This window comes from Xenopus tropicalis, chromosome 5, assembly GCF_000004195.4.
Source record: "Xenopus tropicalis strain Nigerian chromosome 5, UCB_Xtro_10.0, whole genome shotgun sequence".
NCBI lineage: Eukaryota > Metazoa > Chordata > Amphibia > Anura > Pipidae > Xenopus > Xenopus tropicalis.
The window spans coordinates 32,528,871-32,598,824 of record NC_030681.2 but is presented as its reverse complement, the minus strand read 5'-3'; the positions used below and the strand labels follow the sequence as shown (position 1 = coordinate 32,598,824).

The 69,954-nt window shown below is 41.6% G+C and overlaps 1 protein-coding gene across 1 annotated transcript; it reads right to left on the bottom strand.

Annotated features, from left to right (window-relative positions):
* Positions 1 to 15,932: 15,932 nt before the first annotated feature.
* Positions 15,933 to 50,291, bottom strand: peli1 (pellino E3 ubiquitin protein ligase 1). The gene is made up of 7 exons (NM_001102936.1): positions 50,015 to 50,291; positions 24,752 to 24,895; positions 23,828 to 23,957; positions 22,771 to 22,872; positions 19,027 to 19,224; positions 18,747 to 18,935; positions 15,933 to 18,007 (listed from the first exon to the last, which is right to left on the bottom strand). Exons 2-7 carry the CDS (start codon positions 24,820 to 24,822, stop codon positions 17,441 to 17,443), a joined length of 1,257 nt encoding a protein of 418 aa, NP_001096406.1. The 5' UTR covers positions 24,823 to 24,895; positions 50,015 to 50,291; the 3' UTR covers positions 15,933 to 17,440.
* Between the last annotated feature and the right edge of the window lie 19,663 nt (positions 50,292 to 69,954).

Here is a 69,954-nt window from a genome sequence, read left to right as displayed (position 1 = left end):
GGGTTTTTGCTGCACTACCACCATTGTGATAAAATGGGTGTGGTTTGAAGTGGGTGTGGTTTAAAGGGGGAGTGGTCAAAACTGGCTTCCATTAGCGGCCCTCCGCCATGTATGCGAGAGAAATTCCAGCCCTCTGCACCACAGAAGTTGGACAGAACTCTGTGTCTTTGACTCAACTAATTGCAACTGTACCTTGTATTTATAGTTATGCTTTGTATTTATCTATTATCTTATTAACCCCTGTTTGTATTAATCTATTCTATTGTACAGTGCTGTGTACATAAGTAGCGCTTTATAAATAAAGATATACATACATACATCTATTGGGAGAGTGCAACAGTTACACCTTTCCCTAGAGCTAGCTGGTATTTATTATCCTTCCCATTGAAATGAGGACTCTTTGTGTCCATTCTGACTGCAGTGATTCTCCAAAGCCACAAGAGCTTCTTAAGATTGCAGTTTTTTAAACTACAAGTAATGGAGTGAAGTTTGTTTTATGTTTTAAGTCACTTTGCTTTGATACTCACGTTCATTAAAAGTTTAATTGCTTTATAAATGCCACAATACCAAGTGTCGTGTTTCATTTCCTGTAGTTCTGGAGTTATATATATGATCTGGCATAGTTCTCTGCCTACATAAATACTCAGTCCCTGAGCACAGGCCTTGGGGCAGGAGCTGCCTCATTCAGATTTACCAGGGAAGTATAAATAACCTCTTTGTCTGGTTTCAAATGTTTATTTAGTTATGATTCAATAGCCACAGATTCATACTTTGAAAACACCCTATACTCAGGGAAGTAGCTTGGCTCCCCTGGCCCCATCTCTACCCTGAGCCGACCCCTAATCCCTCTGCACATATATATCTGGAAGCACAGGTGTGGGTCAGCGAAAAGCTAGGGGATCATGGGCCTTTACACAGCTCCCTCACACAGCTGAATTTTAGTGGGAGGAGGAGGCAGCAGTCTTAGGATTCCCCTGGCTCGTGGCCATTCTGCCAATGAAACAATGGCTGCTTAGAAAATGTTAAAACATCTCCTGCATTAAAGGCTTAGTAAAATAAAGTAAATGGAAAATAAATATTCAGGCCTTAATATTTCCAGTAGTGAAACCCATAGGGAAAATAAGGTTAACTGACCATTTAATGTGCTTCATCCTTACTAATGCAAAGTAAAGTACCTGGGATTTCCTGTGTCCATGCTGGAGAGACCTACTATAAGCGGAAATTACTGGCCCATACCCATTAAACTTTTGGAAAGGTAAAATGTTAATATTGAGGACTCCCTGTAATCCTAACTCCTACCCCCAGCAGCTTTAAAGGAATCGATATTGTTCACTCCCCAAGTGGAGCTGCTGTCATGGGACAAGCGTTGTGTGTTCCGAGATGCATGACCACACTATAAGGTTCCATTCATCTGTATGACTGTGTAACCAAAAAAAAAGCAATAAAGTGAGAATACAACAAAAAGGTGTCTGGTATGTGTCTCCATCCCAGAGAGATCAGAGCTAGAAGCCTACTGCACATACATGGTTTAGTCTCTTTGAACACAACACATGGCATCTATAAATACAAATATTATTAGGTTGTTAGGAAAAGATGTTCTAGTACTTGGCACAGGTGACCGGCATTTATTACCACCTCCAACTTTTAAACCACTGATGAGCAAGGTATAGAGCAGTAATCCCCAACCAGTGGCTCGTGAGCAACATGTTGCTCACCAACTCCTTGGATGTTGCTCTCAGTGGCCTCAAAACAGGGGCTTACTTTTAATTCCTGGCTTGGTGACAAGTTTTGGTTGCATAAAAACCTGATGTACCACCAAACAAACCATCCTGTAAACTGAGATTATGCATATAGGCTACCAGATAGCTAATCACAACCATTATTTGACACTCCCATGATCTTTTATAGTGCTTGTGTTGCTCTCCAAGTCTTTTTACATTTGACTGTGGCTCACAAGTAAGAAAGGTTGGGGATCCCTGGTATAGCGCATGAGGCTTTTTCACACTTATTTTTCATCTGTCTGTACATCTGAGAAGCCAGATAATGAAGGCTTCCCTTTTAATATGCCCAGTTCTAGTAATTTAGCTACTGACGCATGGGTCACTCGGGAGGAAATTAAAAAAAAAAAAGACTTGAACATGTAAAGGTAAACAAAGGTCCCGGATGGGATTCATCCCAGGGTATTAAATGAGCTGAGCGCTGTGATTGCCAAGCCTTTTTACTTAATTTTTCAGGATTTGTTGAGGTCTGGCATGGTGCCGAGAGACTGGCGAATTGCGAATATGGTGCCGTTATTTAAAAAGGGATCCCGTTCTCAGCCTGAAAACTATAGGCTGTTAGTCTGACGTCAGTAGTAGGAAAACTTTTGGAAGGAATAATAAGGGATAGGGTACTTTAATACATTGCAGTTCACAATACTATAAGGTTGTGGCGCATGGTTGTATGCGTAATAGATCTTGCCAGACTAATTTAGTCGCCTTTTATGAGGAGGTGAGCAGGAACCCCAATGCTGGAATGGCAGTTGATGTCATCTACTTGGACTTTGCAAAAGTGTAGGTACTTTTTCACAGGGCAGTGAGGTTGTGGAATGCCCTTCCTAGTGATGTGGTAATGGCAGATTCTGTTAGTGCCTTTAAGAGGGGCCTGGATGAGTTCTTAAACAAGCATAATATCCAAAGCTACTGTGATACTAATATCTACAGTTAGTATTAATGTTTGTATATATAGTTTATGTATGTGAGTGTATAGATTTGTAAGTATAGGTTGTGGGTGCTGGGTTTACTTGGATGGGTTGAACTTGATGGACTCTGGTCTTTTTTCAACCCTATGTAACTATGAGGATGGCAATATTTCTGCCTTCATGTAGATATCCCCCCAACACATTTCTATTGTATGATTGGTCCAAAAAAATAGAGCGGTAACCAGTCTCCTTTCTACTCACTTGCTCCACTCTATTCAGTGGCTGCTATAAGCATGTACACATTCCCTTTTTGCCCATACCACATCCAGTATTTTGTTTCTTCAGTCAATGTGGATATGATTTATTTATTGACAAATGCCTTGTTCTATGTTTACCTTGAGAAATGTCCCACTGTAAGGTAAAGGTGGACATACACCTTCAGATCCGCGGGTGGGCGATATCGGGAGAATCCAGGCTAATTCGGTCATTTGACCCTGGGGCAAAACGATTGAATTATAACAACGGGTATAGGCAAAGCCGGTTTGGGGACTGCATCAACGAGCCGATGTGGCCCTCGATCCGACTAAATTTTTTAACCTGCCCGATCGATATCTGGCCGATTTCACTCAAAATCTCATCTGACACTACTTAGGGCTATGTTGACACGGCAGACTGACCAGCACAGTGCTTTCAGGAAATACCTAGACAGTTAAAATGCCCTTAATCATCTGACAGCACTTCCCCTGGGAAACAATGAGAAATGCTGAGCATATAACAGATACTGAAAACAGGCAGCCAGAGAGAGTTCCAGAGAGATATGCCTGCACCTTACAATATATGCCATGGGCAAAGCATTGACCATTCTGTTTACCTTCTCTTCACTGTTGTCAGGGTTATCACCAAACATCTGTTCGTTTAGGAGACACTCATATAATTCAGTAAATAAAGCACAATATAAACAGCTTATTTTACTCTAAAATATTACTTTGCATGGCATATTTATCAAAGTGTGAATTTAGAACTCACCACAGAAGAATTCACTCACTTTCTATTAATTTGTATTGGATATTTGGAAGCCTATTTACCAAATAGCGAACTTTCATCCATTGATAAATACACTTCTAAAAATCCCATAGGAATGAATAGAAAGTGAGTGCGTTTTTCTGTGGTGAGCTCTAATCTCACATTTTGATAAACGTGCCCCTGTAATAAGTACTTCATATAAACTGTTCCATTATTATATTTAGAAGATATAACACATCCCGTTACAATGCTAATTTCTGGATTATAATGTCATCTGCTGGTGGAAAACCAAACCTCTAAGAAACTCTGTCCAACTGTTATTAAATGATAAAGTCAAGCATCTAAAAGCCTGTTTTGGGGGGGGGGGGTTGGACTGGTAGTTCACCAAACATCTTGGTGGTCCATGTTGTCTTTTAAAAGCTTATATATAGACTTTCAAATCATATAATTTTGTTGGACAACTACCATTGTACCCATTAAAGACTTAAAGGGGATCTAACCCCCCCCCCCCCCCCAAAAAAAAATGGATTGATGAAACATTACTCAGGATGCTTCTCTGAGCACTTTTGCAATTTACATTACATTTCTATTTTTAGCTGTTTCTGAGATACAAGCAGTTTTAGACTACATATCTTTTGGCTGAACAGCTCCCTCTGAAATTCAGAGTGACCCTGGGGTTAACAGACTATACAGGAAGTGCATAGAAAGCAATAGACTGTTAGGGTCCCTGATACTGTGACCTTCAAAGAGAGCTGTTGAACTAAAAGCCTACTAGCCCATAGATAGATAGATAGATAGATAGATAGATAGATAGATAGATACCCAAGCCTCCCACCCACTGACTAAAGGCCAAGTAAAACAAACAACAAACCAGTCAAAAGAGCAATATATCTGTGATTGGAGGAAAGAAATAGCAAACTCCCAGAAGCTTACGATCTACCAATCACTAGGGAGGGAATACAAACTGGCCCCATACCTGGAAAGGCTACAGAAGCCCAAAGACAGACAGATCCTGAGCCAGTACAGACTGAGTGCCCAAAGCCTGGAGATTGAACTGGGTCGGCACCGACAGACCTACAGGCCCAGGGAGAGCCGGCTGTGCCAGCGATGTGACCAGGGGGCAGTAGAGGATGAGACCCACTTCCTGCTACACTGCCCCAAATACTCAGCACTGAGAGACGCCCACTGCCAGAGACTCTCCCATCACATCCCAGACTTCCCATCTATAGAAGAAAAGAGAAAACTCCGCATCCTACTGGGAGAAGAGGCACCAATGGCAGCACAATACGTAACTGACTGTCATAGACTGAGAGAGACAGGACTTTCCCCTGTCCCCATATACTGACCCCATATCCCCACCCCTTAAACCCCCCCATTCCCATATACTGACCCCCTAACCCCACCCATTACACCCTATACCTGCTTTGGCAATGCTAAATGTATTTGGTCCTGCCAATAAAGCTCATTTGATTTGATTTGATTTGATAGATGAGAGAGAGAGGAGAGAGGAGAGAGGGGAGAGGGGAGAGGGGAGAGGGGAGAGGAGAGAGGAGAGAGAAAGAGATATATATATAGCACCAGCAAGTTAAGCAGCACTCTACATATCTAAAATTGTTGATATCTCAGAAATAACTAAAAACAGAATATTACTGTAAATAGCTACAGTGTTTAGAAGACCACTCTGAGTAAATTTACATTAATGATTTTTTTGAGTTTACATGTTGGTGCTCAGCTGCAGGGCTCCTAGTGGGTGTGGTTTTCTTAGACTTTTTTTTCACTGCAGCCAATTACAGTAGAGAGAGAATCTTTCATTCACGGCTGTAATTCTTAGCCAGCTGTTGAGGAGTTTTGTCTCTGCCAATGGATGCAAACTGTACAATTCAGGCAACCTTGTTACCAATTACAGGAAATCCTTGCCAGTTCCCTGGACAGCACCCTGCTCATTACCGGCTTCCACATAGCCCGAGTCTGAGCACAACACCCAGCGTTTATGGCTGTGATACATGACATGTTTTGCATGCCACTGCCCTCAGGAAGACAAAAGCCGCGGGCAAACGAACCGCTGATTATTCCAATGAATGGCAAACAAGCTAATGAACGCACTTGTAGTAGTGACAGGAGGACATTGGCATAAAACACTGAAGGGCTGATTCACTAAAGTGCGTTAAAACGTGCGTTATTTATAGCATGCACTAAACTTTTTCGCTTCTTAACGTACGATTCACTAAAAGCATACTTGCGTTAATTTACGCGCGATGCTGCTTCCGTTATTTTAGTCGCAAAGACTATTTTCGTGCGGTATTTGACACGCGCTAATCAACACACCGCGTACAAATATTTGCCGTGTGCGAAAAAATGCACGCCATGATAGCCATACACGCCATTACTTTCGGAAAATTACTGTACTGAAAATGACCATTTCCCTGCAAACTGGAGGCTACATCACTCTGGGGCCAACACAGACTTGAATAAATCCCACTGCAAAGTTTTTATTTGCCAAAAGCTCATTAACTGTACATTTTTATAATTACCGCCTGCCTCAAGTAGGTGTTCATTTTCGCATAGACTAATGCGATATTTAGCACTTCTAAGTGTTTGTGAATCATGCGTTAGTGTTATTTCGGGCCGCAAATTAATGCATGTGTTAAAATTAACGCATGCGGTAATACTGTAGCGAATCGCGCATTAATTTTCACGTCAATTTTAACGCAAAAAAGCGTGCGATAAAAATGAATGCACTTTAGTGAATCAGCCCTTGTGTGTATACGCACACAATTAAGGGCATTCTGTCCAACAATTGTCCTGCTTGGACAAAACATATTGGATGTGTGCACACTCTTAGGCTGATGGCAGACGTGGGGTAGGGCTGATATTTTCGGCAAGCAGAAAAATGCTTGCATTCTCTCGAGTTTTTTTTGCATATATTAGTTACATGTTCCTGCACCCGAGCGTATCTCATTCATTTGGGTGCAGGCACAAGTAGCAGACGTAGGGCTGAATTTTTGCCAAGCGTTTTTCCTCTTGCTGAAAATATCAGCCCTACCCCACGTCTGCCATCAGCCTTAAACTAATACTTTGTTGAAGCACCTTTTGATTTTATTACAGCACTCAGCCTTTTTGGGTATGAGTCTATCAGCATGGCACATTTTGACTTTGCAAGATTTGCCCACTCTTCTTTGCAGAAACACTCCAAATTGGTCAGATCGCGAGGGCATCTCCTGCGCACAGCCCTCTTCGGATTCAGGTCTGGGCTCTGGCTGGGCCATTCCAAAACTTTACTCTTCTTCCGGTGAAGCCATTCCTTTGTTGATCTGTATGTATGCTTTGGGTCGTTGTCATGCTGAAAGATGAAGTTCCTCCTCATGTTCAGCTTTCTAGCAGAAGCCTGAAGGTTTTGTGCCAATATTGACTGGTATTTGGAACTGTTCATAATTCCCTCTATCTTAACTAAGGCCCCAGTTCCAGCTGAAGAAAAACAGCCCCAAAGCATGATGCTGCCAACGCCATGCTTCACTGTGGGTATGGTGTTCTTTTGGTGGTGTGCAGTATTGTTTTTGTGACAAACCAAGTTCCATCTTGGTTCATCAGACCATAACACCTTTTCCCACATGCTTTTAGGAGACTCCAGATGTGTTTTTGCAAAATGTAGCCTGGCTTGGATGTTTTTCTTTGTAATCAACGGCTTTCGTCTTGCCAATCTACCCCATAGCCCAGACATATGAAGAATACGGGAGATTGTTGTCACATGTACCACATAGCCAGTACTTGCCAGATATTCCTGCAGCTCCTTTAATGTTGCTGTAGGCCTCTTGGTAGCCTCCCTGACTTCTCGTCTTTTAATCAATTTTGGAGGGACGTCCAGTTCTTGGTAATGTCACCGTTGTGCCATATTTTCTCCACTTGATGATGACTGTCTTCACTGTGTTCCATGGTATATCTAATGCCTTGGAAATTCTTTTGTACCCTTCTCCTGACTGATATCTTTTAACAGTGAGATCCCTCTCAGGAAAGACCAACTAGAGCAGCTGAACTTTATTTGGGGTTAATCAGAGGCACTTTAAATGATGGCAGGTGTATGCCGACTCCTGTTTAACATGATTTTGAATGTGATGGTTATTGAAGCAGGGCCTACAATATGATCCATTTGTTTTGTAAAATCTACCCTCTGCCCTACGTGTCCAATTCTGTGTAAGTACAATACAACAGAGGGCAGGGTTAGCTGTCCATCTTACTTACCCTATCCTACCCATCTTCCTGGCACAAATCAAGGGCATCTGTGCATACATGTAGGGAGTCTGTAGGCAGGAAAAGCATTGTGGGTGGTCATCACAAACACATTTTTTACCTGTATAATGATATCATGATTTTATGAATTTATTATACCCATTAAAAAATTCAGCCAGTTCAAACCCTTTGCATTTAGGTAGGAATATTTTATATACAGGGTGGGCCATTTATATGGATACACCTTAACATAATGGGAATAGATTCCCATTATGTTAAGGTGTATCCATATAAATGGCCCACCCTGTACATATAAAACAAGGTTTGGAGTGAGGATCATGGGCCCCTAAAATCTAGGATTTTACTAAAAAGGTAGAAAATTTGTAGCTCAGCAAACACCTAGGGCAGTGCTGTCCAACTGGCGGCCCGCGACCCCCCTCTGTGTGGCCCCCCACCTGTCTGACTGCTTTGAATAGCTTACTCTTGTGTAAGCTTTAAATGGTATCAGTACTGTGATTAACTGCACCCCCCTGCATGGTTCTCACCTCAGATTCAGGCTGTAATCCCCCTGTATTGTTTAAATATGTAATCCCATGTGTTTTCACACCTTTTAATCTCTGCATTGTTTACCCCCTGCAGTGTTCACACCTCAGGCTCAGGCTGTAATCACCCACATTGTTCCCCTGTTCACACCTCAGGAGCAGTAGAAACCCACAAATAATCCCTGCACACTACAAAAAGAACATATACTGAGGTGGTACTGCAATTAAAATGTTTTTTAATATATAGTTATTGTGCAGACTGTAGGAGCAGTGCCAGCATTGTGTCACTGTAGGCTGCCTGTGTGTGCCATACACACACAGGCAGGGTAGGGCAAGCAGAGTATGGCACACACAGGCAGCATAGGGCAGGCAGAGTATGGCACACACAGGTCAAGTATGGCAAAAACCAGCCAAGAATGGCACACACAGTGAAAGTATGGCACACAGGCAGGGTAGGGAAGGCAGAGTATGGCACACACACAGGCAGGGTAGGGCAGGCAGAGTATGGCACACACACAGGCAGGGTAGGGCAGGCAGAGTATGGCACACACAGGCAGGGTAGGGCAGGCAGAGTATGGCACACACAGGCAGGTTAGGGAAGGCAGAGTATGGCACACACAGGCAGGGTAGGGCAGGCAGGGTAGGGCACACACAGGCAGGTTAGGGAAGGCAGAGTATGGCACACACACAGGCAGGGTAGGGCAGGCAGAGTATGGCACACACAGGCAGGGTAGGGCAGGCAGAGTATGGCACACACAGGCAGGGTAGGGCAGGCAGAGTATGGCAGGTTTTTGCTGTACTACAACCATTAATATGGGTATGGTCATGTGATAACATGGGCGTGGTTTCAAAAAGGGGAGTGGTCAAAACTGGCTTCCATTATCGGCCCTCCACCACGTAGGTCGGAAAAATTCCGGCCCTCGGTACAACAGAAGTTGGACAGCACTGACCTAGGGCATCCCTGTTGTCTTTTAAATGTTTCTCCCACAGCCTTTAGCTTATATCTTTACTTCCCAAGCATGTTATTTAACTAGAGACTTAGGGACCATTTCACTAAAGTGCGATAACGCTTATTGCATGCCTTTTTGCGTTAAAAAGCATGCGATAAATAGGTACAGATTCATCAGTCATTTCACATGCGTTAAGACGCATATCGCATGTGTTATTTACCTCGCATTGCGTTAATTCTCGCATAGATATAATACTAACGCATGATTCACAAACACATATGAAGCGCTAAACGCGCAAAAAATTGCATTAGTCTGTGCGAAAATTAACACCTACGTGGGGCAGGCGGTACTTAAAGAAAATTGTAGTTCGTGAGCTTTTGGCAACACAACATAGACTTTACAGTGGGATTTTTTTCAAGTCTGTGTTGGCCCTAGAGTGATGCAGCCTCCAGTTTTCAGGGAAATGGTAATTTCCAGAAAAGTAGTTTTCCGAAAGTAATGGTTACATGCGTAAAATCATGCGCTAATATAGCATGCAGCGAAATATACTGCGTGGAGCGGGAAATAATGCATGTGGTGGAAAATAACGCAAGAAAAACACTCACTGCGAGTTAAATAACGAAAAAAACACATCACGTCTTAATTATGGCATCTGTCCTTTTAGTGAATCTTGCGTTAAGTCGCAAAAAAATAAGAAGCAATAACATTTTTACCGCATGCAATAAATAGCGCTTGTTTAATCAACCTTTAGTGCATCAGCCCCTTAGTGTCTAATCCCCAAAAAATTAACTGATGTAAACGTTACTCAGGGTGCTTCTCTGAACACTTTTGCAATTTACACTAAATTTCTATTATTTATCTTTACTGAGATATTAGCAGCATTAGACTACAAATACTCACCCGCTCTCTGTAAAGGTCAGCAACCTTAAAAGTGACCTCTGCCCTACTTTTGACACATACAATTCTGCGTAACTACAAAAAAAGCAGAGGGCAGACCCAGACTTGCTTTATGGTATCGGTGCACATGTGGGGAGGTTTAGGCAGCAAACAGAGGAAGGTGCCCATTGCAGGCGCATTATGCCACTGTATACATCAGCACGAATGATTAATACAGTTTATGATTTAAGGAATTTATTATACCCACAGTTGTCCAGTAGGTGTCACTAATAGCATAAAAGAGCACAAAATCACTTTACAAAATTCAGCCAGTTGAATGCCTTTGCATTGAGGTAAGTGAAAATGTATCCTGGTGCAGACTGTAATATTCTTCACCTCTTCATTTTCTTAATGTTGTGGTTTTCTTATTGAGCTGTTATTATTGTTATTATTGAGTCTGGAATTTCAGCCGATTCTAATTTACCCTAGCAACCAGGCAGTGGAGTAAATGAGAGAGTGGACCATAAATGGGAAAGGGCCTGATTTAAAAAAACAAAAACAAAATAGTAATAAAAAGTAACAAAAATAAAATTGTAGCCGCACAGAGCAATAGGTGTTTGGCTGCTGGTGTCAGTAACCCCCATTTGAAAACTAGAAAGACATTTTGAATAAGTGTCCTAAAAAGTTCTAAATAAACTCTATGTCATGCGCTACCCAATATGCTGTGCCCATGGGTGCCACTTGGTCCCTATAAAAGGAAGAGAAGTATTTGTGTTACCTGGGACAGGGCAGTTTTCACAGCAGCCCAGTACAGGAAGATCCAATAAATACACCAGGGTGCAGGTCTCTGCCCTCTATCTTTATGATCTGGTTGTGCTGGTACTGCTTAAGTTTGCAATTGGGTACATCAGCTCATGCTACAACTTTAAAACCATTTATCCAAACTGTCAGCTTAAGGATTATTATGGTCATGCTGCCCCATATTCTATTGACTTTGCCCTTATCCAGCTGCCAGTCTTGGAGAAAAGCATAGTCAGTAACGGGGTAATGGGCCAAGATAAACATGCACATGAATAGAAAGTTTGCCAGTGTTCTTGTGCCAACCTCCTTGTGTTTTTCATTACGTCACAGAACCTTATGTGACACATGACTTGCCAGAAAATGCAGTTGCTACCAGCAGAAAGTAGAAGTAAAGCTGAATAAAGAAGAATTGCAAAAATGCTTATGTCCCAGCCCAAGGCAACAGGAAAAGTAGAAGCACTGGGTGTGCAAAGTTGTTAAGTGACATGAATCACTGGGGGTGCCTAAGTCAGCCCCCAGGCTGGTTGCCCTGGGCACATGCACAAGCACATAGGATGCTGGGGCACTGTAAAATTCTCAGTACAGAGCAGGTCAGAAACCACATGATTCAGCATCAGCTTCTACGAAAAAGGCAAACTGAATATTCTACTTAATAGAATTCAACACAAAAAAGATGGTCTAGCAGGATGAGGAGCTACTGTAGAAAACTGTAAAAGCTTTAATCATCATTATGAGCCTTATATGTTTGACACCCATATAAAAGAGCAGTCTACTTAAAGGGTCAGTACACCCCCTTGTTCAACATACGTGCAATAAAAGCATTGTCTAAACAGACTATTTGCTATTGTTTTTGCTATTACTTACAGCTAACAGCAAAAATTACTCCATGAGTGGCTCTTGTGACAAATTTAGATTGACAGTGCAGAGACAAGCAGGAGTCCATTATGCAGGTGCCCAATTCATTGCACTGAAGTTGAACAAGGGGGTACTGTCCCTTTAAAGGGCCAGTAATGAAAGATTTGCCTCCTGACATGATTGTCATAACAATGCTGCTAACAATGATAATATTGCATAGACTTTTGTTCCTTACTGAAATAAACTGACTGCAGATGCATGAATGCAGGAAACCATTAGATCTCTGCTGATCAGGTTTGGTAGTATCCCACAATATGTGGTGCTGCCATGTGCAGTTGCATGGTGAGATATTGTCTCTTGTCCTGTTCTGCCATAGGGTTTTTGACTTCTATTTTCAGAAGAAATCACCTATAGAATAAATATGGCCCCTGACTGATTACTAATCTACTCTGATTGGGTTGGCTTTTTAAGGCCTTCAAATTACTTTTAGTATAATGCAAAAAGATATTCTGAGGCAATCTGCAATGGTCTTTTTTGTGGCCCTTGAATGATTTAGCTTTTTCTGTTCAGCAGCTCTCCATTTTGGAACAGCAGCAGTTGTCTGGTTGCTAGGGTACAGGTTACCCTAGAAACCAGGCAGAGGTTTGAATAAATGAAAAGAAGAGGGCCCAACTAGAGACATAAGTAATAAAAAGTAACAGTTACAAAACTGCTTTATTTTTTTGGCTGCCAGGACCAATGACCACATTTGCAAGCTGTAAAAAAGCAGAAGTAGAAAGCAATTAAAACATTGTAAATAATAAAGACCAATAAAAAGTCACTAAAAAAAGGACATTCTATAACAGAAAGCTGAAATGTGTACTATGGATTAGCACTCCCAACATAGTGCAGCCATCAGTAGAAAGTAATGAAAACATTATAAATAATAAAGACCAATAAAAAGTCACTAAAAAAAGGACATTCTATACCAGAAAGCTGAAATGTGTACTATAGATTAACACTCCCAACGTAGTGCAGCCATCAGTAGAAAGTAATGAAAACATTATAAATAATAAAGACCAATAAAAAGTCAGTTAAAAAAAGGACATTCTATACCAGAAAGCTGAAATGTGTACAGGTATGGGACATGTTATCCAGAATGCTCGGATCCTGGTGTTTTCTGGATAACAGATCTTTCTGTAATTTGAATCTCCTTAACTTATGTCTGCTAAAAATAATTTAAATATTGAATAAACCCAATAGGATTGTTTTGCCTCCAATAATGATTAATTATATCTTAGTTGGGATCAAGTACAAGCTACTGTTTTATTACTACAGAGAAAAAGAAAATTATTAAAAAAAAATTGGAGTTATTTGTTTATAATGGAGTCTATGGGACATACCTTTCTGTAATTTGGAACTTTCTGAATAATGGGTTTCCAGATAACGGGTCCCATACCTGTACTATAGATTAACACTCCCAACACAGTGCAGCCATCATTATAATTGTACCAAAGCCCAGGGCTACCACTTGCCATAGGCAGCAGCTGTATGAAGCACAAGTGCCAGTCACTCTCTTGCCTTGGGAAAAGAGCCTGCAGCGTGGGGGTGCAGGATACCTGATACACATACACTCTGGAGGAAACCAACACCACATGGCACAGCAATGCTATTTACCCAGAGCAAACAGGAGGAGGGCCACACCAGTGGAACCTGTAAGGTAAGTGAGTGTTGCAATGGCAAGCTGTACAGCGGAACTGTGCATTATAAATACATAATGAAGGCTACATGCTTCAAGAATAAAAACATTTTAGGTCTGTCCCCTCTCAACTCAGCAGCTATATACTGTATAATATATTGCAGTTAAATTCTGGAACCATAAGCTGTCCAGACTATTTTTTGTCAGTCAGAATGAAAAACCCACTTTACATGACAAACGGGGTGCTGCTTACTTACCTGTAAATGCAATACATAACAAAAATAACATTTGTGCCCAATCACTGATTGTACAGAGCTTGTGGATGATGCACACATGTAGCTACTCACATTGTGGGGAAAAGGTACATTTTATTATTTAAAAAAAAAAAACAAAAAAAAAGCCAATTGCAAAAATGGCTACAAATGAATTCAGATAATATAAAACTCTTGGCCAAACATTTACTAAATGTTTTCCATGTATATTTTTGTTATTTATCCCAGACATCACCAGTTATGGGGAAAGCAGCTTTATGGGGTCAGACATAGACTGAAATTCATGGTTTGTTTGACTTTGCTGCACTGCCCTTATATATCTGTGGGTGTTTGTGGTTACAGACATATTATACCTGCAGAATGGAATGGGCTCAGTTAAAGGGGTGGTCCACCTTCACATTAACTTTGAGTATGTTACAGAATGTCTTATTACTAGCAACTTTAACAGTTTGCAAATGGATTTGCCTCTTCACAGTTTTACAGCTTCCAAATGGGGGTTCACTGACCTAGATGGCCAAAAACTTGCTTTGAGGGATTACAATATTATTGTTACTTTTAATCACTTATTTTTTTATTCAGGCCGTCTTCTATTTATATCCCACTCTCTTTTTTTAAGACACTGCTTGGTTGCTGAGATAAACAAAACCCTATCTATCAGATACACTAAATAACTTAAAAAACCAAATAAGATTAAGACCCGTTGCAAATTGTCTAAAAATATCACTTCATATACTTCATATCGTCTTCATCAGGGGCCCCCAACCTTTCTTACTCACAGCCACAGTCAAATGGAAAAAGACTTGGCGAGCAACATAAGCATCATAAAAGTTCCTAGGGTGCCTAGTGAGGACTATGATTAGCTATTCGTTAGCCTTTATGCAGACATCAGAAGTATTGTTTGGCAGTACATCTTGTTTTTATTCAACCAAAACTTGCCTCTAAGCCACAAATGCAAAAATAAGCACCTTCTTTGAGGCCACTGGGGGCAACATCCAAGAGGCTGGTGAGAAGCATGTTGCTTCTGAGCCACTGCTGGTGGATCAATGATCTACATCATACTAAAAAGTTAATTTAAAGGTAATAACCCCTTTAACACATGTCACAATGGAAATAAATGACCACACAGCAAACACAGTAAAGGGGAGTATGCACACCCCTATAACAGTGTAAAATGTCTCAGACCCCTCTTCTGAGCACTTTTACAAATTCCATTTTTTTTATACTACACTAGAAATTACATGAATGTGATAAAGGCAGGAGTGTCCTTGCCAAGACAGAATGGCATAATGTATGTTAGTGACAGTTCTCTCTCCCCCATTATCACATTAAGCAATAAAACAGCAGAGAAGCATTAGGAGACACTTATCCATACAAAACAGCACTGGGTGCTTGTTACCCATTCATGATATTAACAGGATAAAACTGCTAATACAGGTATGGGACCTGTTATCTAGAATGCTCGGGACCTGGGGTTTTCCGGATAAGGGATCTTTCCATAATTTGGATCTCCATAACTTAAGTGTACATCAGGGTGAAAACACAGTGTAAATGTGTGCGTGGGTGTGTGTGTGTGTAAGCAAAGAGCCCACTCACTACTGCAACTAACTATGCATCATAGGCATGGCCATCCAATTCAGATTTACAAAAAAACTAACTTTGCTAAATGCATATACCTCTACCAATTTAATACAAGTGGAAACTTTTTGGTAACATCAAGTGTCAAATAATTAATTTAATGTGCAAACACCTCCTGCCTTGCTTCTAGATTATTTTCCATATAGGATCCATACATGGAGTGCACTCTTTATGGCTTTATGGAGATCTTATAGAAGGAATGTGTAAAATAAAAAATATTCTGCTTAATACAGAAGATATTCCTGATATCTCTGGCATGTTGATATACAAAGTCACCAAAAAGTACAAAGCCTCAGGTGTAAGCCATAAATAAAAGCATACTTGGGGACCAAAAGTTGCATAATTTACATAGAAATGACCACAGAAACCAAGGGAAAAAATAAAATCATAGACAGCTACAATCACAATCTTTTATGCAGTAAGTATATGCATAGTAGACAAGTCTCTTGAACAGGCTTTTTTTGCGCCCAGCCCAAGCCCAAAATACAAGGTATGAACCAAAGTCCCCAAACTCCCCACCCTCTCCCTTTGTGAGAATATTCCACAAACAGAAATTCTTGAGGGGTCTGAATAAATAATGCTGTAAATCAAATAAACTACATTAATACATGTGGACTCTAAATAATAATTGTACTTAACAAAAGGGGGGGTGGAAAACAGAAAACAATGCAGGTTATTTACATGTCAGCAGCAGCTTTTGAGGGGGCACAAAAAGACTTAAAACCCACTTTCATATCCGAAAGTAACTTTCTGCTAATTAGATCAACCACTTAACACAAACGTACTGACCAGTGGTGGTAAACATGTGGCCTCCTAGCTGTTGTACTACAACTCTCAGCATCCCAGGGGCCGAGGGAGGAACATCCTCAATTTATACAAATCTTTACATTTTGCTCCCTATGGGAAAGAGCAATACCAATTGAACATGGTTTCCTGAGTGTGTGGCAAAACCAGAATACAATTATGCTGGTACATAAGATTTAAAAAAAAAACAAAACTGCACGCAATTAAACATTACTCACCTGTCAACCAAGGGCAAGTTGGTATTAAAGCTAATGCTATGCTACCACTTATAGATACATGCTAAAGAAAAAGTTGCCCGTGGAATATGTATTTTATCACACTGGATAAAAAGAAAAAGAAAAAAAAAAAAGTAATGCCGCTCTGGGAAGATTATGCCATACAAGTACTTTAAACCCAGCCTGTTACATGTCATGTTTTAACCCCTATAAATGAAACGCACATGGGGGGGGGAATTTTTCAGGAAAACTATACAATAAAAGATCTCAAAGTCCACAAGATAAATAAAACCCTGAAATGTTGCAACCTAAAGGCTGCTTTTAAAATTGATGGTTTGAGAAAAAAAATCCTTAGAATGACCAGTAAAACATTCAGAGTAACCAAATGCACTGAAATTCTTCAGGTGCCTCCATTTCATATATTTTTGTTGCTTACCATAAATTAGGGGAAAAAAATACATATATTGTTTTTTATGCGGTGTCCCTGGGCTACTCCCATAAGAAGGTCAAATATAAAACTGTAATATATATATGTTATATTTTACAATGTGAGTTAAACTGTAAACTAATGTAGTTTGATCTGATAATATACACCCCAGTTTTGCAAAATCAATTTAACACTGAGGCGGGTCATTCAGAAATTATAAAGGCATTGAAATCAGATCTGCATAATCCCATTTTAACGGTTTTTCACCCCCCCCCCCCCCCCAAAAAAAAAACATACAACCCAAGGCTTTCCTGAACCCATTCTGCTTTTCCTGTGAAAGCTGTAGTTCACTTGTCAGGATACAAACTCCACAAAGTCTAAGTCGCTTGGAAAAGTGGGCTGGGAAGCAGACCAATTTTTACTTAGCTTATCTGTAATGCAAAGTCCCTAATTGGTCACTAATCTAGAGGTCCTTGAAAAATAAGTCTGATATATCCTTGCTCCCCTGCTAATTGGTGAGCACAGAATGGACATGCTGCATGGAAGGTGTGTGTGCCATGGGGTAGAGGGATTTGGGACCAATAGGAAGTTGTTTTTTCTGAGCACACATGTCCACATGGACTAAAAGCATGAGTAGGAGGGCCAGCATCCACATAAAATCCAGCTTCACATCCAAGCCACAGTGGGACATAAGGACCCACAGAACGACACATGGGACACTCTCGGTCCTTTCCATCTCTCTCCTCTTTATTTCCCCAGTTGTGGTAGCCATGCACATGACCGCAATTCAGATAAACCCAAGGTTGTTTTTCATCCACCACATCCTTTCTTTTCATACTAGGAAACGCTAGTGTGTTGAATCCAACAGGACACTGAGGCCTTGCTGCATTGATTTCCTGTCTCAGTGCTTCCAAATGTTTCACAGTTGGAGTGCGTGCCAGCCCCTCGGCAGTGCGCCACAGCAAAGTTGCTCCACAGAGATCTATGAGGGAACCATCTTGAAGTTCATTGCTTTCGTTTTCAACCTAAGTAATTAAAGAAAAGAGTCACTTAAGGACCATCTCAAATACCCAACAACAATAAAGCAAATATTTATGGAAAAATAACATTTTACAATGTACCAGATCAGAATATCTAGGTACATTTTACAACATCTCCTCTACAGACACTAACTCCTTCTATAACAATACAGGTCTTTTTTATAATTTAGTCCTTAACCAAGCATGTGCAAGCATGGTGGATGATGGGGAAATATGGTCCTGTAAATAGCACAGCATGGGGGTACATAGTAGAGCATCACTGCCCTGAGGAGCAGCGCCTGGACTGCATATTCCTGGCATCAATACAAAAGCTGTAGTATTTAAAAACAATCTATCTTGAATGTTCCACCATCTGCAGTGAGTCAGTGCTCACACAGTACCAATCAAAGTCTGCTTGTCACTCTTTAATGGTTAAACAAGCCTGGCCCATGCCATGCAATCTGTGACAGAACAGCCCAGCGATACAAAAGTAAACATGTTGGGATGAATCATCCTCATGTTCAGATTTTTCATAGGGGAACAGCATGTTCTGAATTTGACAAGATGAAATGCAGTAGAAAATTGCTATAAATATGCCTTAAGTGTGGAAAAATTGTTCAAATTAAAATAAATTATTCTAAGAATTTTGGACAACCTGTCTTTTTTTTTTTTCTAAAAGTCTAAATATCATGAAAACGTGAAGCATGCAACTAACGTGCTGGCAGGACACAGATCTGGCACATACCATTTTCCCTCTCTGTTGGGCTGACCGTGTTTCTCGCAAGCTAAACACATTCCCACACACAGATATCTCTCTCCACACCCCTGGCTTGGAATCTTCAGTGAATCCGTTGCGTGGATGCATAACAAGAACGCCATTTGTTGTTAACCCATCCATCTGTCCATCTAACGTCTTCCATTTGGCTGCTTTCTCCTGTAAAGGGGAACAAGGGATAATTAGGCCAGAATAACAGATTTTCTCTGAACTAGAACAGAACTTTAGAAAAAAAAATAAAAAACCATACCCCTAGAAAAATATTTTTGGAGGAGTCGAATCCCGCAGCATATATCTTTGCAGTAAATGGTGGGTTCCTTTCACAAATGATCCTGCATGCAAATCTGGAGATGGTGCTTTGAACAGACTGTGTATCAGAGTTGCTCTGGCTTCCTGGAACAGTATCTGTTACCACAAAATCAATAGGGCTCTCTGTTGACCGGCCAATCTAGAAACAAAATAATAAGGAATTCATAAAACTATTAAAAACAAGCATACATTTATATTCCAAGGTAATACAATCTGCTTTTAATTTCTTTGAGGAAAGATGAGAATAGTCACTGGAATTAAAATTCTAGCCAGTTTTCTCCTACAGCTGTTTTTTTTTTTTTTAATCCAAAATAGAAGCTTAACTTTAACCCCTCACAGTTAAATCCTTTTCTCTTAGGAAGTCTGTGGGACACAGGGACCTCAGGGGTATAGTATCCACCAGAAGGAGAGGGACACTAGAAGAGGAAGCCAGCCCCTTCTCACTGCTGCTATACCCCCCTGTCACCTTCAGTTTTGTCAACAAGATAACTAAGAACTATGTACAGAAGACAGAGAAAATCCAGATTAGCCGCTTCCAGGGGGGAAGGTGGGAGTCCCACAGACTTCCTAAGAGAAAAGGATTTAACAGTGAGTGTCACAAAACCTCCTTTTCGCTTACAGTTGTTTGTGGGACACAGGGACCTTGGGGACATACCAAAGCTGTCCCATTACACCTTAAGGGTGGGCAGAAGTGGATGACTTCTAGCTTAACAGACTGCAGCCTGAAGGACTTTCCTTCCCAAAAGAGCGTTGGATGCAGCAAACACCTCAAAACGACTTCCCCTTTGCAATGAAGGCTCTCCGAATTGTCTCCCTGATCCATCGCAAGACTGTGGTCTTGGAAGCTTGCGGCACCTGCCCATGAACTAATGCACCTGGTGGTTCATTCGCGAGGCCATGAGGTAGGAGCCAGTGGGGCTCCAGGAGAGTGCGCCCCTTGGATAGGTGTGTAGTGTTGAGCCACCATACCAGGGCGATTCTGGTTCTGGGAAGGAGGTGGATTTGTTGAAATAGGTTTGTGCGATTCCACTGGTCCAGGATGTTCTAGTGGAATGCACGCAGATGGAACTGTGCGACGGGAACGGCCTTGATAGTCGAGATCATTGAGCCCATCTCTAGTGGTTGTGTTAGACATGACTTGATGGTGTTGATCTTCCACCCCAGAGAGGGTCAGGGTGTCTCAGACCCGTGATAACTGGGATCTTGCAGATGAGAGCATAGGCGTTTGGGGAAAAGATCGTCATCCTTAACGCCGCCGCCGCCGCCATGATCTTGGTGAAGATCCTGGGTGCTGATGTAAGTCTGAAGGGGAGGGAGGTGAATTGAAAGTGTTGATTCTTGACCACAAAAAGAACTTCCAATGGGGAGGGAAAATGGGAACATGTAGGTAGGCGTCCTTTATGTCCAAGGTCACCAGAAACTCGTTTGGGGCCATGCCGGCTATAACCAACCTGAGGGACTCCATCTTGAAACCTGAGAAGCGAAGGTAGATGTTGAGGTGCTTCAGGTCTAGGATGGGTCTGAAGGATCCATCCTTCTTTGGGACAATGAAGAGATTGGAATAGAAGCCTCGAAACCTGTCGCTTGATGGTAATGAGGACCTTGCCCTCGAGGAGTCCTTGAATGATGGACAGAAGGGCCTCCAGTTTGAGGGGGTCTGCCGGAAGTCTGGACATGGCTGGTGGTTTTGAGGAAAATTCCAGACGGTAGCCCAAGGTGATGAGCTCGCGAACCCATGGGTCTGTGGCGAGTCGTAGCCATTCTCCCTGGAAGAGTTGCAGTCGGCCCCCTACCGGATCCCTTTTTGTCAGTGGTTAGTCATTGCGAAGATGACTTATATGCTGGCTTGGGCTGGGAGAGCTTGTTCTGCCAGCAGAACCTGGACAGATTCTGGAACCAGGGTCTGTTGGAGGCGCTCTGCGAGGAGAAGTCCCTGGAGGAGGAAGTCTTGGAGGCCGAAATGTGGTGCGATTTCTGGGTTGTGGGAGAAGGGTGCTCTTTCCCCCCCGTGGCTTGTTTAATAATCTTATCTAGCTCCGGGACGAAAAGAAGTTTCCCCTTAAATGGCAAGATGGTAAGGGACTTTTTGGATGAAAGATCTGCCGACCACATCTTTAGCCATAAGGATCGACGGGCTGCCACTGACAGGGCCGAGGTGCGGCTGATTTCTTGAGCCGCGTCGAAGGAGGCTTTGCATAGGTAGTCGCTTGCACCCTTGATCTGGGTAGCCAGGGCCACCAGCTCGTTTAGAGTAGTCCCCGAATTGATGGTCTCAATGAGCGTATCTGTCCAAGACTGGGTGGGCTCGAGAAACCCAAGCTGAGGCTAATACGTGTCTCTCGCTAAAGGGAATAGCGTTCCCAGTCTGCTGTCGCATGTGGGGACTCCGACTCACTTTAGTCATCAGTAAGATGAGGGTTTTGGTGTTTTAGGTGCGTAGGACGCACTTTGGTGCTAGTTTGCCTAGGCATTTTGCCAGGGATTTTTGGGGATTCCCTTGGAGAGCTGAAGTGCCCACTGGGATGGCTCCGCGTTGGATGTGGAGGGTAGCACAGGAGCCTTCTGGGCTCTCGGATGCGGCTAGGGCTGGCAAATCCTGAGCCTGAGGAGTAGCCTCCAGAGAAAGTTTGGAACAGGAAGAGCAAAAAGGGTTCCTTCCTACCTGAGGGGAGGAGCTTGCAGCATTTTTTCGCAAGCCAGGTATTTAACCTTGGCAGTGGAAGGTGCTCCCCTGGAGAAAAGGCCAACTGGATTGCCCATGCTAAAACAGTTGGAGGGGCAGATAATATGATGTCTGTGCAAATTGTGAGGAAGCACTAGACAGTCTGACAAGGGCAGTACAATAAAACATTAACTAAACCCAGCAGGACTGTTTTGCATACAATAATGATTATTTATACCTTAGTTGGGATCAATTACAAGGTACTCTATGGGAGTTGGCCTTTCTGTAATTCAGAGCTTTCTGGATAACAGGTTTCTGTATAAGGGATCCCATATCTGTACCTGGTAAGGCTCTGAACAGCTTCTGCGCCCGGTAAAGGGGGGGGGGGGGGGGGGGGGGGGTTGCAGTGCAAGAAATTCCCTCTCTTCACATCTGCATTAATTCATAAGAACAGAAGCTGTCTTATTGCCCACCTCACCACTAGGGGGCAATTTCTAGAGAGAATTGTGGATCTCCTGCTCATGCAAAAACTCAAGTATTTAAAGCAGAGGTCCCCAACCTTTTATACCTGTAAGCCATATTTAAATATAAAAAGAGTTGGGAAGCAACATGTGCATAAAATAAAGTTCCTGGGAGTGACAAATATGGGCTGTGAATGGCTATTTGATAGCCCCATGTGGACTATCAGCCTAAGTAAGGTTCTATATCAGTACACCAGGTTTTAATGCAACCAAAATATGCCTCAAGCCAGTAATTCAAAAATAAAGCACCTGCTTTGCGACAACTGGGAGCAACATCCAAGGGGTTGGTGAGCAACATGTTGCTTGCGAGCCACTGGTTGGGAATTATTTTCATACTATATGCAATCCGTCATACATTAGTGACCCTAAAAGCTATAAAATTTCTGGTTCAGGTACATTTTTTTCTTTTAAGGCACACTATTCTATTTATCAAAATTTTAATGGTTACAACCATACATTTTTGGAGATGTGAGCTAAAAAAAACAAAACATCAAGCTCTTACCTGGAACATATCGGTGTTGCTATCATGTGTGTACTCCACCACCACAGTCTGTGCCCGTGACAAAGTGTAGGATATGCTGTGCTGGTCCTTGTTACTTATTGCCTAGAACAAATATGAGCAGAATGAGAGTGATGGTATAGGATTTAGCATTATGCCTGCAGTTAAACTAATGGCAGCACTGGATTCATTTAATGGATTTTAGTTAATCTTACTGTACCGGGGCAATGCTATGAATATAACAGTAAATTTTTTATACGAGCAAGGCAAGTGATGCTTGAGTGTACTACAGGTATTTAAGAAAAACCATGATGTTGTACCACTTTATAACTTACACTTACATTTAGGCTCTGAACCCATTAATGTTTTCATGCACAGTTGCCATGCAGCATGGTATTTATGTATTTCAGCACACATGCATTAATTCATCTCCTGCCTCTTTGCGCTTCTGTACCCATATCACAGAAACCCACGCTGAACTGACAAACACAGATCAGAGTAGCTGCCATAAAGACAGAGCCTAAGAAACTCAAACTTTAAAAGGTTAAGTCATCTATACACGATATGCACCACTACACCCCCTTCCACAACACACACAAAAAAAAGCAGCACAGTGCAGCCTGCACAGTTGGTGGCTGCCAAGTTGGGCTGCTTTCCTCAGCTCTCTGCCAGTGATCAATGTTAATGACAGCTGGAGGAAGGACACCCTGCGCTTTTTTTTTTTTTTTGGTATGGCTAAAGGGGGCAGTATTTGGGGGGTGCATTTCTAAAAGGTGGCCTCTTAAAGATATACATAAAAATAAGCTTTTTCTTGTCCTTTAAATACAGTGGCAGTTATCCTGATATTTGTTGTAGTACTCTCCTCCTTGCCAATATAATAATTATATATATATTAACACTCACAGACAATGAGTTGACTCTCATTCAGGATTTTAGTTAGTCCCATCATGGCAAATATCGGTACAGGACTACACACAAAACCTCCACTGTACACAGATTTGGACAAGTTTCTCAGATGTGCAATAAGGTCATTTTCATTCTGTTTGAGATGCAGGCTTACCTTTGCTGCCTGTGGTGTACAGGCAATATGAACAGTACTTGGCTTCACCCCATTGGCTTTTAGTCTTTTAAGTAATGCAAACCTGCTTTTCCTCCTTCCTCTGTCTCCATTTGGCAGAGATCCATTGTATCTAGAGGATTTCAAGATTTTTGAGTGTTTTTTTTTTTTTTTTTTTTTTTTTTGACACTTCTAATTTAACAATATTTCACAAAATTCATTCGCAGCTGAACCACAAATGGTTGTATAACTAAATTAGAACAGCACAAGCAAAAAGGATGTTACAAAGGATTTAGTAAGGGTATATATATATAAAAAAAAAAAAAAAAAAAAAAGGTAGGGTACAGATTAATGCAATGGAAACTTTCAGGTCCAAAATCAGTTACTTTAAATTTTCAAATTTGAAACCCTGAGCATTTTTTACACTACTAAAATGCCAAAGGTAGGTATACCAGAAAGGGAAACTTCAACTTCTCCTACTTAATTTTATAGTGATTAGTTGCTCCTCTTTCTAGTCCTAGTTCTTTATGGTATCCAAGTTGCAGTAGTGTGTCCTAGACAAACCCCAAAGCTAACTATGATACAATATTTAGCCTTACAAGACAACTTAAAAACCATAAGAGCAGCAGCCTGATGAAGTCAATAGTACCAAAATTAAACAACCACATACATACAGAATAAGAAACAAATTTTCATGCAGAATCTGGGTCTGTGGGAAACATTCTATTCACATCAAAGAATGCTGCAGGGTAAATTTATAATGCAGAAAATATATATATATTATTCCTAGGAAAACTAACCCCTCACTCTGGCATCTCATTACAGTTCAGTTCCATAACACCAAGTATTCAAAGCCTATGGTGGTTTAGGACTGTGATGTACAAACTGATCCTTTACTGCTGGATTGTAAAGCAGATAATTACTCACCCCAATACAATGAGTTCCCCGTACTTCACAGGTGCTTTCGCAGGGTGATTCTCTTGATCAGGGGAAAACATGAGCTTGGCTGTTCCTTATACACCAATCAGTGCCTTATCAAGAGTTGCAGTACACTTCTTTTCATTATTTTGTCTGAAAAAAAAAACATAAGCACCTTTAATAATCAAATTCAGTTTTTTTTTGTGTTTTTTGTTTTAATAATCACAGAAATCTGGCTGTACCAGCAGTGCCAGGTAGATTTTCACTATAATCAAGGATAGCAGACATCTAGATTTGGGCTTTTTTTATAAGGTTAAAATATTTTTTAAATAACCCTGTTGCACAATTCAGATATAGGTGTCTCATCTGTCCCATTTAATATGGGAGCTTAATGTCTATGGCATACAAACAATAAAATAGTAGTAGTTTGGCTCCATTATGTGCCTTTTGTGTGAATTCATTTATAATACACAAGTAGCATGAATATCCTGTAAATTATACCCTTATAAATGGAGCTTAGCAATGCCATCAATTATAATTGGTGCTTATTGATGTAATTTCTGTCTCACGACTCACCCAAACTTGTGTGTTATAATAAATAATGTAAAAATGAAAGCAAGGGCAAGAGTTGATTGTTCATCCTGATGGTCCATACGGATCTAAACAATTCTGTGAAGAGAGAAACAGCACTACGTGTAGCTGCAAAGAGGTTAATTAGACAACAGCAAATTAATCTGGCAAGGAAACTTTGGGATCAGATTTCCTCAGTGTTGTGTGAAGGGAACTTTCGGAACATAGCAACAGTAACTACGAGCGGCAGGACATAGCAGCTGTATGCTAAAGAGATATGGCTTTGCAAGGGACTAAACACCATACTACTAAACACTCAGGAAAATGCAGTTAGAAGCCAGTTCAGACTTGAATTCAACAAAGCTGAATTTGGGGAGAATTGGGTTATTTACAGAGCTAAAACTTATGTAAGCTGCCCACAGGTGTTATACAGCAGCCCTGCTGACCAAAGGAAATACAGCCCTATCAACACAGGGGGTTTATATAAAGAAGGGGGGGGGGGGAAATGACCCAAGTGACATCACAAACCACCACCTACTGATGACATCACTAAGTACAGTGTAGAATAATATACATAACTCCTCCACAAATAATTTGTTATATATGACTATTCACTAAATATAATCTGTAGCCGTTTCTAGAATATAAAATTTGTTGCACAGCATCCCACACTGCTCAAATGACTCGGTATTTAAAATGGTATTCCCATATAAACCATTTTCTAATTCAGCCTATGAGAGAGTGGCAGTTTTCCCAGGGTCACACAGCTCTGGCACCAGGATCTAGTAACAGTAGCTCCCTATTAGTGAGAGGACATGTAAGGCTGTAAGTTACACCACATTCCCATATACATCATATACCAATGACTTCACACATAAAAGCTGCAGAAGATGGCGACAGAAGCCGTGTGGATTTCACAGCAACACAAAGCAGAAGCAGCACTGTCATGGAAACTGGACTTGGCACATATGCAGAGATCCTGGGTACAGCAGGACATGTGCAAGTACCTCAGGATGCCAATATGCTTCAATCTGCCATACACCTTGCACCATATACCAGAGACCCACATCATCGTGCCAATGTATTCCTTTGTCAATATGATCTCCTAACCTGTCTGATAGATACTTACCTGGCTAGAAGATCATTGGGAACACCCTATATGTGGGTCTCCAGGCTGCCAACTTAGTCGAGGGGCCTAATAAGCAACTTTTATGACCAAAGTAAGGCCAACATTGCTTACTGCACCAAGATTAAAGCAAAACATAGAACACACTTGTTTAACACCTTTTCTCAGGGGACTCAAATTAAAGGAACAGAAAGAGCAAAATAGTGTTTTAAAATAATTAAAATACATTGTACGGGTAAAACTGCAATGTGCTTAAGTTTATATAAATAAGGCACAGGTTACATAAGTAGATAAGGTCTGTAATGTAATATCATGGGTTTAGATTCCTGTGTAAGAACTAAACACATTGTATTCTACAGCTCTTATCTATTATCCTCTATGTATCATGTGCCATTTTGCCCTATTTCAGCTTGAATAAAGCAAACACACCAGTTTTACCAGGGCATTATATGAATCTGTTAAAAACAGTTTCATTTGTTGATCTAACTATTTCTTAAAGACTAAGTTGCATTTGGCGCTGGATAGGAATTGATTATTCATTTAATTTATTATTGGGAAATGCTAAATTGCACTAGGACTGTAAGGCAATTCAGAACATGTCGGTGCATTGTAAGGACAATATGGGATATATTAAAGGAGGGGTAAGTTAAAATTGTGTTATCATGGTACTGACAGGGCACCAGTAGCAATGTGCAAATAACTTCAGAAGCCTTACCGAATCCCCTAGACAAGACCTTTCCTAGGCCTGCATGTGCATGGGGGAAAATGTTCTTTTACTGCACCCAACAAGGAAAACCTGTATGAAAGGCCTTTCGCTAAAGGGCAGCAGCCATAACCCGACCTAACAGGATTGCTGCTGAGTCACGTAATGCACTCAACCATTACCACACAACTAAACCTTCCCCTAAGTGACCTAGTTTCTTTAAAGGGGTAGTTCACCTTTAATTTAACTTTTAGTATGTTATAGAATGAACAGTTACAGGCAACATTTCAATTGGTCTTCATTATTTATTTCTAATATATATTTTTTTAAATGATTTGCTTTCTTCAAACTCTGTAGCTTTCAAATGGGGGTCACTGTCCCCAGCAGCCAAAAAACGATTGCTCTGAGAGACTACAGTTTTATTGTTACTTTTTATAACTGTTTTTTGAATTTACCTAAATAAAATCTCAGGTTCTAAGCATATCAGATAACAGATCTATTGCATGTACAGGTGTGAAACCGGTTATAAAGGATGCTCTGAACCTGGGGTTTTCAAGATAAGCGGACTTTTTGGGGGGGGGGGGGGTGCAGAGGGAAATTCTGTGGTAGACAGGATAGATGAGGTAGTGGGCATAGTAAGGGAAAATGGGGGAGGAGACTTGCTTCGGGATACTGATAATGGCAGGGAGGCCCATAAGTTGTTTACACGTCATTCTCACGCCGGAACCAGTATTAAATGTATGTTTACCAATGCAAGGAGTCTGACTGGTAAAATGGGAGAGCTGGAGGTACTGGCGTTGGAGTGGAAATATGATGTGATTGGAGTTGCTGAAACTTGGTTGAATGAGTCTCATGACTGGGCAGTTAATATTGGGGGGTATACATTGTTTCGGAGGGACAGGGGCAATAGAAAAGGAGGAGGAGTGTGTCTGTTCATTAAGCAGGAATTAAAAGCAAATATTAGGGAGGAAGTGATGGGGTTAACAGAGGGAGCTGAATCCTTATGGGTTGAGCTTCTCACAGATAGTAAGGAATCTACCAAACTAATTGTAGGGGTATGCTATAGACCCCCTAATGTAAGCGAAGAGGAGGAGGCCCAGCTCCTGTTGCAAATAGAAAAGGCTGCTAGTTTGGGGCAAGTGATAATAATGGGGGATTTTAATTACCCTGATATTGACTGCTGCATGACAACTTTATGTCACAAGTTGTTGAGGAGCCAACCAGGAACCATGCTATACTAGATCTAGTGATCTCTAATGACCCAGAACGTATAGCAAATGTGCAAGTGGTTGAACCCCTGGGTAATAGTGACCATAATGTTATTTCATTTAATGTTTGGTGCAGGAAACAAATTTACACGGGGGCAACAAAGACAATGAATTTTAGGAAGGCAAATTTTAGCTCCTTAAGGGCAGCGCTTCAGGGCATAGATTGGGGCATTATGTTTTCTGATAAAAACACAGAGCAGAAATGGTTGTCATTTAAAATGATATTAAATCATTACTGTTCTCAATTTATTCCATTAATAAGAAAAAGTAGAAGTGTTAAGAATCACCCTATGTGGCTTAACTCTGAGGTAAAGAAGTTAATAGGGAGAAAAAGGAAAGCTTTTAAGAAATATAAGTCAGAGGGGACAGTAGCTGCGTTTAATGATTATAAACACTATAACAAGTGTTGTAAAACAGCAATCCGGAAGGCAAAGATAGAAAATGAGGAGCGCATCGCGGCCGAGGCCAAGACTAACCCCAAAAAGTTTTTTAAGTATATTAATAGTAAAAAGATGCAGGTTGAGGGTGTGGCCCCATTGAGTTATAATAACAATATGGTTACAGCGGATACAGAAAAGGCAGATGTGCTTAACCAGTTCTTTTCTTCTGTGTATACAGTAGAGGAGCCAGTGGGACAAGTCCCACCCAATAGCTGCACTGTTGCCTCAGCTCCAACTACACAGTGGTTGGCACAGGATATGGTGCTTAAAGGGTTACACACGATAAATGTAAACAAGGCACCTGGGCCAGATGGAATACACCCTCGGGTACTGAGAGAGCTAGGGGCAGAATTGCAGTGGCCCCTGTTTCTGATATTCTCAGACTCTCTTTCATCAGGTATGGTACCTAGGGATTGGAAGAAGGCGAATGTCATTCCCATATTTAAAAAGGGAGTAAGATCTCAGCCTGGCAATTATAGGCCTGTAAGTTTGACATCCGTGGTGGGCAAGTTATTTGAAGGCTTGTTAAGGGATCACATTCAAAATTATGTAGTGGAGAATGCCATTATGAGCAGTAATCAGCATGGCTTTATGAAGGACAGGTCATGTCAGACCAATTTAATTGCTTTTTATGATGAGGTAAGTAAGAAGCTGGACAGTGGGGATGCAGTAGATATCATCTATTTGGATTTTGCGAAAGCATTTGATACCGTTCCCCACAAACGACTGCTTTCTAAGCTAAGGTCTGTACTGGGTCCACTTTTGTTTAATTTGTTCATAAATGACTTAGGGGAGGGTATTATGAGTAATGTATCAGTGTTTGCAGATGACACAAAACTCTACAGACCAGTCAATTCTATCCAGGATGTGACATCCCTGCAGCAGGATCTTGACCAACTGGCAATCTGGGCAGCTAAGTGGCAGATGAGATTTAATGTGGATAAATGTAAGGTCATGCACCTGGGATGTAAAAATATGCAAGCCCCGTATACCCTTAATGGGACTGCACTAGGCAAATCCATAATGGAGAAGGACCTTGGAGTCCTTGTAGATAATAAACTTGGCTGTAGCAAGCAATGCCAGGCAGCAGCTGCAAGGGCAAACAAGGTTTTGAGCTGTATTAAAAGGGGTATAGATTCACGGGAGGAGGGGGTTATTCTTCCCCTTTACAGAGCGCTGGTAAGGCCCCATCTAGAATATGCTGTTCAGTTTTGGTCTCCAGTGCTCAAACGGGACATTACTGAGTTAGAGAGGGTCCAGAGAAGGGCAACTAAGCTGGTAAAGGGTATGGAAAGTCTCAGTTATGAAGAAAGACTGGCCAAGTTGGGTCTGTTTACACTGGAGAAGAGGCGCTTAAGAGGTGACATGATAACTATGTATAAATATATAAAGGGATCATATAATAACCTTTCTAATGTTTTATTTACCAGTAGGTCCTTCCAACGGACACGAGGGCACCCACTCCGTTTAGAAGAAGGGAGGTTCCATTTAAACATTCGGAAAGGATTTTTTACAGTGAGAGCTGTGAGGTTCTGGAATTCCCTCCCCGAATCAGTCGTGCTGGCTGATACATTATATAACTTTAAGAAGGGGCTGGATGGATTCTTAGCAAGTGAGGGAATACAGGGTTATGGGAGATAGCTCTTAGTACTAGTTGATCCAGGGACTGGTCCGATTGCCATCTTGGAGTCAGGAAGGAATTTTTTCCCCTCTGTGGCAAATTAGAGAGGCTTCAGATGGGGTTTTTTGCCTGCTTCTGGATCAACTAGTAGTTAGGCAGGTTATATATAGGCATTATGGTTGAACTTGATGGACGTATGTCTTTTTTCAACCCAACTTACTATGTTACTATGTTACTATGTTACTATTTGGAAACCCATACTTTAAGTCTACTAAAAAAAAAATCATTTATACATTAAAGTAGAAGGAAAGGTAAAAACTAAGTAAGCTTTATCAGAAAGGTCTATGTAAATACAGCCATAAGTACCGAGTCCTCTTATCAAAAGAAACATAGAATTTCTTGCCCCTTTTTTGTTCTTCAGGTATTTAAATTCCTCTCTCAGAAAAATCCTTCATTCCTGGGGCCAGAGTCTGCACAGTTCTCTCCTCTCTCCTGTTCCCCCCTCCCACAAGAATGCTAAGAACTCCCTCCCCCTCCCTTAGGAATGTGTAGTCTGAGCTAAGGGCAGGAAGCTATGAAGACCAAGCTACAATGGCAGCTGCAATCTTAAGCAAACACAGAAAGTTTCTATGGCTCTTTACTCAAGCATGATAATGCTTTCTGCAGAATAAATAATGTGCTCTAGGTGGCCCTAATGTGGCAAATCTATTGGCTGAAAAATGCCAAAATGACTTTCCTTCTCCTTTAAACCCAATAGGATTGCTTTGCCTCCAATAAGGATTAATTATATCCGAGTTGCGGTCAAGTACAAGGTAGTGTTTAACTTAATTACAAACAAAAAGGAAAAGGAGCCTATGGGCAATGGCCTTCCTGTAATTTGGAGCTTTCTAGATAATGGGTTTCTGGATAAGGGATCCCATACTTGTACCAACATATTCTAAGACTCATGGGCATTCCTCTATATTAACTGGTACTAAGAATGCATTATTATCACTTATTATATGTATGTACTGAGCTGTTACAGTATGCATTTTTTTGCAATGCAACAATACCTTAATTAAAAGTTGGACATCCCTCCTGTTAATTTTAACATACCTTCTCTACATACCTAGTGTACGGCTGCAATGTGGACACCCCTATTTTATGGTCTGTCTCAAATGATGACAGCAAGTCTCTGGCACAAGGGGCTGAAAAAGGATAGATCTGTTATTATTAACTCTGACACCAATAAAAGAGTTCTGAAAGAAATTCATACTCGACATTTACACATTACAAGCCACTTTAATATTAAATATCACCATATTTGAAAGCTGGAGATAACAGCTGATACTCCCCTCACTAAACCACGCTGTCTTCCTCCACATAACATAGCTCAATCTAACTCACTGATGTGTGTGGGCAGCTTGGAATATTTCACATGTTAATAAGACGGATATTAAAAGCTTTTGGCAAACTGTATCAAACCAATAAACCCACAATAAAAAGATTTTTTGAGAAAGGGAAAGTGCGGATAAGAAGCCTCCCAGTATACACATGAGGATACTATTTGGGCTTTATTGTGTAATACAGGAACATTACAACACTTTGAGTACTATATGTTCTATTCTGGAGACAGATTTGCAGGTGTGGTTTAACCTGTACCTTGACTTCTCTCTGGCATTACAAACTTGGACGGTTTGTCTACCATCTTTCTGCACAGCATATTATATAATAGTAAAGAATGACAGCACTCAAAGGGTTTTCACAAAAAAGGCAAAAATAAAAAATGAAAAATCATATCAAATGCGAATGATGAGGCTTTAGAAGATCCAACATTTCAGTCCTTTACTTGGTCTTTCGTCAGGGAAAAAAAAACATTGGACTGGATAAAACCTGACTTTTTATTTCACCTGATGTCTCTTGTGCGAAAATCCCTGCGAAAGCCGCCATTTCTCTCATATATATATATTTATACTGAAATTCTACCCTAACACCCCACCTGAACCTTAGCAATAGATCAATGGCCTCTAACCAATTTAGATGATTTATTCAGATCATTTATTCGTATTACATATACAGGTATAGGACCAGTTATCCAGAATAGGTAAAACTTCAGACCTGCTTCACAGTACAGCCCTAATATAGCTCACTGAATAGCTAATTGGTAAGAGGGAGGGGCTTACTGCATTGCTTTGCATGTGGGAGGGGATTATTAATGTTAGGAAGGACACATTATTGTGACTGGAAGGGACAAGCCCAGGCATTACACATGAAGTGTAATAAACAGCTGACATGTGATGGAGGTGTAAAACAGCAGTGGTTGCCCTGTAGAACATCCACATATGCTTACCCATTCTATAACGATGGGTGGGCCACTGGTAGAAAACTGCAGTACCCACACAACTAAATTCTGTTTTTTCAGTCCTTTTTGCAGAGCAGGGACTATGCACATTTTCTCTCCACTCCATGCAGTTCCTGATAAGTGGCAAATTTGCTTTAACTTTGCCCACCTTACATTTCCTTACATTGTGTGTCATCCCATATATTCTGTTGGAGCACCAGTATATGCCTGCGGTTAGGTGGTGACCTTGCATATTCAATACCATGTGCGAGTTGTGTAATGTGCCAGAATTATAGCAAATCCTATGCAGCTATTGTATCTGATATAGATGCACTAATCACGCCAGCTTGCAAGGACTTAAGATAGTTAGGAATAGGATGGTAATCCTTAACACTTTCCCTTAAAGCAATAAAGCCTCCATAAGATATACAGTAATTATACATTCGCTGCTCTCACATTTACTCAAATTGACAAAGACATAGCAGCATAAATTTGGATGCCATTTCTGAATTCAAATGCTTCAAGATGCAACATATAATAACTAAGTACAACTTTCTGGTTATGGGATCCCATACCTGCACTAGGTTGGCTATGGGTTCCCCAATACAAACCTAAGGAAAAAAAAACAGGTAGAATTAGCTATGCAGGAATTTTCTCCAGTAAGAAACCCAAATGCAAAGTTCTGTCCTCAACTTCCTTGACTGTGCTGGGCTGCAAAGGAACCGTACAGCTCCCCTAAGCTAGCACATTGCTAGCAGAACTTCAGTATTAGTTATGGCTTCTTTAGGGACTCCACATGGGCACAATACCTGCACAATTCCTCAATCCAAAATGGATATTTCAGATACCCATCATAGCCAATAATCAACAAAAGGCGATACATATGAACTTGCTCAACTGCAGGTATTAAAGGTCCAGGTGCCATGCCCTGACCTTCTCAAGGGAGAATCCGAGCAAATAAACATAAGCCATACACAAAAATCTGCTCAATTGCAGGTACAGGTATAGTATCCGTTATCCAGAATGTCCAGGACCAAGGGTATTCCAGATAAAGGGTCTTTCTGTAATTTGGATCTCCATACCTTGTCTACTAAAAAAAAATAAAAAAAAACATTAAACCCAACAGGATTGTTTTGTATCCAATAAGGATTAATTATATCTTAGTTGGGTTAAATACAAGATACTGTGTTACTATTACACAGAAAAATGAAATCAATTTTAAAAATCTGAATTATTTGATTAAAATGGAGTCTATGGGAGATAGGCTTTCTGTAATTCGGAACTTTATGGATAACGGGTTTCCAGATAACGGATCCTATACCTGTACAATGTTTTTTTCCCCAAATACTCCTTTTCTGACATGTTTCACACCAGCTGGTACGTAGTCATAGGAGATTTGGAATTGAGCCAATCCTTTGTTTTTTCTGTGCATGGATTCTACCAGTTCAAAGCACAGCACGATACCTGGACCATTAATTTGGCAATGGGAGTTTCTTCTTATTTGCCTGGCTGAGTTGCCAATATGCTGCAAAAGTGTAAAGCAATACCAAAAAAATGTCATAAAAAGGAAATATGCTGGGTTTTATATAATAAATTTTAAATAACTATTCATCACCCAAGGTCAATTCTTCGACAGGCTTAATTTTCCCATCAGATCAAGGACTTTATTGGTTTATTGATGCGATCCTCACTCCAACGGCTCCTATGCTTTTCATTGGCCTTAGAACCAAACAATCAGATTAGGATGATATTGCCCACTTTAAGTGGGCATACTGGGGACAGGATCCACTCATGGCAATCTTACCAAACAAGTGAATAATATACTGTATGGTGACATTAAGTTTCCAATATAGAATAAGAATGCGCAATGGTTGTTAAAGATATTTGCAAATATAATTGCAACTAAAACCAGTATTTTTAATTTTGATAGGAGATTACATTTATAAAAAAAAAAACAAAGAGAGGCAAAATGGACATAAAATGTAAACAAGCTTATGTAAAATATGTACAAATATTATTAGTCTGGTTAAAAGCCCAAGCTTGTCATAAGGAAGATTTGTTATCGACAAATATGCTTGTGTCTAATTCCTGTAATTCAAATCACAGGGTTTAACCCTGGATGACAAAGACAATATAAGTTATCCCTGCCAAAAGCCAACACTATACTTTATTAAAAAAAACACACAAAAAAAACCTATTTATTATTACATGTATGGGATCTCTTATCCTGAAATCCATTATCCATATCCTATAGACTCCATTTTAATCAAATAATTCAGAATTTTAAGATTGATTTCCTTTTTTCCTGTAATAATAAAACAGCACCTTGTACTTGATCCCAACTTAGATAGTATTTATCCTTATTGGAGGCAAAACAGTCCTATTGGTTTTGATTAATGGTTTATTGATTTTTTAGTAGACTTAAGGTATGGAGATACAAATTACAGAAAGACCCCTTATCCGGAATACCCTTGGTACCAAGCATTCTAGATAAAGGGACCTGTACTAATAATTGATTCTAGATAAAAACAAATTCTGGTTCTACTTTAATGCCAGATTTATTATGTATTGACTATGAAGATTTTCATTCATCCAGGTCATGGTATATCTAGTATGGATTAATGGAAGAATACATATGCTGAGGACTTCCCATGCCGGTCAGTTGAACTGAAGAAGCTGCTTGGATGAGTAGTGAAAACGTCTTCAATGATTACTTAACAAGTCCAATTGCTTTAGATTTATTCATACTAGATATACAGGCAAGACTAATATTACACAGAACTCTCCAATCATGGGCATTCCTGCCTGTCTCACATGGGCATTCCTGCCTGTCTCATTGCTAATTACAGGCTCTATTAAACATTTAATGATAGGAAGATGGAAACAGACACCTGTATATCTGTGCATCTCTGTATCTATCTATCTATATTAATATAAATCTTTATATATCTATATCTATGTATACACATATCTATATCTATGTATACACATATCTATATCTATGTATACACATATCTATATCTATGTATACACATATCTATATCTATGTATATATATCTATATATATATCTCTATATATATATATCTCTAAATATATATATATATATCTCTATATCTCTATATATCTATATATATCTATATATATCTATATATACACACACATACACACATATATACACACACCAATATGCACAAAGGATGGGAAAAGCTGTTGGAGATGACAACAGCAGAGGGCCCAGTAACTATGAAGGCCACCAAGGTTTGCTTTATTCCATATGACTTAAAGAAACAATACATACCGAATGGGGAAAAAATAGTTTACATCTACTGTATAACCAAACAAAAAGAATCTACACTGAAAAAAACCATGCATTGATTTTGAGCTTAACTGCATTGATAGCCAATATAAAAAAAGAAAAGATAGAAAAGATGCACTAGTCCCCAACGAAGTAACACTTTTTCTATAGGCTCCACTCTCTCTTTTAGTAGTTGAACCAAAACTATGTGGATTAAACCCCTAAATCTCCAGAAAGGCATGCAGAGAAAGATCTAAGTATTACATGTACTGCCTACCTTTTCCAACAGAAATTAACATGAAGAATAGTCCAGAGGCAAAGTGGTGAGCCCTGTGCAACCCTGCTGGCTCACATAATGTTCTGAGTGCTGGCTTTCTTTCCTTATGTGCGTAGCGAGGCACGCTGACTCACATGGGTGGGAAGGTGCTATGCTAAACAGGTAAACACCACGCAGCACCAATAGCATTGCTTGGCATCTGACTCATAGCTCCAGAGTTTTCAACACATTAATCTGTAGCTTGAAAAGGAAGAAAAGGAAGTAAAATGTGCTTGGTGTGCAAGGCGCCTGTAACACGTACCTCCTACACGCCACCGACAGACATCACAGAGGGCTCAAACGACTTTTCAGCAAACTTGAATAAATTCATAGGCATTTGTACTACCAATAGATGTGCTTTGCTGTAAGCTTAGTACTTGTATAACAAGGTATACCAGCTACACGTACACAAAAACTTGCAGCAGCCCGAAAGCAATAATTACCAGTCACTTGCCAAAATAAGCCGAGTAGTGTATATTCTGTGCCTGAATCACATATTTGCTGTACCATCTGTATCACCTGCAATTGCCCCTTTGCCATAGCTATGAATATGAAGGGAAAGTTACTGTGTAATTCAGCATATCTAGCATCACATCATATAAGTACATAACCTTAGGCCAGGGGTCGGGAACCTTTATGGCTGAGAGAGCCATAAACACCACATATTTTAAAATGTAATTCCTTGAGAGCCATATAATATGATTGGCCGCGAATGCTGCGGGGCAAGGTAGGGCGGGTCCGGATGCCGGATGCAATGCGGAGGAGGGCGTGGCCTGCGCTCGGCGGATAGAAGACGTGTTCTAAGGCAGGCAGGTTATATATAGGCAATATGGTTGAACGTGATGGACGTTTGTCTTTTTTCAACCTAACTTACTATGCTACTATGAGGGCGTGGCCTGCGCTCAGCGGATAGAAGACGTGTTCTAAGGCTTAGAATACGTCTTCTATCCACCGAGCACAAGCCATGCCCCCGTTATATATTTCTTATTAAAGATTTGGCAGCGAGCCAGATGCAGCCATCAAAAGAGCCACATCTGGCTCCCGAGCCATAGGTTCCCTACCCCTGCCTTAGGCTAATGTAGCATAGGGGGGCAGCCTGCTGAAAAGTGCCCAACATTGCTCCAATCAGGTAATGCAGTTTCAGGCCAAAAAGCGCTCATGTCTGATCTTTCAGGTCTTTCTTATTTAAAGGACATGGAAAGGCCAAGTCACTTGGGGGTGCCAAAATGTTAGGCACCCCCAAGTGACTTTAATCGCTTACCTTTTACCCCGGGCTGGTGCCCCTGTTGGAAGAGAACAGCACCAGCCCGGGGTAGCTGCAGCGATTCCTCCTTCCTGGTTCCCGAGCGCATGCGCAGTAGAGTGAAAAAGCCGCACTGTAACAGAGTTGGCTTTTCACTCTACTGCGCATGTGCCTACCACATAGTCACAGCTAAACGAAGCAGAAAGGAGGAAGCGCATCACTCCAGGTACCCCGGGCTGGTGCTGTTTTCTTCTTACAGGGGCACCAGCCCGGGGTACAAGGTAAGCTAACATTTTGGCACCCCCAAGTGACTTTGCCTTTCCTTGTCCTTTAACACCTTGAGGTGATGCAATTATGTCAGAAATTATTACCTTCAGAGGCTTCTGATCACCTGAATGGGAAACACTTGTAAGTGCGGGTGTGATTGCTTTTTGTGGTAAAAAGGGTGCTGTGGGCATATTTGGGCCAATCATACCTATGCTTCCAGCTGAAATGCACTGGGTGGTACACAGCAACCACTCTGACATCAGCCTCGGCAACTAATACACAGGCCAATAAAAGTTAATTTGCGACAAGAATGCATCTTATCGGACTGTGTAAGGGCCTCCCCGACAGGCCTGCCCAACTGATATGTGGGCAAAAGTCATCCAGATCTTGCTTAGCCACATTTAAAAGCCTTGTTGGGGAAGGACCACGCCGGTTTGTTGATGTGGTCCTCACCCCAAACGTCTGCATTTACCATGGTATGGCACGAGGGACAAACAAATGGATTGGCTAGATATTACACACCACAAGTCGGGCATGTATCAGAGAAAGATTGGCTTATTTGCAAAATCGCGCCGCCGCGTCTGCCATCCCGCCGGTGGGATGGCAGGGGGAAGGCAACTCGGGGAGATTAGTCGCCCACGAGCAGGGAGTTTTGCCGCGGGCGACTAATCTCCCCGTGTACCAGAGCCCTTAAGGCTAATGCCTCAAGGAGAGATTAGTCACTCAAGATAAATATCTGCTACCATGGCAACTAATCTGTCCAAAATGCCCCCCCCCCCGCAACAAAGTGAATTGCCGTCAGAAAGGCATACCCGTTGCTTAGTTTTCATGAAGTTGCCTAACAGAGGATTCACTGTTGCCAGCGAAAAAGCATTTTGGAGAGATTAGTTGCCCGAAGTAGCAGAGATTTACCGCCGGTGAATCCCTCCATGTGGCATTAGCAAAAAGACTTTTTACAGCATGTTTTAAATTTACATTTCCTTTACAAGATATTATGGCTTCTTAAGCAGGGCTTATTAATAAAAATGGAAATTGTTCCTTTTAAATATATGAATAGGGGCTTCTAAAGCTTTGACTAACTGGCGAGGTCATCAAGCAAGTAGATTGTTGCCCAATGCAAACACTCATGCACTAAGGCCAAATTGGGCTCATCCAGTCAGTGGCCTGAAGGCCACCCCATGGATGGGCTCATACTACAGGCCTACAGAAACCTGCCAGGCAAGGACTGCATGAACTTGCTATTGTGTTCCTCACCTGACAGGATTTTCAAGCCTGTCAAGATATATATATGGATCTTTTCAGCCAGATAATGCTTGGGCCTTCCCAAGAGCCCTATACATGGGTCAATATGCTGCTGTTTTTTGCAGCCCATGTATGGCCAATTCTGACAACTCAGACACCTGTGGAACAATTCCTACAGCCAATAGAATGTCAGGTTGTCCAAAGGAGAAAATAAAAAATAGAGTGACAAATGATCACAGCATGGCAAAGAGCTACAACCATTCCAATGCACAGGAGCAAATGAATCCCTAGATGTATGTATATAACTGAAGCGTATAAGGACTTGTGCTAGCCAATGCTAGAAGAGACACAGCTCATATATACCTATCTGATCCAGAAAATGTATTGAAAATGAGGTTGTTGTGTGACTGCTGACCTAGTAACACAGCAAAATGAAACAATATAAAAAACAGACAGGGAGAAGCCTTCCAAGAAATAGGACATAAAAAATACTCCTGGAAAAGACAATCCCATCTGTGATGTACATGACAAAACTGCAATAAGTATCTGCAACAATGGCAGCTATACATATCTATGGATAAATGCTTAGCACAGTGGGATGCTGTAGTGCTGTGTTACCTCTGGTCTATGAAAACATACAGGGGCTCTCTATCGACACAGAAATTGAATTTCCTGACAGTTAAGTAATTAATATATTTTATTGTTGCAGACTTTCACCTATGCAAAATAATTTTTGAGAGATTTGTCACGCCAGGTAGCGCAGATTTCCCACAAGCAACAAATAACCCCAAGTGTCTTAACCCTTAAACGTTAGAGGCAGTGGGTGAAAGAAATTCATTCTGCAGTGTTTTATTCTTAGGGTGGTCCCATACTGCCACAAAAAGCAGCCTGACTGGTATCTAGCCTAAAATTTGGTGAAATAAACAATTCCATAAGCCTGGCTTGGCCCAGTGCATAAATGGCCAAATTGAGCAAACAGCCTTTTGTTTGGTAACAAACAGATCTTTAGGTACATGGCCAGCTTTACTGATCATCAAAAAAAAGTTCCATTAAAAATGTTATATTTATTAATAGTTTAACTAGTCTTCATATACATCCTCAGGACCTCCACAAGAGATTCAGCAATGAAGTACATGGACTAGGCAACACAGATCTGAAACACTGCCAGATCCACGTGTGCAATTTATAATCCTGGCCTCGGAGTAGAAATTCTACTCGCTATGGGAAATCCATCTGAAATAAAAAAAAAAAAAAGGCACTGATTTTCATTTAGTGAGTCAGCCTGAAAGTATCACTTGAAATCATTCCCAAGGTTTCATATGACAACCTTTAGGCAGCCTAAGGGAAAGGGAGAAGAGCATCAGTGGACTGAAGGTGAAGTTTCTCTTAAAGTTAAATTAAAGGGGACAATGGCAAGAAATCAAAAGTGAAGGTTTTCTTTAAAGGAGTATTTCAAAATTCTCAGACAGTTTGTAAATGTCTTTTGTCTTTAATTGTTGAGTTTTTTTTTTGTTTTTGTTTTTTTTTAGAAATGACAGCCTTTAATTCAGCAGCTCTTCAGTTTAGAAATGTAGTAGCTTTTGCTAGTTTACACTAGCAACTAAGCAGTAGATTGAATAAGAGACTGGAAGATGAAAACAGTGCCTGAATGGAAAGTGGAGTAATAAAAAATGTATTTGCGTTCCACCTCTGTTCAGTGCTTGTGTGTGCCTGAATGAATACGATAGGTAAGATCAGTTTTATACTGCACTTCCCTGTGGTGGAATGCAGGAGTGTGTGTAAGAACTTATCACATATCATCATAACATATCTTTCTTTTCAGACTTTCTCAATCATCTTCGACTCTTTAAATTACCAAATTGCTTCCTGGTCAGTAAGGTGAATAGGATCCTAACCCTAGCTAGATATTGAAATAAAAAATTGGGGAGCTGAACAAAAACCATTCAAAATCCAACAAAATTGGATATTGCCTTAAAATATTACAATGTTCCTGACACAAAGTAAATCACCTGTTTGAAACCAAGTAGACCAAGATGGCAGCATACATGGCCATGTACTGACCCTGAAAATCCTATAGTGTAAGCCAGTGCTGTCCAACTGGTGGCCTGCGGGCCGCATGCAGCCCACAACCCCCCTCTGTGTGGCCCCCCACCTGTCTGGCTGCTTTGATGGCTTTGTGTAAGCTTTAAATGGTATCAGTACTGTGATTAACTGGCCCCCTGCATGGTTCTCACCTGAGATTCAGGCTGTAATCCCCCTGTATTGTTTAAAAATGTAATCCCATGTGTTGGTCACACTTTTTAATCTATGCATTTTTCACCCCCTGCAGTGTTCACACCTCAGGCTTAGACTGTAATCACCCACATTGTTCACACCTCAGAAACCCACAAATAAACCATGCACACTATAAAAAGAACATATACTGAGGTGGCACTGCAATTAAAAGGTTTTTTTAATATATAGTTATTGTGCAACCTGTAGGAGCAGTGCCAGCATTGTGTCACTGTATGCTGCCTGTGTGTGCCAGGCACACATAGGCAGGGTAGGCAGAGTATAGCACACACAGGCAGCATAGGGCAGGCAGCGTATGGCACACAGGCAGCATAGGGCAGGCTACATAGGCAGTGTAGGGAAGGCAGAGTATAGCACACACAGGCAGCATAGGGCAGGCAGAGTATAGCACACACAGGCAGCATAGGGCAGGCAGAGTATAGCACACACATGCAGCATAGGGCAGGCAGAGTATGGCACACACAGGTAGGGCAGGCAGAGTATGGTACACATAGGCAAGGTAGGGAAGGCAGAGTATAGCAGGTTTTTGCTGCGCTACCACCATTAATATGGCTATGGCCATGCGATAACATGGGTGTGGTTCCAAGTGGGTGTGGTTTTAAAAAGGGGAGTGGTCAAAACTGGCCTCCATTATCAGCCCTCCACCATGTAGGTCGGAAAATTCCGGCCCTCGGTACCACAGAAGTTGGACAGCACTGGTGTAAGCAATTGCTCAGCATTAGCGATGTCAGGTTAACTAAAAGAGCCTAGCCCAAGCACCACTCACTTATATAGTTTAAAGTTGGCAGGGGGCTAAAGATAAAAAGACACAGGCCTTTGCGACCCACAGATTTAGGCAAGCCCACACAATACTAATCAGCAATTATGTGGTCCTCTTGAAGTGTGTCAGCATAGGGCTATGTTAGGTATTTGTCTTTCTGTATACAGGTCCATATCCAGCTTATTTGACAAACCCATCAATGGCTACCATAAGACTTTATATTTATGGTAATTAAAGGAGAATGTAAAAGTCAAAATGTAAAAGCATACTGCCCAATAGTCCTCCTATTGTTTAGTAAAAACGCCACACTTTTGGCTCACCTAATCAAATATTTACTCAGTCACACTTATTTCACATTGTCTATCTGTTTTCTTGAACAGACAGCCATCTATAAAAAGGTATTCTCCCTTCCTTTCCCTCCTTGCTTCATACTGCACATATTCTCCACCCCCCCCCCCGGCAAATCCGCTACTGATTGGCTGGTGGGGCCAGCCTACAGGAAGGGGAGAGAGATTTCAGTGATGTCACTGTAGTCTTCACACTGCTGTAGGCTGCCAGCGCCATATCTCAGAGAAGCAAGCAGGCATCTGGGAATTTAGATATGCAGTAAGTACTTAAAAAGAATGCCTTTAGACTTACTTTTAATTTATATTAACCTTTCCTTGTCCTTTAAATGCAGTTATACAAATGATGAGCGCAAAGAATTGACTCCAGCTAACTCCAACGCAACTTTTTCATAGCCATTACAAATTTCGTGAATTGTCGCGACTTTTTCATAGCCATTATGACTTTCGTGAATTGTCGCGACTTTTTCATAGCCATTACGACTTTCACGAATTGTCGCGACTTTTTCGTATTGAGCGCTTGAAAAAGTCGCAAAATACCAACCATTACGAAAAAACCGCATTTGGACGCTTTTCGGACGTTCGTGGATTAGTAAATGTGCCCCAAAGTGTTTAAAGCTGCACAAAATGACTTCTGCCTATCAAAAAAGAACTTATGTTTATGTCCAGAAAAACAGGGCCCAGCTATTTTCTTGTTTCATTGTTTGAAATAAATTTGTCCCAATTCACACCCAGTCCACCAGTGCGTTATGCCTCTGGCAGACCATTAAATTTCACATTCAGCTGCTAAGCTTGCATGTCTCTGATCATTCTTGGCCCAGGGTGCAGCACAATACATAAATAAGCTGGAGTAGAGTTTACATTCACACAGATAGGCACCACTCCTTTCTAAGGAAAGCCTAGTGATCACCTCCCCGATAGGGCTTGTATTTTATAGTAAAAAGCATAGAAATATATATATAATATTTTCTGTGTAACTGATTCATTAAGACAGGAAAGACATTATCTAGAAATACTGCAAGTTCCTTTTCTAGCAACTATTTGCTTTAGTCATTAAAAGAACAAATTGTCTAAATATATTTAAACTTCAAATACATATTACAAGTATCTCCAAATAATGCAATCTGACATATCTATATGAAAGAAACATAATTCAAGAGAAAAATTAAAGTAAAATTTGTGCAAAAGCATACACCGAACCTGCCAAATATCTTGCCTAAGGCCATCGGCATACAAAGCAATTTTGGTCATTATGGTTGCTACAGTTTTGAACACACACACAGACCATAAAACATTAAAATCACAGGAAGGTACATTAAAATCACCCTGTGCCAATGCCCCAAAAGTTGCTGTGCAGTTACTGAAATACCCAGATGAGCTGCTGGCTAATGAATACGGTCATTGTTCATGAAAATGATGTGACATTTCCTTTGTACAGAGAACTGAAGATGTGACCACTGTGTATTACCAAATGAGCATAATGTCATATGGAATAGAATACAGTATACTTGGTAACCGTCTTCCACAATCAGTCTAGTTCCATTGTATACTTTTTTTTCTGTGAAATCCAGACCACAGCTGTACAGTAAACCTTTAACATCACTTATATATAACTTAATATAACTTTTCATCACTGGACAACTAAAGGTGAGAATTTTATTTTTGTATGTACCAATTAATTTAATTTTTCTCATTTATGTGCCAATTCATTTTATTTTTCTCATTTATGTGCAAATTCATTTTATTTTTCTCATTTGCATGGGATTGATATTGTCTGAATCTAGTGCCGCAGATTAAAGGAACAGTAACACCAAAAAATGAAAGTGTATAAAAGTAATTACAATATAATGTACTGTTGCCCTGCATTGGTACAACTGGTGCGTTTGCCTCAGAAAGACTACTTTAGTTTATATAAGTTAGCTGCTGTGTAGCCATGGGGGCAGCCATTCAAAGGAGAAAAGGCACAGGTTACTTAGCAGATAACAGATAAACCCCCATTATATGGGGCTTATCTACTAGTTATCTGCTATGTAACCTGTGCCTTTTCTCCTTTTTTCCAGCTTGAATGGCTGCCCCCATGGCTACACAGCAGCTTATTTATATAGTAACTTTTTTGTAGCAAGAACACCAGTTTTTTTGCAGAGCAACAGCACATTATATTTTAATTACTTTAAAACTTTAATTTTTTTATGTCACTGTTCCTTTAATGAGTTTTTATGTATCTTCAGCTAACTTCCTTTTCATTTATATAAAGACTGCCCTGCAATGCCAAGTCCTGAAAGGGTTTCACAGTCTGGCATAATTGGCAAACACCGTGCCCACTTCCAAAACATTAATAAACATTTAAAATTAAATCAGAACCAATTTAGAACCCTTTGGCAGCCTACACAAGTTCATGATGTACCATTACTAACTAGTCACTTAAAGTGATCATTTAGGCAGTTCTTTATCTATGTACAGAGACCCCTAACCGGACAGCCCCTATAAATAGTAAAAAGGGTAGTATAACTACTCAGTTACAAGCTGCTCATTCTGTACCTCTCCATACACTAGATGAAAATAAGTGTTGTTGTGGAGGCTGCCGTTGCCCTCAAATCACACTTATGCAATCTCTAACACATGCACGCTACATTTTCACACCTCCACACAATGTTACTCTTCCAAAACATTTATAGAGACAAACACTATCTGCCTTACCTTCCTCATTTACACACAGCTGACCACTTTCCACTACGGCCACAAGCAAAAGAGACTAAATAAACCAGAAAGAGAGTGAGAGAGAGTTGGTAAAATACTCAGGATGCCCCTGTAGTTTCACACAGTCTGTAATACTGAGAATTAGGTATTGCTTGGTGATAGAGACCAAGGTATTTATTAAGCCAGGCTAAAAACCCTAACCAGTGAGGGTTACATAGCCTGGGGAAGACTACATATTAAGGACTGGATAGCAGAGAGGAAAAAATGATTGGGGGGAAACAGTCTACAAAGGCCAAAGTTTCTTCCTGAGATGCACCTCAATGCTGAGAGACTATGTTACAAGTATAAAAGTGGCCATACAATGTAAGATGTGCCCTACGGGTGGGCGATATCGGGCTAATTTGATTGTTTGGCAGGCATAGGCGCCACATCAACGAGCCGCTGCGGGAGGCCCGTCAGTGGTGCCCATACACAGGAAAATAAGCTGCCAAATTGGTCTAAAGGAATGATATCAGCAGCTGGAATTGGCCCGTGTGTGGCCAACTTAAAGGTGGCCATAGACGTAGCAATTCTGACTGTTTGTTTCCCCCAACAATAGAGCTGAATCATCAGATGTGGAGGTAGAAACAATAGGAATTCTACCTCCACCTGCCGATTCAGCCCTGAACACAGGTTTTGTTCAGGCGCATCAAAGTCTTTTAACCCGGGCGATCAACGAGACGACCGATATCCACAGCCTTTGCGATATCAGACCTTTTGTCTGAATATCGTAAATCATCGGTGTGTGTATGGCCAGCTTAAAGGAGAAGGAAAGGCTAAGTCACTTGGGGGTGCCAAAATGTTAGGCACCCCCAAGTGACTTAGAGCGCCTACCTTGTACCCCGGGCTGGTGCCCCTGTACGGAGGGAACAGCACCAGCCCGGGGCACCTGTAGACACCGCTTCCTCCTTCCTTTGCGCGCTGCCGGCGAAATCCGCCGGCCGGCGCATGCGCAGTAGAGTGAAAAGCCGACTTTAATGTTTAAGTTCGGCTTTTCACTCTACTGCGCATGCGCGCGCAAGCGAGGAGGAAGGAGGAAGCGCCGGCAGCTACCCCGGGCTGGTGCTGTTCTCTCCGTACAGGGGCACCAGCCCGGGGTACAAGGTAGGCGTTCTAAGTCACTTGGGGGTGCCTAACATTTTGGCACCCCCAAGTGACTTAGCCTTTCCTTCTCCTTTAAGTCATGGATTCAAATTGCAGATAGGCATACATTACAAACACTGGCCTAAAAGTAAGGCAAAACACTGCAAGTGTGAGACCTGTTATACAGTACCCTCAGGACCTGAGGGTTTCCAGATAAGGAGTCTTTCCATTATCTGGATCTCCATACCTTAAATCTCCTAAAAAATTATTTAAACATTAAACCCAATAGGATTGTTTTGCCTCCAATAAGGATTACTTTACCTTAGTTGGGATCAAATAGAAAGCACCATTTTATTTTTACAGAGGAAAATTAGATCATTTTTAAATTGATTATTTGATTAAATGAAAATGGTTAAAATGGAATGATGGTCTTCCCGTAATTCAGAACTTTCTCGATATTGGGTTTCCAAATAACAGATTCCATACTTGCAAAGTGGCATTTCTGCAAACAAAGCTTTGTAATCCTGCCAGTCAGCCAATTTATCTGCAAAATCGATGGCAATCCAGTGGTCACAATAATATTATTGCTACATATTCATAAAGTACCAATGTATTCTGCAGCTACATCTAGCAGAAAGGGCTGAGTTGCACTACAACTCCTAAGGGAAAGACCATACGGAGTGACTTGGAGAGCAACACAAGCATCATAAAAGTTCATGGAGGTGCCAAAGGGCTAAGATTGTCTATTAGGTAACATCTATGCACACTATCAGCTTCCAGGGGGGCTTTATTTGGCAGTACATCTTGTTTTTATTCAATCAAAACTTGCTACCAAGTCAGCAATTCAAAAATAAGTACCTGGTTTGGGAGCACTGAGAGCAACACCCAAGAGGTTGGTGAGAAACCTGTTGCTCACGAGACACTGGTTGGGGGATCACTGTACTAGACTGTACAAATGTTGACATTTAATCAACTTAGTAGAACACATACAGTATGTGGAAAAAGTACAGTTACTATGGGTGGGTGATATCGGGCGAATTCAGGCTAATTCGGTCGTTTGGCGAGCCGATGCGGTCCCCTGATCTGACTAAATTTTTTAACCTGCCCAATCAATATCTGTCCAATTTCAGGCCAGATATCAGTCAGGCAAGGCCTGTCGTTGGTGCCCCTACATGGGCGAATCAGTCTAAGGGACGATATCAGCAGCTAGAATCGGCCCGTGTATGGCCACCTTTAGGGCTCTGGCACACAGGGAGATTAGTCGCCCGCGACAAATCTCCCTGTTCGTGGGCGCCTAATCTCCCCGAGTTGCCTTCACCTGCCATCCCACCGGCGACAATGTAAGTCGCCGGTGGGATGGCACACGCGGCGGCGCTATTTCGAGAAATCGCGAAAAAGACTCGCGAGGTTCGGGGGGGGGGGGGTTGGTCGCCCGCGAACAGGGAGTTTTGTCGCGGGCGACTAATCTCCCCGCGTGCCAGAGCTCTAAGTGTGCAACATGTACACAGTAATAACAAACAGAATGAGTACATGAGCCCAGACAAATACGCTTGGAGGATTAACTGTATGAGAGAACAATGAACTAAGCTCACAGAACTGCTCCCATGCCATAATACACAGCTGGCCCAGGAAGGCTCCAACAACAGAGAGGAAGCTCTCATTTTAACAAGGGGAGTGGGAAAGAAGAAATGAAAAAAAGACATGACTGGGTGGAATGCATACAGGAAATTGCTTAAAAAGGGGGAAAAAAAACCCAAGGCATCAGTATGACAAGAGACAAGCAATGCTGCCAAATAAGACTGAATTAAGATTCTCCATGAATGGGACAAGACAAGGGACCTTGTGTTTGATTACAAAAAGGAAGATACCACAAAACGATAAACAGTACAGCCTCGAGCCATATCTGTATATTTAAAACAGGATCAATAGTAACCAGCTTTCTTATAAAACGTAATGTCCAACCTTACATATTAACTCCTATGCTACCAAAAATGGTACAATGACATGTATATTATGTTCTCTGTCATGTGGTCATATACAATTAAACTTGAAATGTGGAACAGATTACACAAAGCTACTATAATGCTATCGGTTAATAAAGAGTATATGCATACAAAGCAAGTAAACAACCAAAGGTATTTGTAGAAACAGACTGGGAGTTGAGCAGTCTCAGAAAAACACCAGGCAGTCTGTGTGGGTTGGAAGTGTGCGTGGGGCAACAGCTGCCAAACAAATATAAAGACCCAAGGAGGGTTCACCAAAGGTGGAAGGGAAAATAATGCCACAATCTAGCATAGCAAATGCTCAACAGAACAGCAATCTTCATACTAAGGCCTTGTGCACACTGCAGACCAAGTGTGTCCAATTCATCTAGTGTAAAATCTAAAATCACCTAATCCAGCTGTCTTGAGATTTAAATCAGTCAAACTGAAAATTCAAATAAAGAGAAAAGTATTCAGACCCAAATAAAAGCATGGCCATTTAGATTAAAGAGGGTGCACGGCTGCCCATCCAACACTGCAACTTGCAGGATCTTCTCTCCAAATTGGCAAGAAAAGAGGGTGCAATGTTGGTGTTTCTGGCTAAAGGTGGCCATACACGCACCGATAATATCGTACGAAACCTCGTTTCGTGCGATATTTGGTGCGTGTATGGTATGTCGGCGAGTCGACCGATATTGCAGGAAGCTGCTGATATCGTCCGACTCGCTGATCGGACCAGTTGGAACATTTTGATCGGGCGCCATAGAAGGCGTCTGACCAAAATCTCCCTTCAGCGCTGAATCGGCAGAAGGAGGTAGAAATCCTATTGTTTCTACCTCCTTACCTGCCGATTCAGCCCTGAATGGTGTGTGGTGGATCTGACGATGTTTCGTGCGACCGATGGTCGCACGAAACATCGTCAGATCGTCACGTGTATGGCCAGCTTTAGTCAGAATAATTTAGAGCACAATACTCAAAAGATACAGATACAAAAGATACCTATGAAGAACTAGGCCTCGCTCCTGCTACATATTGTAAGCCAGATGGTCCAATGAGTAAGATAAAATGATAATAATTAGATGACTCTATTGCCATAACCTCTCAGATCAAGTCCAAGTGACAGAGAGAGTTGCAGCAACCAGAACAATCTGACCAACATTTCCACCAAAACTCAACTCCTTTCACTACCATGGAAATTGGCAATTGACGTACATGAGCTTCCCATGCAACTGAGAGGATATGATTCACAATTAAACCACGTTAAACGTGATGTACCACAGACATCCCTGCACAACTAGCGCACAAATGTGTACATTAGGCCTGGGATGGTGTCATGCTGATTTAGTTGGTTAAAGATGACAGCGAAATCCAACCTGATGCTAAACAGCTATTGATGAATTGCAGCTCCCAAAGCCCCCCACCCCCAGGCAGGGTGTATGTGTGTGCAGCCCCCGGGATAGTGACGAACACTCCCCCCAGCACAGGCTGGAGTGCCGCAGGTTGGCCATGCCCGGTCTAGCGCACCCTTTCCTTGCCAGCAGTAAAGCTTTATAGCAATGTGGCGATCACTGGGTTACGAGGCGCGCACCCGAGGCAGATTACAACTACACAAACGGGGGGGGGGGGGGGGGGGGGGGGGTAGATGTAGGTTCTCACGACTTACATAGCAACCGGGCCCCCGCACACGATTTTCCGTATTCCTTTCGCCTCCTTGTAAACCCAGCTGGGCGCTGAGGGCGGAACAGAGCAGCACCTTGCCTTTACCCCAGGCAGTGACCGTGTAATGAATAAAAGCTGGGAATATCCCCTCTCGGAGACCACTTCCTTCTACGCCTCCGCCTCTTCCTTTAGCGAACAATAACTGGATCGTTCCCGTTGTCTCCCAGCTAGAAGCAGCGATTGCAGCAGCAACAACGCTTGTGTGAGGCGCTGGGAGGCGAAGGAATGGCTAGGCTGTGACGTAAGCAAGCAAGGCCGGAGAGGCACGGCTTGTTTGCCGCAAGGAACTATGGGATGTGTAGCCATAACTCTGTAGGAAATACAGCAGAGGGAGTGTTGTTGCTTTATAGTGTGTAGGACAGCAGAGTAGCTTACCTCAATCAATGTATTTCTATGAATTATTAACATTTTAATCCTGAATCTGTAAATAAGGGTAAGGGGTTAGTTTGCCTGGTAAAGTAATAATTGTTCACAAAACTATTTCAAACTATTTCAGATTTACTAGCAAGAACATTCATTTAGGGATACATATAGGCAATACATTAGGGCATGTGGGTTAAGTTGGTGCCCTGTACTAATGTATTTAGTAAGGGGGAATTCAAAATACTTGTGGCAAGGTGTCTGACCATATAGTGGTGTAAAAATTCCAGCAGTATCTAAATTTTGATAGCCACAATTTAAGTATATTGCAATATATGGACAAACAACCCCTGCTTTGCTTAAAGGGGAGGGCATATCTTGGTAGTTTAATGCACAGAATGTCTTAACCTTGACAGCAAGCAAGTTGCATGTAAAACTCAGCCCCTTTGTTAAATGTATATTGAAGCAGTAGTATTCTTAATGAATCAGATAAAAGTTAGTGTAGGACTGGCCAGACCAGGGATAACTTTGATGCAGTTGGCCAGCTTGAATGTATTACATTTATGGACAAACAATCCCTATTTTGCTTAAAGGGGAAGGCTTATCTTGGTAGTCTAATTCGCAGGATGTCTTAATGTCCTATATATATATATTATATATATTGATAATGGGAGTGCAGAGGACCTCTTGTCTGCATGAATTTTGTGGTCACAGCCTCATTGTACCCCTGCCTAATGGTTTAAAATTTAGTGGTAAGCCCAACCTTTTTTTTTGCTATAGTTAATACAGGAACAGTGGCCAGCTCCATCTTGTAGCTCCCACCCTTTCTAGTTACAGTCTAGTCAGGTGATCCCAATGGGTTAATAAAAGGGCAACAATTTTTGGGGGGTTTTAACCTTGAAAGCAAGTAAAGGTGGCCATACACGTAGCAATTCCGATCTTTCATGTAACCAAAGATCATTCCCACCCTCCACTGACGTTCAGGGCTGAATCATCAGATATGGAGGTAGAAACAATAGAAATTCTACCTCCACCTGGCGATTCAGCCCTGTAGATTTTGCTTGGGCGCCTTCAGTGGAGCCTGATCAAAATCTTTTAACCTGGCCGATTGACAACTTGACTGATATCCACAGCCTTTTGCGATATCGGTCGCCTCTTCGAGCCGTAATACACGCACTGAATATCGGTGTGTGCATGGCCAGCTTAAGTTGTAGGTAAAACTCAAGCCCTTTGTTAAAGTATATTGAAGCAGTAGAATTCTTAATGAATCAGATAAAAGTGAGTGTAGGACTGGCACTAACGGTGCTCGGTGTGGTTTGTCCTTGAAGAAGAGCACTGTTAGTGCTCGAAATGTCGGATTTTTTTCAAAGACCCTGTGTGTGCAGCTCTATGCTTCTTTATATATATATATACAGTATATATATATATATATATATATATATTGATAATGGGTGAGTGCAGAGGACCTCTTGTTGTCTAGGTGGCAAACCTAGACATGTAGGGAATACATTAAAGCATATGGGTTAAGTTAGTGCCCTGTACTAATGTATTTAGTAAGGGGGTATTCAAAATACTGGTGCCAAGGTGTCTGACCATATAGTGGTTTAAAAATTCTAGCAGCATCTAAATCCTGATAACCGCAATTGAATTTGGCAAAAGTCCCTTATTACCAGCATTCTAAAGCTAACCATAAAAGGACTCAGCCCCTCCACACTAAGAATATAGCCTATTAGCTTATTTATGGGGGCTTTCCAACAGTCTACTCAACCAATATGTAGCTGAAAATTGCAAAGATATGTATTGGGCAGGTTTAAAAATGTTCTTGGGTAAGGACCACACGGGAACATTGATGTGGTCCTTGCCTGACTTGACATGTGATACTGTTGGTCACCACTGCTTCTACTATTGCCCATTCCCATTTGTACATTTGACAGTTGTCAATTAATGAACAAGGGAAAGGACGTGCTGAAGAAACAGGTTATTTTCTCCTGTTAAATTTGTATACAGTACAACCCTGATTTTATGTTTTCTAGGTGGCAGTGCCAAAACGGCATACATTCCAGCAAAATGTAAAATCCAGGAAAAAAATGCAGCTTGCCTGTATGAGATAGCGAAAGATCTGCGTAATTTCCAGGAAAACATCAAATTGGGGTTCTACTGTATTTGGACCCTCAAACACCCCTAAAAATTATGCTAGATGTATGGTGTACAGCCATTTGCAAAATCTGTAGTGTTAATACAATACAATACAGTGGTGTTGTAGTTGTTTAATTATTTCAATTTTTGTTTAGCAGCTCTCCAACGGCGGATATGTAAATCGCCGGTGGGATGACATACGCGGCGGCGCGATTTTGATGAAATGCGGAAGTTTCCTCTCAAGGCAACTTCCGTGATTTCACTGAAATCGCGCCGCCACGTATGCCATCCCACCGGCGATTTACATTTTCGCCAGTGGGATGGCATTTCGGGGAGATTAGTCATCCGTGACAAATCTCCCCATGTGCCAGAGCCCTAAAGAGTAACCTCTGTACTCAATATTATTTTATTACTGCCTTTAAAAGCTTGTAATCCTCCTTGCATAAATGATTAGGGGTATACCAAATCAATAAAAAGAAACTTTAAGGACATAAGCAGGGTAAGCTTTCTCTTCAGCAGAATTAGTCATACAATAAGAAGGATTTCCCCCAAAGAACAGGTGACTTTCACTGGTAGATGGAAGAAATTATTGTTGATGTAAATCAAAGGTTATATGGTTGTGAAAGCCAAACCACAAAATTCAGCAGTTTATATCTACCAAGACTAAAAACACTGGACCAATTGTTTAAATGTTAATTCTGGCTTAGAAGTAGTCAGTCAATCACCATGTAACTCGAAAGAACTTGAAACCACCCCTAGGGCACATAACTGCTTAGATGGCTGCTCGTAAGTGTAAGCCGCGGAGGTTTTTAGCAAGACAAACTTTGATAAAACAAACATAAGAGTTTTGTATTAGGACACAATCAGAATAAGACGTGGCGGATGCAGTGGATCTGATTTACTACGAGATTGCTAAAACCTTTGATAGGGAAACAGAGAAGATTACTGATTAAGAATCAGGAGTCTGGATCAGGGACTTATTATTACACTTAGCGAGGATACTAGTTATAGGACAGAACATGGAGTGCTGTGATTAATTGTACAATTTCTGGTTGAACAAGTTGGACCAGTGTATAAAGTAGAATTTCTCAGGGTGCTGTTTTTAAATTACTTTTTCTGATTTTATTTTTTGATGACCTTGATGTTTGCATTGAAAAATCTTCCTCTGTGTTTGCAGATAACACAAACATATATGTGTGTTTTGCCAGTGGGGAGTGTGATGTCCCACTTGCAACAAAGCATCCTATGTGTCATTGCATAAAACTAAGCAAGCAGGGAAATTTAACCACTCCATGTTTGGTTTTTGCAATGTAGATAATTAGATTACCAGCGCACAAAAAAGCCCCCCTGCATAATGGTGTTCTGCCTATCTGGCCACTGGTAATCTAATAACCTACCTTGCAAGAAACAAACATGGAGCTGCTTCAATAAACTTTCCAATATACATTAAACAAACATTTCTAATGGCTTTTAAAGTTATTTGTATATGTAATTACTATTGAAAGCAGTGTGCGTTTACATCATGAAGTGGTGTGTCTTTACCCAGCGCGTGTTTACATTGTGTGTTGCGACGCAGGCGAATTGGCGCCAAAGAACAGACTATTGAAAGCGGTTTGTGGAATTGATCAGTGCCTGGTTATCATGGTTATCCTGAAGCCTAGCTGTTATATTCTATTTATCCCTGTTGCTGATCTCTGCCTGTTGACCTTGAATCCTTGCTGCCCATCCTGACCTCTGCGTGATCCTGAATCTGAACCTACACTGCCTGCCTTTGACCCGGAACTGTCTGACCACGCTTTTGAGTTCTCCTTCGGTACCTCACTTGGTTAGCCGCACAGGCTTCTCTCCACTTTTGATTCCTCCTGTTCTCATCCTGGGATCTCGTGTTGTGTGAGCCATATGTGTGACACTGTCTTCGTGCTGTCCTGGTGAACCAGACTAGTAGAGCAACCCGGTAGTATGGGTACTACACAAAAACAAATACTCCCAGTGTTATTAAAGGAGACATTGGATAAATGGAAAAAAACTAATTTTGTAGGCAATTATGAATAATATATGGTGCTGGTTTCACTTTGGGCTTAAAATAAATCCTATCTGTAAAAATGGCCCCTTTATTGGAGCTCCCTATAGATCCTATCAGTTCTCTGTCCCTGATTCACACTTACACAAGCAAAGACAGGCTTCAGTTACCTATCAGGTTAGCCTAGCTGCTGATTGGTTTCTATCCTACAGTGCAGTGTACTAAGAGCCGCTGTGGGCAAATCTTTTAAGAAGGTTCATAATGCCTTACCATTTTATGTTCACAAGGTGGCCATTTCGACAGCTTATACTGCAGTCCTATTGGATTGCAGGTGATCTATCCAGACTGAAATGTCATCAGCAGTTGCACCTCATGTACCCCCACCTTCTTGTCAGACCAGATTGTTAAGGAACAGATTGTAGTCATTTGGAACCCCAGCACAATTGTGTTCCCTACTCACATATATCACACACACACACATATATATATATCATACATATTGATTCTGCCAGTTATCCTATAAGGAATTTAAGTTATCTTGCGACATTCCACAATATGAACACCTTGGCAGTTTAGCAAACAACTGCAGAGATAACCATCTGGGATAGCCTGAGATATTTTCCAAGGATATCACCCTCATAACAGACCAGCTCTAGGGTACAGCAGGGAGGGTGTTAGCCTCTGGCCTCCAGCCTCAGGGCTCTGGCACACGGGGAAGATTAGTCGCCCGCGAACAGGGAGTTAATCGCGGGCGACTAATCTTCCCCGTGTGCCAGAGCCCTCAGAGGGGAGAAATATCTCACAATTTTTAGACATTTTTGGTATTTATTTCATGAGTGTATAACTTGGATTTTGGGAGAGGTACTACAACAACAGCTGGAGAGCTACAGGGTTATGCATTTTTTAGCATTGTTATATCTGCTAAAAAAACACTAAGGGGCAGATTTACTAATCCGAATCCCGGAAGGAAAAAAATCGTATTGGAAACAAAAATTTTGCGACTTTTTCGTCGCTGTCGCAATTTTTCGTATTTGTTGCAACTTTTCCGTCGCCATCGTGAGTTTAGGGTATTTTGCGCGACTTTTTAGTCGCCATCGCAATTATTTCAGATTAAGTGTCAGTAAATGGTGGAAAAACCGATCCAATTTTTTCGCGACGGCGACGAAAAAGTTGCGGAAAATATACAAAAAAGTCGTGACGGCGACGGAAAAGGCACAAAAATACAGAACATTACGAAAAACCGCATTCGGACCATTCGTGGATTAGTAAATCTGCCCCTAAGACTAAAAAACTATAAAACGAAAAAATTTAAATGAAATATTTAGCAAACTGTGTCAAAATATAATGTATCATATTTTGCATAATGTATATTTTGTATAATGCATCATATTGAAAATTAAGATAAACTTCCTCAATAACATTAATTACATGCTGTTATGTATCTATTTCTTTTGGAAATCTCATCTGCTTTTTGTTAAAGATAAGCAGGGTTGCCTTGAGAGGAAACTTCGGGTGACTTTGGCAAATCTTAGCAACGAGTATGCCATCCCACCGGCGATTTACATTCTTGACGGTGGGATGGCATTGTGGGGAGATTAGTCGCCCAAGGCAACAAAGATACCCTGTCTGCTACTGCCCTAAGAGGGAACCATGGTCCCAGGTAAGTGTTCCCACTAAACACAGCTTTGAAGTAGATGGTGTACCTTTTATTGACATTGGTGGGGATTGGATGCTGAGGATCGTGAGATGGTTCTGATATCTACAGTACATATTTCTTGCCAAAGACAGCTTCAGTTATTTGAATTGGCACAAGATTTGAACAACATTTTAGCTAAAGAATGTGGTTCCTTCACCTCAGATAAAGGCACTTACAGATATTGTTTCTTTTGATGTTGGACTTCTTTGAATTGTTTTCCAACAACAAAACACCAATGACACTGACTGATATGCAGGATATTCAGCAATGACATGTTTCTGAACAGTCTTTGGACCCAGCTGGAAGGCCAGTAACATGAAAGTGGCTGCAAAATAGCTGAGAACTAAAACCGATATAGCACTCCCAATGGATCCTAAAATTATAATACTCAACCAAGTTGGGGAAATAACACCAAGAAGGACACAAAGTACATTACTATCCATTCTGTGTATGTATGCCAAAAAAGCAATCGCGATTCATTTGAGCTCACTATACATTCTCCATGGTCCATGTCTGTTACAAATGGGCAGTGAGCACTCCTAAGTGAATCACAACTTCTCCCTACTCACAGGGAAAGATTAACTGCCACTTCCTTCAGGGCCCACCAAGCTGCTTGGGTGCCCCCTAGGATGCTTAGAATACAATGTCAAAAACTTGTTCTTGACACTATTTTCCATTTAAATAAACAATTTTGTAAATAAAATTTGTAACTACATAGCTAATGAACAATCCATGAGCTATTAAACGGTATTGGAATTATATTATTGTTGCATCAGTAGTTCCTACTCCTGAATAATGAGTATCCATATTAAATACCACTATAATAGGTATTTTGCCTATCAACACTTTTAGTAATCTTTCTCATATACAAATCATAAGGCTATTAGTTAATAGTTCGGCCACAATTCCTTCACCTTCGTTCTTCCAATGGCACCTTTAAGGTCAACTTTGTTATCCCACTTACATTTGTGATTTAAGTAATTACCTGAATCGTCTATCATGGAACATCGCCTCCCACCATGACATGCACTCACCTAGAACGCCTCGGCTCTTCCCTCGGCCTCAGGCTGACTGTGTGACGCAGGGAACAACTACTTTGGCCTGGAAGGCCTGCATGCCAAAATAAGAGCCCTCTTCACGTGGGGACTGACGCTCCGCTTCCCCTTGCACGACGGCGGGTTCTGCTGATTCGATGACCATGGACAGTAATTGTTCTATTTACATCGTTTTTAAACATAAAACACGTGTACCGTAAGTAAAAGCAGTTACACCTTGCTGTAAATGCTATAGTAGTAAATCAATTTTCGCCGTTCCTATGTTGAGGAAACAATAGTTATTTTATAAACTGCTAAGAAAATATATGTAAATCATGTCATGACTGAAAGCTCATAGTTTGAGGTAGAAACGGGTGCCATCTGAAAACTGACAAATAGCCATGCACTCAGAGAGGTAATTTATGGTAATTACACAATAGAGAGGTAAAATTAACAAATTCATTGGTTAATAAATATATATATATATTTAAATGGTAGATGGTGGCTGGGGGGTTCAGGGCCCACCAGGGCTGACGCCCAAGGGGCCCCGCAGGTGCCCCCGCCCTGCTGCGTCCCCAGCAGGCCCTCATCCCCCACCCCGCTGAGCCTCCCTTACCCCTCCACCCCAGGGGCCCCGCTAAGCCTCCCTTACCAGGCCTCCACCCGACATCCTCCCCTGAGCGTGCATAAGTTTAATGCGCCAGGGGAGAAACGGTTGGCAAGTGTCGGGTCTGGGCCGCCAGGGCCCACCGGGCTTTTTCCTGGTGTCCCCACTGCCCAGTCTGACCCTGGACATAAAAAGCTATATAATAAAGGTGGCCATACATGGTAAGATTTGATCAAACAAGCAAATCTTTCCCCCAATATGCCACCTTGGGTGGGCGATATCGTGCTAATTGCAATCAACTCATTGATGCGGTCCCCGATCAGCTGAAAAATCAAGCCTAGTCGATCGACATTTGGTCAATTTTTGGCCAGGTGTTTGTCGGGGAGGCCTGTCGAAGGACCCCATACATGGACAGATAAGCTGCTGAGTCAGCCTGAATCGGCAGCTGAAATCTGCCCGTGTATGGCCACCTTAAAGGAGACATATCCTATAAAAATTAAGAATGTACCAGTGAATTATACTCCTCTAGATATAGAAGGATTATGCTTAAAAAAGTTGTGTTTCTGACTGATTTATTGAGAAATTCCACAAAAACCCCACTAGTCCCGCCCATCTGTTCCACTTCCTGCTGGCTGAATTCTCTGGATGAGCTGGGGAGCCGGCGGCCCTCCATACACTGCACTGTAGGATAGGAACCAATCAGCAGCTAGGCTGACCTGATAGGGAACTGAAGCTGGTCTGTGCTTGTGTGAGTGCAGGACTGCTGTGATTGGCTCTCCTCCTCCTACTGTGCTTCTGGCAGGGACCGTTAGGACACGCCCACTCTTCATTTCACACTGGACGGAGAAGTGATGCGATCTATAGGGAGCTCCAATAAAGGGGCCATTTTTACAGAGAGGATTCATTTTTAGCACAAAGTGAAACCAGTACCATACAGTGGTGTGAAAAACTATTTGCCCCCTTCCTGATTTCTTATTCTTTTGCATGTTTGTCACACAAAATGTTTCTGATCATCAAACACATTTAACTATTAGTCAAAGATAACATAATTGAACACAAAATGCAGTTTTTAAATGAAGGTTTACGTTATTAAGGGAGAAAAAAAACTCCAAATCTACATGGCCCTGTGTGAAAAAGTGATTGCCCCCCTTGTTAAAAAATAACTTAACTGTGGTTTATCAATTTCAATTTTCAATTTCAATATCAATTTCTGTAGTCACCCCCAGGCCTGATTACTGCCACACCTGTTTCAATCAAGAAATCACTTAAATAGGAGCTACCTGACACAGAGAAGTAGACCAAAAGCACCTCAAAAGCTAGACATCATGCCAAGATCCAAAGAAATTCAGGAACAAATGAGAACAAAAGTAATTGAGATCTATCAGTCTGGTAAAGGTTATAAAGCCATTTCTAAAGCTTTGGGACTCCAGCGAACCACAGTGAGAGCCATTATCCACAAATGGCAAAACCATGGAACAGTGGTGAACCTTCCCAGGAGTGGCCGGCCGACCAAAATTACCCCAAGAGCGCAGAGACAACTCATCCGAGAGGCCACAAAAGACCCCAGGACAACATCTAAAGAACTGCAGGCCTCACTTGCCTCAATTAAGGTCAGTGTTCACGACTCCACCATAAGAAAGAGACTGGGCAAAAACGGCCTGCATGGCAGATTTCCAAGGCGCAAACCACTTTTAAGCAAAAAGAACATTATGGCTCGTCTCAATTTTGCTAAAAAACATCTCAATGATTGCCAAGACTTTTGGGAAAATACCTTGTGGACCGACGAGACAAAAGTTGAACTTTTTGGAAGGTGCGTGTCCCGTTACATCTGGCGTAAAAGTAACACAGCATTTCAGAAAAAGAACATCATACCAACAGTAAAATATGGTGGCGGTAGTGTGATGGTCTGGGGTTGTTTTGCTGCTTCAGGACCTGGAAGGCTTGCTGTGATAGATGGAACCATGAATTCTACTGTCTAACAAAAAATCCTGAAGGAGAATGTCCGGCCATCTGTTCGTCAACTCAAGCTGAAGCGATCTTGGGTGCTGCAGCAGGACAATGACCCAAAACAAACCAGCAAATCCACCTCTGAATGGCTGAAGAAAAACAAAATGAAGACTTTGGAGTGGCCTAGTCAAAGTCCTGACCTGAATCCTATTGAGATGTTGTGGCATGACCTTAAAAAGGCGGTTCATGCTAGAAAACCCTCAAATAAAGCTGAATTACAACAATTCTGCAAAGATGAGTGGGCCAAAATTCCTCCAGAGTGCTGTAAAAGACTCGTTGCAAGTTATCGCAAACGCTTGATTGCAGTTATTGCTGCTAAGGGTGGCCCAACCAGTTATTAGGTTCAGGGGGCAATTACTTTTTCACACAGGGCCATGTAGGTTTGGATTTTTTTTTCTCCCTAAATAATAAAAACCCTCATTTAAAAACTGCATTTTGTGTTTACTTGTGTTATCTTTGACTAATAGTTAAATGTGTTTGATGATCAGAAACATTTTGTGTGACAAACATGCAAAAGAATAAGAAATCAGGAAGGGGGCAAATAGTTTTTCACACCACTGTATATTATTCATAATTGCCTACAAAAATAGCATTTTTCCCATTTATCCAATATGTCTCCTTTAAAAGTCCTTTACAAATTAAACATGAAGCCTAAATTTGTTTTTATTAACACATCCATACCTGTATTTAAAAATCTTAGTTGACAATCATATATTACCTGTTAGGTGACAGTAAGTAATATTTTGAGATTTACACCCATTTTACAGGTAAAGCCTGTTATTTCTTCCCTCCATTTTATGGTTTCTTTATAGTTCTTTTGCCCTCAGAAAACATAAAATTAGGGTTTGACTATAAATATAATTGAGTACAGATCTTTGAAAGAGTCAAAGGTTTGTTCACCTTAAGGTCCAAGTTGAATTCACTGTCCTTTGTATATTTCTGGGATACAGTAATGTAGCCGGGCCCCCACCCCCTCTCTGGACATATTTTTTGTGCCGAATTTGCACCAGCGGGCCCGGGTGTGATCACACCCTCTATACCCCCGGTGAATGAATGAAAAAGCAGAAAGAGAGAGATTTAATGTCAGGACTGGTAACAGGGGTTTGTAAATAGGAATTAGCAAATAGAAGAAAGTAAACAGAGTAAGAAGCAAGTTAAGCAACTACTCAGCAAGTGTCACAGGAACCCAGAATCAACTACCATAAACCCTCTGGGCAACGGGCCCTGTATTTCTAATCCTTGATTATTGAGTTCCAGAGCATGGGCCTGAAAATAAAGACATTTTTTACATCTTGCACAAGGCAATTATTTTTATGTTTCCACCATCTGTTACCACTCTGACATACAGAGGTATATATATATATTGTGACAAAAAGGCTTGTCTCAGTGAGACTTGTCTGTTGGATGGCAGGTATATAACACCCAGGCTGAGGTACTGGCTCCTTTAAATCTCCAGGGCAGGAGAGGCTAGTGCCCCTCAGTATGGTTAGAGAATGCTGGAGCCAATTAGGGAATGCTGGAGCCAATTAGGCAACAGCTGAAGCATTTAAGGTGAGCCTGGGTGTGCAGCAAGGGTCAGTTTTCTGAGAGACTTGGAGGTTGAGCCTGGTCTAATTGAAGGTCACTCTCAGAGCAGGGCACAGAGCAGGGCACAGAGCAGGAGCGCTGCCTGTGTTGGGAACCCCTAGAGGAGCTGGGGGTGCCACCTGCCACTGCAAGGGAGCAGTGGGAGTCGCGACCAGATAGTTCAGTTTCTGAGAGAGACTGAGAGGGGCAGGCTGGACTGACGACAAAGTCCCCTGATTCTGGGACTCCAGAAAAGGACTGCCGGGCATTGGCAGTGAGGATTTGGGTATCCCGTGTGTTGAAACGACAGTCTGGTGAGACTTATGTGTTCTTGAACTGTTTACTTGCAAAATACCAAGTTGTGATATGTACTGCTTTACTGTGGAAAATAATGCACAGGCAGGAGCCTGATCGTTTTGGTTGCAAACCAGAGTTGTTTGTCTCGTTTGTGAAGCCCAGATTACCATCCGCTACCGGCTGCTACCAGCTAAATCCCCACAATTGGTGCTCGGATGCGGGCAGACAGATCCTTAAAGAGACATACACATATGTACTAAAGCGGCAAGATGTGCCATAGAGGGGCAGAACTGCACCATGATGACTGGTGGTCGCAGTTTCTAGCAGACTGGATGAGAGTCTGTGAGCCCAGAGGGAAAGAGGCAACAAGTGTTGCATTGCAAGGAGCAGGAAAAGCTCCCTGTGTGTTTTCTAACCAAGAGACTGAGTTTTGTGTTCTACAGCGAGACTTGTTCCAGGATTCCTTAAAGGGACAGCGGCGTGTGGACTTGCAACAGATGGCAAAGGAAGTGAGGAAGACTTCGCGAGTGGTAAAGGAGACCGCTTCATCTGGATGCAAGCTTGGAAAAGGCCAAGGAGATGGGGCCCCAAGGTTGGAGCCTGTGCAGTGGGCACAAGTGCAGCATGCCAAGGAGAGAGGCTATGCTGGATTCTGGTCTGGAAAGGTTTGCCAGAGTTCATCCCCAGCAGTTCCAGAAAGTATACCCTACAGGAATGGTAAGACTGTTCTTAAAGGGGTGGTGGAAAGGGAACGGTATGCTGGTGGGGTGAAGGACTGGGACTGTGTGCTTAAAGGCAAGGTCTCTGGTGAGCTGAATTGTGTGAGAGTGGAAACACAATGTGCTGGAGAGAAAAATGTCATGACAGAAAAGTGTGCTTTGCTACCTGAAGGGTTAATTCAAAGTGAGGATGTTTCCCTGTTGTGTGGTTGTGAGTCCACCGGGGAGTACCTTAAAGGTGAGGGAAAACGCAAGCCCTGCACCATGTATGACGTGTCTGAGAGTGTGTGCAATGTGGAACCAGTAAGTTGCACCTATTGCTATGCCCCAGGTCATACTGCTGACTCTTGTCCTTTTGAGCGGTCTGCCACTGTAGCTGCCCAGCTGGTGGAGACAATGGAACAGTACTTTAAAACTAAAGAGTCATTGTGTGCGCAAGATGATGCAGGTGGAGGTTCCCATTCCATTGATGGCAAACTTTTTGAGGTACCTGATAAGACAGGTGAATGGGTTGAGCCGACTGAGTGTCAGGTTTTGAGTGAAAATGGAACTGAGTGTTCTGAGGTAAGTGGCAGCCACATTGCCAATGAGAGTAAGTCAGATGGAGTGACTGTGGAGGAAAGTGGATTTACTTTGAAGCTTCCTCCTAATCAGTGCTGTGAGGTTCGGGACACCCCAGATTCTGTCTGCAGTGAGAACCTTGTGATGAATCAAGTGACTGAGGAATGTCTTAAAGGCAAAGTAATGAGGTCTTTGCCAAATGCTGTGGAAGGAGATGTTCATACAGAAAATGTGAGTTTGGCAGAGAGTGTTAATACAAATGATGCCAAATGTGTGCTAGATGTGAACACTGAGTGTGTACCCGGCTGTGTGTCACAAGACAGTGTGCGAGAAGTGACAAATGCTACCAGATGGCAGGGTGCATCTGGTGAGAAAAAGCTTAAAGGCAAAGACAAATGTTTGCTAGAAAACCTAGTGTTGCAGGCCGAGGAAGAGCCCACTGTAGGTTTTGAAGCGGTGAGTGATAAAATGCTGTGCGTGCGTGATTTTGACAAAAATGGCGAGGCCTGTGTGTCTGACAGTGTTGGCAAAAGTCTGGCAACTATTTCCTCTCCATTGGATGAGAAACAGGAGAAGAAAGTGTGTGTGGCTACACGCATAGATACACATGTGTTAGATCCTGGTGATATAGGCAATAAGGCTGCCTTAAAGGGTTCTTTCAAAGGTGACCTACCCCTTTCCATTGATGGTAATCAAGTGGAAAATAAGCCTGAAACTACACAGGCAAGTTTACTGGCAGAATGCGTGTCTGTGCATGATAAAGATGACTCGACTAACTCAGATGTGATAACCCTGTTGAGTGAAGAGACGCAGGAGTATGAAAGAGAGTCACTAGTGCCTGAGAGAAAGGACTTGCAGAAAAGCATGTGTGTGTACTCTCAGACTGAGATGAGGGTGTTGGATTTTTTCCATGCTGGGGAAAAGTCATGCTTAAAAGGGGGTGTGAATGGCACCTGCTGGTGTAGTGAAAAGCTTCTCCCTATCCCTTTAACGAAACACAAAGTGGAGAGACTTGAAATAGAAATCCCTTTAAGAGAGAGAGAGAGTTTCTGCTGGGATTGCAAGGTGTTTTGCCCCTGGGTCAAAACAAAGGGGGGGGATATGTGAGAGAGGCAATGGGAAATATCGTTATTTGGTGTGTTTCCACCAGGGAATCAGTGTCCGAACCCACGGGCTCGAACAGAGGGGGAAGGTATGTGACAAAAAGGCTTGTCTCAGTGAGACTTGTCTGTTGGATGGCAGGTATATAACACCCAGGCTGAGGTACTGGCTCCTTTAAATCTCCAGGGCAGGAGAGGCTAGTGCCCCTCAGAATGGTTAGAGAATGCTGGAGCCAATTAGGGAATGCTGGAGCCAATTAGGCAACAGCTGAAGCATTTAAGGTGAGCCTGGGTGTGCAGCAAGGGTCAGTTTTCTGAGAGACTTGGAGGTTGAGCCTGGTCTAATTGAAGGTCACTCTCAGAGCAGGGCACAGAGCAGGAGCGCTGCCTGTGTTGGGAACCCCTAGAGGAGCTGGGGGTGCCACCTGCCACTGCAAGGGAGCAGTGGGAGTCGCGACCAGATAGTTCAGTTTCTGAGAGAGACTGAGAGGGGCAGGCTGGACTGACGACAAAGTCCCCTGATTCTGGGACTCCAGAAAAGGACTGCCGGGCATTGGCAGTGAGGATTTGGGTATCCTGTGTGTTGAAACGACAGTCTGGTGAGACTTATGTGTTCTTGAACTGTTTACTTGCAAAATACCAAGTTGTGATATGTACTGCTTTACTGTGGAAAATAATGCACAGGCAGGAGCCTGATCGTTTTGGTTGCAAACCAGAGTTGTTTGTCTCGTTTGTGAAGCCCAGATTACCATCCGCTACCGGCTGCTACCAGCTAAATCCCCACTATATATATATATATATATATATATATATATATATATATATATATATGAGATGATGTTTCTACGTGTTTCTTTTTTATTAACATTTTGTATGTTGTAGAGAGGGATATTCTGAGACAATTTGCATTTATTTTGAAGTTTTAGGTTAAGTTTTGCTTTTTTTAGTTTGTTTAGTTTAGTTAGCTCTCAGGTTTGGAATTAATGCAGCTTATATGGCTGCTATAGTCAAATCTTCCTTAGCAATCATGCAGTGTTTTGAAACAGAGACTACTAGGCTTATGTAAAAGAATGGGCAATATCTGTCCAGGTCTAGTGACCCCTGGCAACCAATCAGATGTTTGCTTTTGAACAGTGCCCAATAAATGTCACCTGCTGATTGTTTGCTATGGGTTAAGGTGGCCATACACGAGCAGATCCGCTCGCTTGGCGATGTCGCCAAGCGAGCGGATCTTCCCCCGATATCCCCACCTACGGGTGGGCGATATCGGGGACCATTTAGGTAAAAAAAATAATAATCCGATCGTTTGGCCCTGGGGCCAGACGATCGGATTATGTGGGCGGCAATGGGGCAGTCGGATCGGGGACCGCATCAACGAGCCGATGCGGTCCCCGATCCGACCAGATTTTCTAACCTGGCCGATCGAGATCTGGCCAATTTCAGGCCAGATATCGGTCGGCCAGGCCGCTCTGCTCTCCCCATACACGGGCCGATTAGCTGCCGAATCGGTCCAAGGGACCGATATCGGCAGCTATAGTCGGCCCGTGTATGGCCACCTTTACTGTAGTAAACTTTGTACCTTTTATTACATTACCACCCTTGACTCATATGACCCAGTTGCAGGGGTGCTTCATTGTCCGGCAGGAAATCTCCTCTCCCGCAAACGATGAAGCACCAGACAATACCTGCCCCTTCGAAATAGTGTATAGACCTAAATATAGAGTTTATAATACTGAAAAATCATTTTTTGCCAATTAGTATAACAGCCATTATTTTAACACAAGCCAGTAGCTAGACAGATTAAAAGAGCATGTATGCCAATTTGCCGTCAGAAATATTCAGACAATATAGTCACCTGCATGTGTGGTATGCATGTTGCACTCTCTGACACAGCCATTAATTGTTAGGAGCAGCTACAGATCTGCTGGGATATTAACTATTAACAAAGCAAGAATGGAAGCCACTCATTTCTAAAAGTACAGCGTGACTGCTGCAGTCTCTAAATAAGATATTGCCATGATCATAAAGATTATTCATAGCATATTTCTCTATATAACATAGCATACTTCTCTATATAGCATCATACAGGAGTATGTGCATCCAACACTTTTAACGACTTATTGGTATACATCTGGAAGAGTATGGGTACCAAGATCACGTGGTAGACCCAGTGACACAACACAATATTCCTAAAGGTTGACTCAAGGCATGTCCACACCTTTCATATTTTCTGGATTTTGACATTGGTATGGAATTAGTAATCATAAATTATGGCTAATAACATTGTGCCGTGCTTACCTGCTGAAGACAAACAAGATTATACTATGCTAATCTAATAATTATATTAATTATATATGGACTTATTTATACAAATGTTGTGATTTCCTTGAATGTCCTTTAGTTGTTCATTATTCTCAAGGCAATCACAAGAAGCCCTATGGCTTTCGCCTTTTTGGAAATAGGGTACCTTAATCTAGAATTACCCCAGATAGATTACCTAAATATTTGCTGGGCAAGCTGCAACTCCTGGCAAAGCATGTGTTACATGTTACATGTGATTCTTTTACTCAGCTGGCCTCCCGCTGTACTGTAGGAGAGAGGGTTAGCCACAATGTATTCCACACACAAAGCTGATCTTTCAAATAACTTGGGTGCCAGCGGTTCAAATGTGGTTGCCAAAACAAAATGATTACTATATTTTGGACAGATGTTACACAATCACTTGGTGGGTGCTGGATCAGATGGTACAATATCAAATTAGTAAATGCTTGATATCACAGAGTAGTAACCCATCCTAACCTCTTCACTGAAACCTCTAGCTGCTCCACTAACCATCCTAATCTTTGCCTCCCAAAACAAACAATTACAAATCTTTCCTGGCAGTTCCTTCACCTACTGGAACATCCAACTCAGGCCCATCAGCACACCAGCAAATAAGGACCAAAAGACAGAACATGTGGTGGCTTCCATTTTTATAGACTAGGGAACCTTTACACCCCTGATGTATTTTAACCCAGGAATGGGAACAAACTGCCCCTCCCAACTATGCAGTGTCTCTGGGTGCAAACACAGAAGACCACAGATGTGAACTGAGGCTAAGAGCAGCCCAGTGTGGCAGTTCTTGTCCAGAAACACCCTGTGTAGCATAAAAATTGGCCATAACCATTATTATTACTATAAATATTTTTACAATTGTCCTTTGATCTGAAAGTGAAGACTGCAAGGATAATTCTCCTAAGGGTAGGGCCAAATTTCAAGTAGGTCAGCTAGATCTAGTTATGAGAAAGCGTCTTCACCTTTTGTGTCCAGCATGTGGGGGGACAGTAGAGATAAACACTTTATTGCTAAATCAATAGGAAAGGGAAACTAACAGGCAATTACTTCTCTGCCAATGAATTGTATTAACCTTGGCTAAATTGCATTTGAAATTGTATTTTTAGACAGTGAAATATGAACACATATAAGGAACCTTATACAGGTACTTGTATAAAATCCAAGGCACTATTTCTTGGTTAAAAAGTTTTCAGGATCCTAATAACAAATATAATAATAAATATATAATAAAGTAACTGATCTTCTCCTTGTCCCTGGATAAATATACAAAGTTTTTATCCAACAGTATTAGACACTCCTTAGTTGGCTTCCTCAAATGAGTTCAGACTTGCCTTTATCAATCAGTCATGTGCTGCAGACAACTGAATGTCTTTAAAACCAGTTGGACGGGTTCCTGTCTCCTATTTACCTAGACTAAAATAAAACATTGTAGACACATCAGGAACAGGCATTATGCAGAAAACCTGATATGCATGTTCTGTCTTATTCCTCTACTAAGTCAGTGGCATCATGACAACAATGTTGGACATAATAAATTAAAGGTAACAAATAAAAAAGGGGCAACTTAGATGACTGATAAAATATCACCAGGACAGCCCAGATGATAGGGAGATATGTGTCTATGCACGGATTTACTGACACTGTAGATGTCTATGCAAGGATTTACTGACATCAGCAGATTTTCAAAACCTGTTAATAATGAACCGAGTGATATCCACGGTACATAGATATCGGTCAAGATTATCCAGCAAGCATTGGGGTTGCCATCTGGCCAGTATTTTTACTAACCTAGCCAGTAAAACTTCTGCCAAGGCTGGAGCCGGTATTACAAGTTTACCACCAATGTAGTTGCTGGTAAATTTGTAATATCCTCAAATTTACCCCTGGCCAGCCTACCTAATCCCTCATCCTGCTCCAATCCTACCTCTTCCCTTCCTTGGTCTCCCCAGATGCACCCTCTAGCGATCTGTCATGTAGTAGCCCTGTGAAGCATTAAGGTAGCCATATGCGGTAAATTCTGCTTGCTTGGTAACGTAGGCAAGCAAGCGGATCTTCTCAGGATATCCCCACCTATGGGTGGGTGATACCTGTCTAATTCAGTCGTTTGGCCCTGGGGCCAAACATTCGAATTAGAATGACGGGTATAGGTGCCTTCGGTTCGGGGATCCGACAGAAAAATCAAACCTGCCCGATCAAGATCTGTCCGATTTCAGGCCAGATGTAAGTCAGGCAGGCAGGCCTGTCGTTTGTGCCCATACACGGGCAGATAAGCTGCGAATCGGTGTAATGGACCGATATCGGCAGCTAGAATCGGCCTGTGTATTGTCACTTTTACTCTGCAGATTTGCCTTCTACGGTGGTTATCAGTGTGCATACCATCCCTATAGATGTATCTTTAGTTAATTAGCAATTGCATTGTAATTAATCATTAATTGCACCTGGTTTCAGAAAGAAAACTATTTTAATACAGAATTTACCAGGTACTTGATTTCTGTTTTCAGCCATCATAATTAGGCACACAAAAGAAGACGTGTTATGGTTTTTCACCGTAGATTTGCATATTCACAAAAACACCCTGAGTGATGATGTGAAGGCAGGTTACAAACTTCTCTCCAACAAGATGCTAATGCCTGAAAAGAGGTGGCTGAAAAGAATATTATCAGCCTGAGTTTTGACCTGTGTGTAACTAGTGAAAAACTGGGGGAATATGAACCAATAATTTGTAAATAGAGTTGCCACCTCTGCCTGTTAAAAATGATGCTTGATGCTAATGTTATTAATCGGAAACAAAGATTAAGGTATAGGAAGGCTGGTATTTTTTTCCAGACAAGGTGGCATCCCTATTTGTAAAAAAGGCAAAATGGCAACAGAATATATAATGTGAATCTGGTCTCCCTTGGGGCCTAAACTTCTGGGCTGGTGTGGATCCCAGGCTTCAAGGAGCATCCACACAGAACAAATGCTGCAGACCAAGAAGGCAGAACCACCCCTTTCCTAACACTATATTAAAGTGTGGTAGGGTGTGGTCTAGCCTTAGCTATATGTTAATACCAAAAATTATACATGGGTCTTTGCCCAGTAACAGGAAAAGAAGAAGTGTAGGGCTTAAAGCCATAGGGGCACAATAACCCTATGGGTCCCTACATATGGTTATGGGATCAGTTATTTAGAAACCCGTTATCCAGTCTGTTACGGGAAGACCATCTCCCATAGACTCCATTTTAAGAAAATAATTCACATGTTTAAAAATGATTTCATTTTTCTCTGTAATAATAATACAGTACCTTGTACATGATCCATACTAAGAAAAAATTAATCCTTATTGATGGCAAAAATATCCTATTGGTTTTATGTAATGTTTACATTATTTTTTTAGTAGACTTAAGGCATGAAGATTCAGATTACAGAAAGACCCCTTATCCGGAAATCCCCAGGTCCCAAGCATTC

Bases quoted from the DNA above. Each gene is read 5' to 3' on its own strand.
- peli1 (NM_001102936.1), bottom strand. From the start codon at position 24,822: ATGTTTTCCCCTGATCAAGAGAATCACCCTGCGAAAGCACCTGTGAAG. The intron at 22,873-23,827 runs GTAAGCCTGCAT...TATTTGTTCTAG, and splicing joins GTACACCACAGGCAGCAAAG to GCAATAAGTAACAAGGACCA. The intron at 18,008-18,746 runs GTATGTGCCAGA...TTAATTACTTAG, and splicing joins CCCAACAGAGAGGGAAAATG to GTTGAAAACGAAAGCAATGA.